We start from the raw sequence: 72,089 nt of genomic DNA, 5'->3' as shown, positions 1-72,089 counted from the left end.
AAAAGTTAGTCTGTAAGGCAGGGAGGGGTCACCCTCTCTGTAAGAGGCAGCCCTGACCGGTTGGTTTGAGTCTCAATGCTTGGCACAAAATAAAGCTTTGCTTTATCTTCACTTTGTATCAGTCTCACTCCTTTGATTACAGACCTATCTGTGACTCACGAAGGAGTGAACTCACATGCTTTTGTTACAAATGGATAGGAAAGGACAGTTTTATGACCCCAAAATATTCATCATGGCCCACTGCAGTCAGTCTGTCTTTTTTTTTTCTTTTTTACATTTTATTTTTAAGTAATCTCTACACCCAGCATGGGACTTAAACTCACAGCCCAGAGATCAAGAGTCACATGCTCTACCGACTGAGCCAGCCAGGTGCCCCTGCAGTCAATTTGTCTGACGCTTGTCTCCAACAACTGTGGATGTGTTTTCTGTCACTATATAACTTGCCTTTTCTGGAATTTTATATAAGTGGAATCATATAGTATAGTCTTTTGTTTCTTACTCTGTATTCAACATAATACTTTTGAGATTCATATATGTTGTGATATGTATTGTTCATTCATTTTTGTTGGTGAGTAGTTTATTCATTTATCAGTTGGTTGTTTCCAGGTTTGGGATATTATGAATAAAACTACAATGAACAAAAAAAAAGAAAGAAAACCTACAATGAACAGTTGTATACAAGTTTTCGTGTCTTCACAAAGACATGTATGTTTGTTTGTATTTTTTCACTTCTTTTGGGTAAATATCTGAGAATTAAATTGTTGGGTCATGTGGTAAATATATTCACTTAATAAAAACTACAAAAAAAAAAAAGGAAAGAAAGAAACTAACAAACTGAGAACTGAGAAAGGGGAACCCTCTTGCTGTTGGTGGGAATGCAATCTCATATCTCATGCAGCCACTCTGGAAAACAGTGTGGAGGTTCCTCAAAAAGTTAAAAATAGAACTACCATATGACCCAACAATTGCATTACTAGGAATTTACCCAAAGGATACAAAAACACTAATTCAAAGGGATATATGTACCCTGATGTTTATAACAGCATTATCTATAATAGCCTAATTAAGGAAACAGTCCAATGCCCACTGATTGATGAAGATAAAGAAGAGGTGGGGTGCATGTATGTATATACGCACATATATATATAACATTAGTCAACCGTAAAAAAGAATGTGATCTTGCCATTTGCAATAACATAGAGGGAGCTAGAAAGTATTGTGCTAAGTGAATAAGTCAGTCAGAGAAAAACAAAGTCCATATGATTTCACTCATATGTGGAATTCAAGAAACAAAATAAAAGAGCAAAAGAAGAGGGGAAAAAGAGGGGGGCAAACCAAGAAAAACAGACTCTTAACTCCAGAGAACAATTTGATGTTTACCTCAGGGGAGCTAGGTGGGGCAGGGAATGGGTGGAATTGATGATGGGGATTAAGGAGGGTCCTTATTGTGCACCAGGTGATGCATGGAAGTGTTGAATCACTATCTTGTAGACCTGAAACTCATGTTACACTGTATGTTAAGTGACTGGAATTTACAAACAACATTAAAAAAAAAAAAAGAAAAGAAACTATTTTCAAAGTATTTGAGCCATTTTTTAATTATTTTTACCAGCAAGGAAATAAAATTTCAAATGCTCCATTCTCACCAATGCCTGGTATTGTTAGTCTTTTTTTTTTTTTTTTTAAGATTTTATTTATTTATTTGACAGAGAAAGATCACAAGTAGGCAGAGAGAGAGAGAGGGAAGCAGGCTCCCTGCTGAGCGGAGAGCCCAATGCGGGACTCAATCCCAGGACCCTGAGATCATGACCTGAGCCAAAGGCAGCGGCCTAACCCACTGAGCCACCCAGGTGCCCCTATTATTAGTCTTTTTAATTGGAGTCACAAGTGGGTGCGAAGTGGTATTGCATGGTTTTAATTTGCATTTCCTCAATGACTAAATGATGTTCTTATTTGCCATTCATATAACTTCTTAGGTAAAATATGTTTTCACACTTCTGTCTTGTTTTTTATCATTCTTACCAGATTTGTCTATTCTTTTAAAATAACTGTTGCATTTAACTGGATTTATTTTTGCTGTTTTTGTGATTATGGGGTTCAGGACATGCTACCCCTAAGTATGACACCTTGGCATATTGAAAATTTTAAAATGAAAGGGTTTGAGTAAACAGAAGCAGGAAGGTCACTTTGACCTTTCCCCTGTCCTCTTTCCCTGAAACAGGTCAGAAAGCCATGATACAGGAAGTGCTCTCCCTCTGCTGAAGGAAAGGAGAGTCCTTATCTCCAAGGACAAAGGAACAGGGAGAAGAATGCAAACAAACTTGCCTTCTTATGTTTCTCCTAATTACAATCATATTTCTAAAAAACTGTACACTCTTCATCAAACCTAGCATAAAATACTCAGATCGAATTGTGCCTTTGGGTCTTCATTTCCTTATGGGGGCTTCAGTGTCACACAAAAATATATATTAAATAAATTTGTGTGCTTTTCTTCTGCTAATCTGTCTTTAATGTTCAGACCCAACTGGAGACCCTAAGAGGATCAAGGAAAACTTTTCTCCCTTACATTGATTTATTATAGATGTTTACTTATTGATTTTTCTGCTTTTATTTTTCAAATACAAGCTTTTTAAGTTCATACATTTCTATTACTTACCTGCATCTTGCATTTGCCATCTGTAATATTTTTTAAGATTTTTTTTAATAAAGATTTTATTTTTATTTACTTGTCAGAGAGCGAGAGAGCAAAGGCAGACAGAGTGGCAGGCAGAGGCAGAGGGAGAAGCAGGCTCCCTGCTGAGCAAGGAGCCTCATTGTGCGACTCAGTCCTAGGACGCTGGGATCATGACCTGAGCTGAAGGCTGCCACTTAACTGTCTGAGCCACCCAGGCATCCCAAGATTTTATTTTTTATTTGAAAGAGAGAGAGCACACAGAGAGAGAGCAAAGTATGAGTGAGCGGCAGAGGGAGAGGGAGAAGCAGGCTCCCTGTTTTAAGCCAGGAGCCTGATGTGGGGCTGGATCCCAGGACCCTGCGATCACGACCTGAGCCAAAGGCTGGTGCTTAACAGACTGAACCACTCAGACATCCCATCTGTAATGTTTTTATAATCATTTGGTTCACTCTTATGTTGTTGGTGGGAATGCAAACTACTGCAGTCACTCCGAAAACAGTATGGAGTTTCCTCGAAAAGTTTCAAACAGTGCTACGCTATGACCCAGCAATTGTACTACTAGGTATTTACAAAGGATACAGAAATACTGATTTAAAGGGGTACATGTACTTGGATGTTTATAGCAACATTATCAACAATGGCCAAACTATGGTGAGAGCCCAAATGTCCATTGACTGTTGAATGGAAAAGATGGTATACTATCTATATACAGTGGAATATTATCCAACCATGAAAAGGATGAAATCTTGCCATTTGCAATGACATGGGTGGAACTAGAGTATATTATGCTGAGCAAAATAAGTCAGTCAGAGAAAGACAAATACCATATGATTTCACTCATATGTGGAAGGTAAGAAACAATACAGATGAACATAGGGAGGGAAAGGGGAAAAAAAGAGCAGGAACCAAACCAGAAGGGACTCTTAAGGGTAGAGAACAGACTGAGTTGATGGAGGAAGGCGGGTGGGGGGATGGGTTAAATGGGTGATGAGTATTAAGGAGGGCACTTGTTATGATGAGCACCAGGTGTTATATGTAAGTGATGAATAACTAAATTCTACTCCTGAGACCAATATTATGCTGTATGTTAACTAAATAGAATTTAAATAAAAATTTGAAAAGGAAAAAAAATCATTGGTTCAATATATCATAATTTCCATTCTGAATTCTTAGTGTCTTTCTTAAATTCCTAGCACAAGGAGATTTTCTAGTTATCATTTTATTGTCTCCTTATAACCTAATAGCATTTATTAGAGAATGTCATCTATGTGATTTCAATCCTGGGAACTTTGTTGAGATTTGCCTTACAGCCAAATACATATTCAGTTCATAAGCTTCATGTGTGCTGAAAGATAATGTGTGTATACATGTTGTTTTTTTGTTTTGTTTTGTTTGTTTTTTGTTTGTTTGTTTGTTTTGCAGTTCTCAGTGCGGAGTTCCATGTTTTCATTATGTCAAATTTTGTAAGTTATATACATCAGATCTTCTAACTTATCAAACATTTTCTGTTAGTTACTAGGGAGTTTAGACACATTCTTTCACTATAATTATAGATTTATCTGTTTCTTCTGGTGATTCTATCATTCTATGCTTTATGCATGTTTTTTCAGGCTTTATTCATTTTTTTAATATTTTTTTAAATAAACTTATAATGTACTATTAGCACCAGGGGTACAATTCTGTGAATCACCAGGTTTACACACTTCACAGCACTCAACATAGCACATACCCTCCCCAATGTCCATAACCTCACTGCCCTCTCCCTACTCCACTCCCCCCAGCAACCTTCAGTTTGTTTTGTGAGATTAAGAGTCTCCTATGGTTTGTCTCCCTCCTGATTCCATCTTGTTCCATTTATTATTTTCCTACCCCTCACATTTCAAACTCCCCACATTGCATCTCCACTTCCTCATATGAGGGAGATCATATGATAGTTGTCTTTCTCTGATTGACTTATTTCACTAAGCATAATAACCTCTAGTTCCATCCACATTCTTGCAAATGGTAATATTTCATTTCTTTTGATGGCTGCATAGAATGAAGAATAAAATATGACTGTAATAATGAAGGTTCAAAAAAGATTTTTTTTAATGAAAGGTATTGTTAAGATAAACTAGTTTTAAAAATGTTAAATGAGGAAAGGGTAAAAGTTTAAAAAAATTAGCAGAAGAAAAAAAATAAAATTTTAAAAAACTAATTAACTTTGCAAGACTAAAAAAATCACAGGGAGAAAGCCATGAATTCCATGCTTTGCTTTCTCCTCCTCTGTAATTCTGCTGTTTTCCTTGATAAGTGAAATTGGTCTTGGCTGAATTTCTTGTTGATCTTCTAGGGGAGGGGCCTGTTATAGTGATTCTCAAGTGTCTTTGCCCAAGGTGGAATTGCACCACCCTTACCAGGGGCCAGGCTAAGTATCCACTCGAGTTCATTTTCCGAAGCTTTTGTTCCCTGAACACTTTCCGTAGAGTTCTGGAGGATGGGAATGATGAAAATGGCAGCCTCCCAATCTCTGTCCTGGAGGAGCTGAGACTTCAGGGCTCCACTCCTCAGTGTGCCCTCAGAGAAAAGCACTCAATCACTCCCATCTCCCTGGCCTTCCGCCACGCCTTGAGCTCACCCAGCCTGTGACCAAGCTTCTCTGTCTCTGGCACACAGCCCTGCCTGGAGTCTCTGAACCCCACAGCTCCCTGAGCTCTGGATCTGGATCTTGAGCTCCCTGGATCTTGTGGGGTCCCTGCTCACAGAGCAGTGGTCTGTACCACAGATCATGATTTAAAGTAACCCCGAGTTGAGAGCTTACTCCTCAGTTCTGTCTCTGTAGCTGGCTTCCCCGCTCTAATACCTGTGAACTCTGTGACACTCAGACAGCCCCAATCCTTCTGTGACCCCGCAGGATCTGAGGCCATGCTGTCCCCATGTGGGCTTCACCCCGGCTTGGCCTCTGGTGCAGTGTCCCTCACTGGAGCAGACTTTTAAAAGTTCTGATTTTGTGCTTTGTTGCTCTGCCGCTTGCTGGGAGCTGGCCCCTCCCCCCACAGTCTATCTTCCCATCACTTTGGATTCACTTCTCCACCAGTCCTACCTTTCAGAAAGTGGTCAATTTTCTGTTTCTAGAGTTGCTGCTCTTCTTCTCTTCAATCTCCTGTTGGATTTGTAGGTGTTCGGAATGGTTTGATAAGCTATCTAGCTGATCTCCTGCTACCTGATGTCATTTCAGCCTGCTACTTCTCTGCCATCTTGATTCCTCTCGGGCTTTGAATATAGGAACCTATTAAGGAAATTCCTACCTATGTCCAAAATAGTGAAACTGCAGAACAGTAATGGAAAAGAGGTTATCATTGGGAATAGGAGGGAAAGATGTAATCCTCAAAGAAGCAAAATTACTCACACTTGGCTTAGGGGTACTGTAATCTACAAAACAATGAAATGTTCTCTTTAGTGCACTAAGAATAAGCAACTGAAAACCTGGAATTCTAAACCCAGTGAAAGTATTTTTCAAGAATAAGGGGAAATATAATCATTTTCAGACAAATAAAACTGTGTGTCCAAGAAAGGGAAAGTTTAGCCAGAAGGAAAGTAATCCCAGATGAAAGGTCTAAGATATAAGAAGAAACAAAGGGAAAAAAATTAATAAATATTTGAATAAATCTAAACACATACCAACTACAAACTATAAAACAAGGATGATGTTTAATGATTTGTATATTGAAAAGAAACAAAATCCAAAATAACATTATATGTCAGGTTCATCTTCTGGAGGAGATAAGGATATTTATTAACTTTAGACATTGTAATTTAAATGATTACATGGCAACATAGAGGGTAACCACTAACAAAAAAATAAAGACAAAAACCACATCCCCAAACAAAATAGAATGTATAACTTCCAAAGTAGTAGAAAAATAGTAAAATTGATCCAAAAAGAGGCAAAAATCAGTAGGAAGTAAAGGCATAAACTAGGATGGTAGATCTTTATGAAACTAATTTCATAAAGTAAAAGTAGATGAACTTGATGCCTTAGTAGTTTAAAAAAGATTCAATTGCAAAAAATTATTTATAGACTGCATGCAAGACCTTTAGAAGGTAAAATGAAATTTGAAAATTTGAAAAGTAAATGATAATAGAAAAGAATAGAAGTGAATAGATGGAAAAGATATATAGGCAAAATGAAAACAATCATAGCTCCATCAAAATGAGAATAGTAGAGTTCAGCACAAATAACATTATTAGAAATAAACAAGGCCTTGTGCTAGCAGTGTTCAAGATAAGGATATAAGGAGTACTTGGATGGTTCAGTCAGTTAAGAATTCAGCTTGATTTCAGCTCAGGACATGATCCCAGGGTCATGGGATCAAGATCTGTGTTAGGCTCCATGCTCAGCATGGAATATGTCTGGGATTCTCTCTGCCCCTCCCCGCTTCTTGCTCTCTCTCAAATAAATAAAACTTTAAAAAAAAAAAAATAAGAATTAAGACTATCCATGACTGACTCATCCCTGTGATTATATAATTCGACCATCAAAACATGATGGTATCTTATATTTCCTATTACCACACCAAAAATTTGTTCATAAAGCATCTTCTTTTCTCTTCTCCTTCATCTTTCTTCTTCTTCCTTTCCTTTCTGTCCTCCCTATCTCCTCCTACTTCCTTCTTTTTCTTTCGCTCCTCCCATCCTCTTCCTTTTTCCTTCCTCTTCTTTTTCCCTTTCTCTCTTTCTCTCTCTGGAAGAGGTGGAGATAAAAACAAGATTCTTGAGTTAGGGTAAAATAAAGATTTTCAAGGCATTAAATTTATTTCAGGTGTACCTGGCTGGCTCAGTCAGTGAAGCATCCAACTCTTGATCTCAGAGTCATGAGTTTGAGCCCCAGGTTGTATGTAGAGATTACTTTAAAAATAAACAAATAAATTTGTTTATTTCAGTAAACACTTAACAGCATTAATCTTTCAGGGGAAAAAATGTATAATGTTTTATTTAGATTACCTGGAAAGTTGAATTTGGGGAGGGGCAGGCATTTGGATTTCCCCCTTCATGAATTATTGTCTCATATCCTTTGTACATATAATGGCATATTTGCTTAGTTTATACCTGGTTCCATCAAAGGAGAGGATTACCACTCAATATCTGTAATTGAAGAGAAACAGGATCTTATTACTTATTTCTTTACGTAAGTAAAAGAAAATAATACTACCAGGCACAGTATCCTTGAAGAAAACAAACTCCTCATTTAATGAGGTTCTTTGGAAGCATTTGTCTAGTGGTTGTATTAATTATAGAGGCAAGCATGGGTTTACATCAGCCTTAAAAGTGTGACCTCTACTAGTTAAAGAGAAGAGAGTGGATTATTCTGGTAAGAGGGGGCCTGGGGAAGACCACTCCAAAATATGCCACAATGTCATAATGATTATTTTTAATTACTTGAAAAGCAGCCAGGGCAAGAAGGGCATCTTGACTCTTTGTCTCCCTGAATGCAGGAAATAATTCTCCCATGTGAAGGGCATCCCAATCTTTACCTGGAGACTGAGAGAAGTATAGTTACCACCACAGATGGGATTTCAGGGTTGAAGAAACCTATATAGACGAACCTTGTTACTTTTAATAATTTACTGTCTTAGCCTGAATCACCTTTAGAATTCTTTATTAATTAAAGGTCACCATTTTCTTTGTCCTATCAATTACTCACAGATTTCTGCTTCTTTGTCTAAAGCATATAAAAACTGCCTGTCTTGGTCATTTCTTTGGGTGTCAGTTTTACCACTGGGCCTCCATGTGCACCTAATTGACCTTTTAAAAATGATTATTATTCTCTTAACCTGTCTTGTGTTAATTTAATTCTTAGACCAGTCAGATGAATCTTGAAGGATAGAAAAAATTGTTTCCTCCTCAATATCTTGGTGACTGGCTGGCTTTCAGGAATATTGGGCTGGCTCTGATGGCTTTCAAAAGAATTTTCACAAAAGAAAATTGATTAACAGAAGTGCTTGTTATCATGACTATAGAACTGAATATTTCTTCAAGAAGCCTAAAAACTTTCTAATACCCAGTTTTTTATGCTAAGGATATTAAGCTTTTGTTGTGTTATTCAAATTTTTGTTTTTAAGTTTATCTTTTAACTTGGAAATTCTTCAAATATAAAGATATACAGTTTATCAAATTCCCTTGTCTTTATGCTGCCTATCTGTCAGTTTAAAATCTTTTAGAACTCATGGCATATGATGGGAATTTTCCTTTTTTTTTTATTAGTTTTCATTTTTAAAACAATTCTTTATACTGATTTATAATAGCCTCATATCTGTTTATTTTGCTTCCTCTAAAATTACAAGCTCCATGAGGTCAGGGTTATATCATTTTTTTTTCTCCCACAGCACATATTACAATGTATATGAGGTATGTGAGTTGGCAGTGTGAAGCCTGGACTGGAACAGGATTAAAGACTGTAGGCTATCTATTGGGGTAAAGAGTTAGTAAGGGTTGATGTAAACCAAGGACAAGTTGGATATGAGAAAAGATTCAAGAAGAGGTAAATGAGGTTCCAAATTTGATAGAACTTAACTTGTTCATAAAACAAATTCTCTTGGGTTGCAAAAATTTCTATAATTTTTTTTTCTTTAGTAATTCCACTCCTTTCTTGTTTGTTTTTTATTAATTCAGTGGACTGGAAATAGTGGAGTTCTCTTGTGGGATCTTAGTAAAGTAAGATGGTTAAGCATAAAGACTTAAAGAGTCCCTAACAACTGAACTTAATAAATCCCAGAGGATTAGAAGACTGAGGACTCAGGTGGCAACTTTATTTAAATGGCTACTTCTAAACTTAGCGGACACAAGTAACCATTATTAGTGTGTTTACCCAAGGGTAGTTCTCAAAGGCACCCAAATCCCCAAGCCATACTGAAGCCATCCTAAGGGTAATGAAGATCAAGTTTTCTTTTTCCCAAAAGAGTCTCAAAAATTTTTGTACTTGTTGTATTAGGTTAAAAGACAGAATATTCTATATTTGGATTTTCCATTATGTAAGATAATGAATTTCTTCATGATGGTGAAAGAAAGGAGAGGAAAGTAAAAGAGAAGAAAAGAAAGGGAAGGAAGAAATTCAGGGAGGAAAGACAGAGGCAGAGAGAAAGGAAGGAGAAAGGAAATAAAAGAGAACAAAAAAAGGGAAAGCAAATAGACTAGAAATAAGAAGTCATACTCAGAGATCTAACAGATGTGAAAGACTGAAGCCTGGAGTCTAGTTTTCCTTGAAACAAGTGCTCTGCCAGTTATGGGTTAATTGTATAATGTTGTTGTGTGGGACTGCAAAGAGATCTAGGAGCAACCTAGTTCAAGTCCTTTTTAAAGGACTTTTTAAAGAAAAGATTGAATGCCTAAAGGTTAAATTACTTGCTAAAGTTTTAGTACCAGGATTGATACTATAATTCAGATCTTCTGATTCGTATCTAATGGTGTGTAGTTTATGAGATGCTTCATTACACACACCAACTCCTAGCTCTTAGTTCAATAGCTAATAGGCGAGAGAGTATAGTCAGCTAAACAAAGAGTTTGGCTACCTTTTAATGATTCTGGATAAGATCATCTCTCTGGATGAATTCCTAAGGATGTAATTAATATTTCCCAGAAGGACTAAAGTCAATTTTTCAATTCCTTATGCACCTTACGTGATCTAGGTTTGTTAGGCCCTATGGGGAAGATAAATCATTTATGGTGGCTCTGGCAAATATATGCTTTGCTTCCTACATCTTGCAAAAGAATGAATGGGTATGGAAAATAAAGTTTCTAAGAATAAATGTCTCTGTCTTGGTTAAGTGTGACTTTTCCTGGTAGGACATATATACTATTCATTTGCAGTGGTCAATGACAAAAACCAGACAAGTAAGAAGATTGATTTTATTCAGATCAGAGTATCTCAGAGGGGTGGTATTGCCTTAGACTTTTATAGGCAGGGGTAATTTATAGTGGAGGTTGTTTTGTAAACAGGGGAAGTCTCAGTCAGTTATTGGAACAAACATTTTTCTCTCTAGTTGGCTAGTTTCAAGGAGACAAATAGTTCTAATCTTAGCTGAAAATCAGGAGACAAAGAATGGGAAGTTGGTGAGGTAGAAAGCAGGTTTAGGCAAAGAGGAAGAGTATGTGTCTGGCCTTGTTACAACATTTACCCAATCAACAATTATTGAATCACTCGTTCTTTTTTTTTTTTTTTTTAAGGAATTTCTTTCTCTCTCTCTCTCTTTTTTTAAGATTTTATGTATTTATTTTAGAGAAAGAGAGCTAGAGAGACAGGGGGTGGAGGAGTTGGTGGGGGTAGGGAGTAGAAGAAGAAGGAGGAAGAGAGAATTTCCAGAAGACTCGAAGCACAGAGCCCAACCAGTCTCATGACCCTAAGATCATGACCTGAGCCAAAACGAAGAGTTGGGTACTTAACCAGCTGAGCGACCCAGGGGTCCCTGAAACACTCTTTCCCTCCCTTCCTCCCTCCCTCCCTTCCTTTCTTTCTTTCCTTCCTTCATTAATATTTTATTTATTTATTTATTTATTTATTTATTTGATAGAGAGAGAGATACCATGAGAGGGAACACAACAAGGGGAGTGGGAGAGGGAGAAGAAAACTTCCCACTGAGCAGGAAGTCTGTTGTGGGGCTCCATCCCAGGAACCTGGGATCATGACCTAAGTAGAGGGCAAACACTTAATGACTGAGCCACCTAGGCATCCCTCACTCCTTATTTCTTGATTTAACTAGTAGGTTCCTAAAGTAACCAGATCCACTGCCTTGGTCTAATCTTAGTGGAAAGCTCTCTGTTACAAAATTAATTTATGGAAAATATAACAGTTTCTTGTGAATGCTTTTAAACGTTTAGTTACCAGTGTTTTTGTGATTAAAGTTGTCCATGAGGAGTTCTCAGAATGGATAGACTTAGTAAGTAGCCATGAGTAAGATAAATATAGGGCATAAATTGGATGATAGTGTGATGGCTGTATAATTTTGTAAATACACTTAATGCCATTGGATTATATATTTTAAAATGGTTAAAATGGGGGTGAGGGAATGGCACCTGGATGGCTAATTTGGATAGGCATCCAACTTTTGGTGTTGGCTCAGGTCATGATCTCATGGATTGTAAGATGAAGCCCTGAGTAAGACTCTGTTCCATGGGGAGTCTGCTTGAAGTCTCCCTTTGCCCCTCCCCACACTCACGCACTCTCTCTCTCTGAAATAAATAAATAAATCATTTTTTAAAAACACAAAATGTTTAAAATAGTAATTTTATGTTATATATATTTTACCATAATTTTTTAAGCACATGGAAAAAAAGAAGAAATTAGAAATTGTAATGCACAGATCCTGATAACAGTAAGAGAAACGACTATCTAGAAAACTATAAAACTGTATAAAAAGACATAGAAGAACACCTGGATAAATGGAGAAACATACTATGTTTCTGGATTGGAGAACTCAATGTAAAAAAAAAAAAGAAAAGAAAAGACAAGGAAGCTCTTCTCTAGTTTATCTATGCATTCCATGCAATATAAAGGAAGTCTTTATAGAATTTATATAATATAAGTAGACAGACACATGTACACATGTACAAAAACTGATTCTATAATTTTCAATGATCTAGAATGGATTATTCAGTAAGTAGTAGTATGACAACTAACTAGCCAACTGGAAAGTGGTAGTCGAACTCCTACAACTTAACATACACCAAAATTAATTACAGTGGATCAAAAATGTGAACTTAAAACCATAGTGAAAACACAGAAAAGATAGACCTCTCCTCTCTAAATATGCTGAAGTCTTAAATAGGCATCACATAAAACAGAAATTCCAAATGATGAATCAGTGAGGTGCTATTTCGCATAATAATCAGTAAAAGCAGAATAAGTTCTGTCTAGATCCACAATAAGTTACATCTATATACCCATCAGAATGAGTGAGTTTAAGAAGGTTAATAAAACCACATATTGGTGAGAAAGTAAGCAATGGGAACCTTTGTGCCCTGTCATTGGGAGCATCAACTGGGACAACTTCTTTGAGAAAGAGTTTGATATAAACATTCCCAACAACTCCAAAATTCCACTTCTATCAGCCTGAAAGAATATGACTTATTAATAAAAAAAGACATCGGGGTGCCAGGGTGGCTCAGTGGGTTAAGCTTCTGCCTTTGGCTCAGGTCATGATCTCAGGGTCCAGGGATCGAGCTGCACTGGGCTCTCTGCTCAGCGGGAACCCTGCTTCCTCCTCTCTCTCCGCCTGCATCACTGCCTACTTGTGATTTCTCTCTCTCTGTGTCAAATAAGTTTTAAAAAATCTTTAAAAATTTTTTTAAAAAAATAAAATTTAATTTAAAAAAAGGATGTCTAGAGAGCAGGTTCACATAAATATTTTGAACTGAAGAATAAACATAGGGGACATGCTCTCCTAGATATCAAAATATAAAGTTATTAAAACATTGTCATATTGAAGCAGTTATAAACAAATTGACCACTAAAAGGGAAGAAAGTTTAGAAACCATTAAGGACATATGTTTTTAAAGATTTTATTTATTTATTTGACAGAGAGAAATTACAAGTACACTGAAAGGCAGGCAGAGAGAGAGAGAGAAGGAAGCAGGCTCCCTGCTGAGCAGAGAGCCCGATGCGGGACTCGATCCCAGGACCCTGAGATCATGACCTGAGCCAAAGGCAGCGGCTTAACCCACTGAGCCACCCAGGCGCCCCGAGGACATATGTTTTTATTGTGTAGTTACCTTAAGGACATATATTTATACTATGTGGTTATATTAGGGATAGATATTTATATTGCATAGTTATCTAAGTTTCATCTCAATCAATGGGGGAAAAAATGAACTATTGGGTAAGTATTGTTTTATCTGTTCTGATAAAAAAAAAAAAGATTCACACATCACACCAAAAATAATAAATATTTTGATTTGACTGACTCGGTGTGAAGAGCATGTGACTCTTGAACTAGCAGTGGTGAGTTTAAGTCCCACGCTGGGTGCACAGATTACTTAAGTCAATGAAACTTAAAATAATAATAATAATAATAAATATTTGGGGAGTAAGAGACTTAAAAATCTAAAGATAAACAAAGATACAAATTTACCAGAAAAAAATTTGTAGAATACCTTTATAATTTGAAGAATGGGGGGGATGTGTGTTCGTGTGCATGTGTGTACCTTAAATATACATTAAATATAATTGTATATACATTGTATATACACTGTATATATAGTTAAAGAAATTTTATCTAGAACTTGGAAAGAGGTAATATGATAATTAGTTGTTTTTTTAATACACGCTGAGTCTGCTTGCCTTCACTTTGCCTAAAACTGGATTCACCTCCTGGTGGGTATTGAGCCAAAAAGATACCACCAAGACAAAGAAAAGGAAAAGGAAGGGTTTTACTTACAACAAGTGAAGAAGACAACCAGGGCTAGTTCCCAACAGAACAACTCCAGGGAAGTTTTAAGCTAAGGATGCATATATATTCATGAAAGGGCTTGTGCAGTGTGGAATTTAGAATGGAATTGGGGCAAAAGTTATCTTAAGGTGCAAGACTTTAGGTCTTGGTTGATAGAAGTTATGGGGGCCAGCAAGGGTCAGAATCGTCTATTCTCTGGCTCCAGCAGGTCTGGTATTTGAGTGCTCAAAGGAGTTTAAATCCTGCAAAGATAACTCAAGAATGTGCATAAAGTCAATCTTTACTTTTGAAATGGCACTGGGAGTTTTTCTACTGATTTATTGTCTCTGATATGATTAGGCTATCTCCTGGCCTGATAGTGGCTATTTGGTCTTACATTCTTTTGTTCTCTTAAAATCATTAACTACTGTGGTCTATTCTTCTGCCATTTCAACATATGCCAAGAAGTTCTGCAAGAAATGGGTTGTGGACAAGCAGTGCTGATCAAGCAGAGATCACAAGATGGCCAGGCTCTAAAATGACTTCTCTTATGTCAAGAAAGTTATGTCTCACCTTTCTTTTTCTGGAGCTCCCCCAACTGCTTACACTAATGTGATACTCTTGGGAAATGACACAATCTATTTGACAATAATCAACATCTGATGAAGTTACAGAAAGCCAACTGATCTATGAAATTAAGAGTTAACATGTAAACCTGTAAGTTGTTAGGATACGTACTACCTTGTGAAGATATTAACCATAAGTGATAAGCCTTTATTGCTGTGAAAATGTTAACCACTTTTATAGACAATTTTGCAATCTTATTTGGCATTTCTTTCTCCTCTAACAAAATAAGTAAGACGCTGTTCTTCAAAAACTTCTCAAGCCAGCTCTGTTCTTACCTGCTAATTCCTTCACAATTCAGTAAAAGCTTGGCATGTGCTGGGGCACCTGGGTGGCTCAGTCAATTAAGCATCTGCCTAGATCCCAGAGTTCTGGGATCCAGCCCTGTGTCGGGCTTCCTGCTCAGCAGGGAGTCTGCTTCTCCCTCTGCCCCTCTGCCCCTCTACCCCCACACTTGTGCTCTTTCTCTCTTAAATATATTTAAGAAACAAAGAAAAAAAACCTTTACATGTATGAAAGAGTTTTGCCTTTCAATATAATTGTATATTTATAGACAAGTCTCTGGAAGGAATGTACAAAAAGAAAATTAGACAGTGGTTTTACTTCTGGGGATGCAAGTAGGACATTGAACTGTTACATTTCTTTATTACTTTTGTATTTTATTACTTTTGTATTATTTTAAACGTCCCTTAATTGAGAACACAAAAATGTTATTGTGTCAATGAAAAGGAAGTATAAACAAAGAAAACAGAATGTTTTCATGAACTCTGTTCACTAGAGAAATGATTTAGCAAACTACGGTATTTTTTTCTTTGGAAAAATACACAATAATTAAAATCATTTTGTGAAGATTATATTTTATTTTATTTTAAATATTTTCTTTTTAAATTTATTTTTTATTTATTTTTCAAATATTTATTTATTTGAGAGAGAAAGAGTGCAAGAGACAGCACAAGTTGGGAGGAAAGGCAGAGGGAAAGGGAGAAGCAGAATCCCCACTGAGTAGGGAGCCCAAAGTGGGACTCAATTCCAGGACTCCAGAATCATGAACTGAACTGAAGGTAGATGCTTAACCAACTGAGTCACCCAGGTAACCCTAAATATTTTATTTATTTATCTATTTATCTATCTATTTATTTATTTTTCAAGATTTTATTTATATATTTGACAGAGAGAAAGACAGCAAGAGCAGGAACATAAGCAGAGGGAGTGGGAGAGGGAGAAATAGGCTTCCCTCTGAGCAGGTAACCAAATGTGGGGCTCGATCCCAGGACCCTGGGATCATGATCTGAACTGAAGGCAGATGCTTAATGACTGAGCCACCCAGGCACCCCAAAGATTTTATTTTTAAGTAATCTTTATACCCAATGTGTGACTCAAAGTCATACACTCTATCTACTGAGCCAACCAGGCACCCCAAAGATTACATTTTAACACGTAAAACTATTTTTTTTTAAATCATGGGAAGAAAAAACAATATATTCGTGATAGCCATCTTAGAGTAATAGGCTATTAATTTTTATTTTTCAGTATTTTCCTCATTGTCTAATGAGCACCTCACCTTAATAATGAAGAAAACACTGATACAAACAGAGCATAGCACGTTCCAGCATGCCCTGACTCTTTGAGAATGTATGATGCAATAATTTGGCTTTTTGTGACCTATACAAAAGCTTATAGTTTGTGTTCCCTCCCACGACTAAGAATTTTACCTCACATAATGGATATTTAATAGGGGACTTTTTATTAAAGGAGTGCAAGTTAACACTTTAAACTGAGATTGAATTAAAGGCTTGCAAGTTTTTACTAAGAAGACAACATTTCTGTGCTGTGTTGTTAATCAAAAGAACTTCTTGGGGTGCCTGGGTGGCTCAGTGGATTAAAGCCTCTGCCTTCGGCTCAGGTAATGGTCCCAGGGTCCTGGGATCGATCCCCACATCGGGCTCTCTGCTCAGCAGGGAACCTGCTTCCTTCTCTCTCTCTCTCTCTCTCTCTCTCTCTGCCTACCTGTGATCTCTGTCAAATAAATAAAAAAAATCTTAAAAAAAAAAAAAGAAATTCAGATGGTCTATCTATTTGGAAATTTTTTTTAGTAGACACTGAGAGGAAAAAACCTCTACCTTATTAGGTTTAATACCTGGAAGTAAGCAAATTAAATAACAGCAGGAGAAAAGGCGCTTACTTTTTTTAATGTGTATAGGAGTTCACAGAAAAGAAGGGAAACTCAGAGAAACAGAGTTTATATATTCTTTTAACAAGAGAAAGGGAGTTTGAGCTTGCAAGGACAATAAATGGTGGGGAAGTGAAACTAATGGAAGATAAAGGCTATTTCAATAAGTTTTGTTTATGCAAACTCATCCTGGTGATGGTTCCTTGGCTTGGACAATGAGAATCACTCTTGCCTCTCTGGTGGGGGTGCTTGTGGGTAGAGGTGTGATTCTTAATTCCTTCAGCACAAAATAATTCTTACGCTTGGGGTACCTCCGTGACTCAGTTGGTTAGGCATCTGGCTTTGTCTCAGGTCCTGGTCCTGGGGTCCTGGGATTAAGCCCCATGTGGGTTCCCGGCTCATCTGGAAGCCTGCTTTTCCCTCTCCCTCTTTCACTTCTCCCACTCATGCTCTCTCTCTCTCAAATAAATAAATAAAAAATTTAAAAAAAAAAAAAAAAAAACACCTTACGCCAAAGTGGCATATTTCAGGGAAGCATATTTAGATCCCTTTCAAACAAAAAGGAATAAAGTCACAATGTCTATAGGGTAAAAATTCAGCATTCTATGTAAAGATTTCATTGCTGTGCCAAATTTATGCTTTTGGGGGAGGCAGGAAGCCTCCAGGGTTATGAGCAAAAACTCCTTTTCTTTTTTTAAGTTTATTATTTATTTATTTAAGTAATCTCTCTATCCAACGTGGGGCTCAAACTCATGACCCAAAGATCAAGAGTCCCATGATCTTCTGACTGAACCAGCCAGGTACCCCTAAACAAAAACTCTTGACTGCCTGGCTTTTCATATTTTAGCACTGTGCCCTTCAGCAAAAGTATTAATCTCTTTGAGCTCAAATTCTTCACCTGTAGAAGATTCTTCACCTGTAGAAGATTATTGTCGTAAAGATAGGGCATAGTTAACAAAATGTCTGGCACAGTAAACAATAAATGCTACAAATATCCTTTTATGTTTCTTTTTAAAGATGTTTTTTTCATAAGGACACCAAAATCTTTGTATCAGGCAGTGTTAGATTTGAGAAGCAGAAACACTATCAATAATAGGATAAGGAGTTTCTTGCAGGCATTAGAACTTAGACGATTATGGTAGCTGGTTGAGAAGACGGTTGTTAAGAGCGTGATGTCATGCCGGCTGGCAATCAGGGGCTGGGTGTGAAGTAGGGAAGAGAAAGAACTGGATTCAATAAGAAGAAATTAAAAACCACAAGGACAAACCATGATGTTGGGTGACCTGTGGTAGAAGCTGGTGTCCTTCCTCATTGGACTACACCCACACCTGGCCCAGGATTAAGAAAAGCTGAAGGAAGGGATATGGTGTGTGCTTGAGGAACTATGAACTGGGTATTACCATTCACTACTAGTTGCGCTAGGACATCAGCAACAACATGCGATTGCTACCACAATGCCTGACACCCTATACTGACTTCCAGCATGAAAAAAAAATGGCAAGTACTTCACTTAAGCCTTCTAAAACACTCCTACTTCTCCTGTGGTCAACTGTAACAGAGAATCACACAGGCAAAGAAATTCTGGGAAAGTTAGTTTGAAGTTCGGTAAATTGATGTAGTACAAAGTCATTGCATTCTTTGTATTGTTTGTAATCCTGCTTACTTCAGTCGAAACTGAAAACTTAGAGGAAAAAACACACTATACCATTCAGATATTTTAAGCCTAGCTCTTTTATTTTGAAACTTGGGGATTTCTAATAATAAAAATTCACTTTCAAGGGACACTGGGGTGGCTCAGTTGGTTAAGTGTCTGCCTTCAGCCTGAAATCAAGTCCTGCATTGGGCTCCTTGCTCCATGGGGAGCCTGCTTCTCCCTATACTTGTTCTGTCTGCTGCTCCACCTGCTTGTGCTCTCTCGCTCTCTTTCTCTCTCTCTGACAAAAACATTAAGTCTTTTTTAAAAAAAATTTTAAAAATTCACTTTCTATATTCTATTTGATGAATTTGTAGTTAAGAAAACAAGTATCATTCACTTCAGAACATGTAATTTCAAGTGAATCATGTATCACAGCATATAGAAATTTGTTGGGCAAGGGGCTATCAAACTCTTGTGAAGAACTGGCCCCTGGGAAAGGGTTGGGTCCAAGGATATCTGAGAAGGTTGTAACAGCATGTCCAGCATGATAGCCTTCTTTGGTCCTCAAATAGTACCCATCTACAGAGGGATTTAATATTTATTTATGTATTTATTTAAAATATTTTTATTTATTTATTAGAGAGAGAGAGAAAGAGAGAGAGCGTGCACTAGTCCAGGGTGGGGGGTGGCAGAGAGAGACAGACTCCCTGCTGAGCATGGAGCCCAATGCGGGACTCAATCCCAGAATCCTGAGTTCATGACCTGCGCTTAATTCAGATACTTAACCAAATGAGTCACCCAGGCGCTTTAGATATGGATCATGTAAAGGAGTTTCACTAAGGTAGGTATGATTCCCAAATAAACAGTTAAGAGGTTTGCCTTCTTTTGAATAAGGAAGAACTGGGATGGGTTCTAGAGTGTCCCTGGAATGGATAAATAGGTACAGGGGAGAGGAGGTGATTTTGATGTGGGAGAGCAAGGTTCTCCTCTCACAGAGTTGAAGAATGAATCTCAGACAAAGGAGAGTGAATAAAGCCACGGAAGTTTTTTAAGGAAGGATACAGAAAAGCAGTTCTCAGGAGTGAGAGGGGTCCCCACAGGGTTACCACTGAGGACTTTTAGGGATGGTCTTTTATAGAAAGCTAACCAGAGAACTCAAATCCTTTTAACATCTATATCAATAGCACCACTGAGTAAGTACTAGTGATAACACCTTCAGTGGATTACTTCCTTTTTAGGGTCCAGTAATTCTTGTAAGAGCTACTTGTGACCAACCAAGACCCCACCTCTGACACCTAGGACAAGATGGTCTGGTTTGTTCTCTTATCTCTGGTTTCCCTTCATCTCCCACATTTTGAATTTTGTGAGCCTGATCCCATGGCCCACCTAGCCCCACCTGTCCCTAACTTAAGCCAATCTAGATGCAGAAAATGCTAGCTATTTTCGGTTAAGAATAAAGTCTGAGCAGTCTCAGGGACCACGAGGTTAAGTACAGTTAATAAGGCTAAGTCACCAGACTGTGCAGCTGCTGTCATTACACCCAAACAAGGTGGGTGGCCTTTTGCAATGGGGTCAAAGAAGGGGACATAATCAATGGGTCTCTGATGTCCATTATGCTATTGTTAAGACCCATAGAGTTTGTCCTGATTTTTTAATATACAAGTAGAAAGAAAGGATTGTGATAATTAGGGAACCCAAGGGTGGGGAGTCTATTCAGGGCAAAGACCCAGGTGCGTAGGAACTAAGGGCCAGCTATCCCAAAATGGGCCTCTTTGGCATGAAGATTACTTCAAGTTAAAAAGCAAACAAAACCAGTAGATTCAGGAAAAGCTCTTTACCTCCCTCTCAACTGTCTAAAAAGAATTTAGATAGGCAACCTGCTCTGGGAAGAGAGCTAAATCAGTACCACATTTGGAGAGGAACCAGGTATGGTAGACAGGGAGGAATCTAGCAAGTCCTCTTTGAGCTGAGTCCTCTATATCTCAGTATTTCTGAGTGATCCAGCAACATTGGTTTACCAAAGATTTCCTTTTCCCATCTTCCTGTGAATTGCATGCATCCCTTCCCTCTGAAACCACAGACCACTAACCCCTTCTCCTTCGTTCAGAACAACATGTATACCTCATTTTTGCTTGAGCATCAGTGGAATTTCTAGGTCCATGTGGATTCTGTGTACATGCAAAAAAGCAAATTTGATTTTTTCCTGTTAATCTGTCTCATAGCAATTTGATTCTTTGTCTGGCTAAAAAGACATAGGAGGGGACAGGAAATTTCTATTCCCTGACATGTGTCAACTAAAGGTTGTATAAAGGGATAGCCAGTACCAAAAGTTAGGAATGCGATGTCTACAATATCCCAGGAGTCCAAGAACTCTTTGACATTATGCTTTGGTGATTAGCAAGGTAAAGTAATGAAGAGCTTCCACTCTTTGATGGGAAAGAAACTTTCCATTTTGTGCAATAATGTCATGACTAAGATGGCATTTCCTGCCCTTACAGAAACAATGTTTACTGGAGAATGCCAAGTATGAGAAGTCTCCAAATGAGCAGTCTCACTTATGAAAGGGTGGCATCTTAGTAGGGAGGGGTTCAGGTTGGCTAATTTGGGGAACAGAATGTCAAAGATGGGTCCTTAAGAAAGGGTATAATAATTCTTGTGGATTGGTAATTATTGTTTGGTCAAAAATGAAGCAGGAGATGAGGTTCTTCTCTTAAGGAGTCAAAGAACGAATCTCGTGAACAAAGGAGAGTGAGCAAAGTGACAAGATTTTCATAAAGCAAATGTGTAGAGGAAGCTCTCAGGAGTGAGAGGGGTCCCAACCAGGGGTGCCAATGGGGACTTTTGCTAGCAGTGTTTTGTTTAAAAACTGACCAGGAAACTTGTAGACTTCCAATTCCCATGACGTCTTTTGTTGAGCAAGGATTTGTGATAACATCTTTGATGGTTAACTTTTCCTCTAAGGCCTGGTCATTTTTTTGGTGTGTGGTCATTTTCTATATTCCGTGGTCACAGTGTAATTATCATCAAACATTTCAACCTTACCCATTGGGGCAGGGTGGTCTGATTTTTCTTTCTGATTTTTATTTTTCTGTCTTGGTGCCTACATACCTGAATACCCTCAGAACCTAGTTAGAGCCCTTCTTTCCCTCCCGAAAGTCCCCTCCTTTCCCTATTCATCCTTCCTCTTGGAAGAGGATCCCTGATTGCCATTGGGGAGTAAGAATGATGACAGCTCTGACTTCTTCATGCTGGAAAGGGAGGGTATGAGGTTGCAACAGTCAGAGTCTACCCTGGGGTTGGTCAGGAGGTCCATGGTACAACTCTGGGGAAATGCTGAAAGGCATGAGGTGACACAGGCATTGACAAAAACAGAGAGAAAAACACAAACCAATGATTATTTTCACCAGCAAAATAGCAACCCTGAAATAATGATCCCATTCTCCAAGCCAGCTAAATAATCCAGAAGAGACCCTGATTTTGTCCAGTTCAGCTTGAATGTTATATATTGTGAGACTTTATAAGAATTGTCAGTTAAAACAACACATGTGTGGAAACTCTTTACAATCTAAGTGATGCAGAAGTAATAAATAATCAATGGTTGCCTGATTCTCCAGAAGTTTCCCCTAACTTCGCTCAGTTCTTGATTCAGGGCATCTAACTCTTGGGACATATCATTCAAGGTTCTAAGGAGTAGGCACACAGTTTGTTTTATCTCATGGTGTAAGATTTTTCCAAGTGCTCGGAGTCCCACCAGAGAGAGGCAAGCCTGCTGTTTCCCTATCTGATATGAGAGCCACATTATCACCCTAATGGAGCGTGGGGTGGGAGGTGAGATGCAGCAAGTCTTGTTGATAATGTGTCACTGGGTGTGACATGATCAATAATCCTAGTTTGCCTATAGAACACCCCCATAAGAATTGTTCAGAGATGATATAGTCCATACAGGCACAAAACAGATCCCATCCTCTAGGAAGTTATGAGTTACTAGTTGGAGATGGGAAATGTAAGGTAAAGTCGTATTGAGTAGAGGCTCATTACTGGCCATGCATCTACAATTGGTTCTGATTACATGTTTTAGATGTATTGAGGGCCTGAACCACAGGGAAGCATTCCAAACTGAGTGGTAAGACTCTTATTGAGTTGTAAAACTTTTGCCTGCTTGGCCCCCACACCCATTAAGCTATTGAAAAGCAGGTTTTGTGGGTAGTTACCATCAGCAACAAAAAACTGAGATTGATTCATAATATTCAGAGCCATATGTATCCAAAAGTTGGCTAGGGCCAACAGTCTTGCAGGGTCCGGGTTTATCATAACCATAATGGGAAGATAACTTTTATAGTAAGTATCAGGAGATCCTATTTGTATTTTTACATAGGTGTATTCTCCAGCATCTAATAATGTATTGGAGGCCAATTGCATTTGCATAGCTTGTAATGTGCCTACTACTCAATGCAACTTTACTTTACATTTCCCAACCCCAACTGGTAACCTACCTACCTATAGGACGGGATCGGTTTTGTCAAGTAGATTTGAGGATGATAATAGGTAGGGGCTATGGTCATGTGCAAGAAGGTGTGATGAGGGACAATTGTGGGGACAAGAACAGTAACAGGTGTGGAAAATTCTTAGACCGTCTGTGTCTCTAACAACATTCAATGTCACCTGGGATACCACCACTGAGAATGAATTGACCTAACAAAACTGGGCTGAAATTCAGTCTTTAAAAACTAATTCTCAACAATGGTAGGATTTATTCTCCTTGAACATGAATCTGAACAGAATAGTAATTCTTACATTCATCATCTTACATTCAGTCTTCCAAACTCAAGCTCTTAGAATCTGCATTGCTAGGCTATTTTGTTTTTGTCTGCTGAACCCTGTGACAACATCTTATCCTCCTTGGTTTTTGTTTTCCAAACTCCCCTTGAATTTTGTTTTCCAGTTGGTAATTCTACTCAGGGTGATCTTTTTGACTGTTCAAATAACACGACACGGAGGTCAACTTTACATAAGTCGAGAAGTAAATGGTCATTGCTAATGATGGGGAAAGGATAATTTTCTGGTTGTTAATGGAAATTCTTGTAGCCTTAAAAGGAAATAATCTGGCAAATACCTGTTATGTTAAAATTACAATTCAGCCCAACAGTCCTCCTCCTGGGAATCCTTCCAATACTCATGGATTGTTCATAAGTGGCAAAAAATTGGAAACAAAGTGGATTTCATTGGATAAGACACAATTTAACTAATTATTAAAAATGACTTATAACGGGGTGCCTGGGTGGTTCAGTGGGTTAAAGCCTCTGCCTTCGGCTCAGGTCATGATCCTAGGGTCCTGGGATCGAGCCCCACATCGGGCTCTCTGCTCAGTGGGGAGCCTGCTTCCCTTCCTCTCTCTCTCCCTGCCTCTTTGCCTACTTGTGATCTCTATCTCTCAAATAAATAAATAAAATCTTTTTAAAAAAATGATTTATAACAATTTCTATGACCTGGAAGCCAAATCAGAGAAGTGTGTAACATATACTATTTAATGAAATGGTGACTAATATCTCTCTGTATGGATGTTTATTTATTAATACATGGTTGAGTGAGCATGGAGAAAAGTACTGAAGTACACATGGATGAAGGGGAATTGGTGGCTCATCGCTGTACCCAAACCATGTGTATCATTATTGGGTAAGTCTTGAAATCAGGTTGTGAAAGTCCTTCAGGTGTTTTTCAGGATGGTTTCTGCTGGTCTCATTCCTTTCTATTTACAGGCTCAAGTCTCCAATTATCCTCTTCTTGTCAAATCCAAAGGAAATTTTCCTATTTTCTCTTCCTTGATATTTAACAAATGGCACAATATTTACTCATCTAGCCCATTCTTTTCTTCACCTGTGTATCAACATTCTCTTGGTTTTCCTTCTTTCTTTCTGGCTATTCCTTTGTCTCTTTAAGGTTTATCCTTTTCTCTTACCATTAAACTTTACAGTTTTTTGAGGCTTGGTCCTCATCTCGTTTCTCATTTTTCATCTCACATAAGGCAATACCCCTTCATATCCAGAATTTTAATAAACTCTTAAAAGACTGGAATTTACTTCTCTCTCAGTTAGATATTCTGGCTGTTCCAGGCAGGTGAAGAGTTCTTCTTTACAGATCTTTCAGTATCTATTTTCTTTCCATTTTGTTCCTTAAACCTTGCCTTGGGTAAGGGTTATAACCTGGAGTCCATTATATTATTTCTCTATTACTGCCATAATAAATTACCACAAACTGAGCTGCTTAAACAACACCTACTTATTATCTCACAGAGCTTTCAAGCCCATTCAGGTAACTGGCAGAATTTACTTGCTTCGCAAGTTTTCCTTGTGGTCCCCTCCATTCAAGTCAGCAACAGTGAGTTGAGCCTCTCTCATCCTTTCACTCTCAGACTTCCACCTCTGCCACATCTCTCTGGCCTCCTCCTCCTCCATCTTCCTTTTCTGCTTTAAAGGGCTCATATGATTACATTGGGCTGGATCCACCCAGATAATCCAGACTCATTTGCTTATGCTAAGATCAGCTGATTAGTAATCTTAGTTATCTCTGCAAAATCCCCTTTGTATGTAACTAATATAACCATGGAGTAACATCAGGAGGTAAAGATTCCAGGCACCAAAATTCTGCCTACTACACTCATGGATAGAAATTAGTAATACCATGAATTTGGAAGGTGAAGGAGTTTGGGACATGGGACAGCTCCCACTCCTCACCCCTACCCCCACTTTGGCATTTGGCATATGGGCTACTTTGAGCTGCAGGCAATCGAGACCTTGTGAGCTTAGGAGAAACTTTTGCCCCTCACTCTACTATATAGAAGAATCTAAATTGGAGGGTCTTTCCAGAATAAAGGCTTATTAGCAAAGATAAATTTTATCTGAGTGACCCATCTGAATGGCACGGCAAACACCTAATTACCAAAAATCTTCTCTTTTCTCACCACCCTGTGAATTACATTCTTTTCCTCTGAAGTTCCAGATCCCTATCCCATTCTCCTTAGTTCAGAATGACACATGTACCTCATTTTGCCTATCTTTGGAATTTCCATGTCTATGTGAATTCCTCATACATATGCTATTAAATTTTATTTTCTCCAGTTAATCTGTCTCATGTCAATTTGATTCTCAATCCAGTTAGAAGGACCCTTGAAACGGACCTTGCTCCCTTAAAGGAATACTTGTCCCTGATAATGGCAAAACAATTAACTCTATTTTTACTCAAATGCTTTACTGAAATGTATCATATTCCTTGTCATTCGGTCAAGAAGAGGCTGTGAAGCAATCAAAGTGTTTATTTGGGGTCTTAGGGATTGCAATCTGGAAAACACAGAGTCCACCTAATCCAAAGGATGCTTGAATTGGGAATTTGCAAATTATGAGTGGGAATTCCAGGACTATAAAGGCAAAAAACACCAGTTAACATAATTTGTTTTGGAAGAATTATAATTGGTGGGGCACCTGGGTGACTCAGTGGATTAAAGCCTCTGCCTTCGGCTCAGGTCATGATCCCAGGGTCCTGGGATTGAGCCTCAAATCAGGCTCTCAGCTTGGCGGGGAGCCTGCTTCCCCACCCCTCCTCTGCCTGCCTCTTTGCCTACTTGTGATCTCTGTCTCTCAAATAAATAAATAAAATCTTAAAAAAATAAAGAATTATAATTGGTGCTGGCAGACTTTCAACTATCTAATACATGATTGGCTATTTAGCTAACAGGTATTAGGTTATCTCTATTTCAGTCCAAAGTAGAAGGATGTATCCCAGGAGATGGTCCAGTTGCAACTGACAAAAGTCAAAAATTCATGGTGTTCTGAGAATTGAAAGAAGAGATGTGCATAGGCCTTACTTCCTAATATCTTTCTAACTCTATTTAGAGTGACTATTTTAGCAATAGATAGGTCATTCTGAATCTTCTTTCACATCTTCAATTACGAATGTTGGCAAAAAAAAATCCACAGTAACATAGTAGTATTAACAATATATTTGTCATCATATATATCGCAGGTATTTTCAGATTATCAGAGTTAGTGCAGATGATCTTGAAATATCATTTCAGTCCATCGGTTCAAAAAAAAAAAATCAGTTTTTATTGGATCTGCTACTAGATCTTATTTCCTAATAAGGAAACACATATTACTAGGTCATAATTAGTTTTTAAAATATTTTCAGAACTTTCATACTGAATTAATTTCCTTTGTAATCTTATGTATTTTATTTTAAGCATTCCCAAACACTTTTCTAAGTAGGAGTCTATGGGTTCTACTAAGCTACCAAAGAGAGTTTATGGCCCCAGAAAGGAAAAGAATTCCTGTCCTCAGGAATTATCTTCCTTTGTATGGTTGAAATTTGGTTATTGTCTTTTCTACATTGCAATCTAAACAAATGAGAATGATAGAGGAACTTTGGGTTAAAGCATTCCCTTAGGCCGAAGCTGGGTACAATTCTGCTCATATGTCATTTTGAGAACTGAAATATGGCAATACTTAGTTGCAAGAGGCTTGGGACCCAGTTATGTGGCCCTGTACCCAGCTTAGTATTACTAACAGAAAGGGGAAACAGAATATAGAGGACATTCAAGAAAAGAAAAAGAAAATCAATGACCTAATTTGCAACTTAAATGAATAATAGTCACCTTTTGTACACTGCTATAATTTCTTACTATAAACATGCTAATGATGTCATGCAAAGATTGAGATAGTATCTATAGTCAAATTAATTTTGAATTTTTGCTTTTGAATGTCGAATGTCAGGAAACATAGGCAGAGCCTGTGTAATTTATCATGGGAGAGATAGGATAGAGCAATCTAATCTTTTGGGGATTGTCACCTTTGTGAGGTGGGGATCCTGATGATCTGGGCCAAAATGATGGGGGGACTACTGACTGATGATCAGTAGGCATCTTTATTTCTTACAGTCTCTTCTTTTATACCTTCCACAAGATCCAATTATAAACAGGATATAGATTTATGTGCAGGGGGTAGGCTACATGTGAAATGTGATTTACATGCAGGCAATCAAGCGAGACAAGTGAACAACAATTATCTCTTAGCTTTAAATGACAGTATCTCTTAGCTTTAAATGACAAGAGCGAGTTAAGGATTCTGCATAATTATCAGATCTATCTAGAGGACAGGAAAACACCCCACGGATCCTCCCACGTTTAATCCAGGCGTTGGCCCAGGAAGATTCTTGCCCTCCATCTCCTGGTATTTTCTCACAAGATTTCACAGGACACCAGTCACATTGGCCAGGATCCAGGTTGTGTTCCAACAGGGATATCTTTCCTCAGGCTGAACATCTGGATACAACATACTTTGACACACTGTGTTGTAAGTACCTGAAAGAGAAGGCAATGTAGGGGTGCATGGGTGGCTCAGTTGGTTAAGTATCTACCTTGGCTCAGGTCATAATCTCAGAGTCTGCTTCTCCTTCTACCCCTCCTCCCTGCTTGTGATCTCTCTCTCTCTCTCATACTCTCTCTCAAATAAATAAATAAAATCTCTCTTTTTTTACGCCTTTTAAAAAAGAAGGCAATGTAAAGTCCAGCCCTGGATTAAACATACTTTCAAGTCCTAGAGATTGTGCTTCCCTTTGCAAGTCTTCTCACTAGGGATCCTTCAGGGCTACTGTATTGATGACTGCCAGTTTTACTTTAGGATTTCTGGAAAGTCCAAACACTTCCTAGAAGTCAGACAAGCTTTACTTATCCAAAGGCAAAAGGAGAAAGTCAGCATAAACACAGGCAAGGATACATGGAAGAGAGATCAGCAGCTTCATCCCAAATAGGGTTGTAGCTTCCTGGGCATTAAATCTTGCTGGGCATTAAGCCTTCCTTAGGTGGTATAGGAGTGGGGTCTGCATCAGACTTTCTGGCAATAAAACTCCCTCTCCCTTGGGTTGGTATTTCATAGCCGATGTGTGTGGTGGAGGCTCTGGAAAATCCCTTTTCTGAGCCAAGTGCACCACTCCATGTACCAGGAGACAGTCTAAGATATATTACTTTACGTAATGATCTCAATAATCCTATAAAGGAAATATAGGTATGCCCTGCTTTTCACTCTTCAAAAGTTCTCCTTATGCCACTTGGCTTTTAGTGGCATAATGTACTTAGTACATAAGGTACTTACGCCACTAACATTAGTACCTGTTTTCACTAACCTGAGAAATCTGAAGAGGATTTTTGCTTTCATGGAAAAAAAGGTGGTAAGTGAAAACAGTATTCAACATTTATTTTACTGCATGGACCCTCAGCAGCCAGAGGGCCACCACCACACTCCATCCTTGGGGAGGACACTGGGTATCTCAGCACTGAGCTGCTGTAGCTTTTAATTATGTCTGGGAGCATCTGTGCTGTACCCCAATTTATTTTGTGCATCTGTTAGTGTCGTGAGCAAAACCCCTGCGTCCCGCCAGGAGGTCGCAACGTGTAAAGAAGAGATAGAGAGATGGATATAATATAACTCACTTGATCTTTATTGGGACGAGGTCCGCACCACTATCGTGGCCCGGTCACGGTCCGCTGATGTTGTCACGGAGAAGGAGACGTCGCCTCACAATCTAGATAGAGAGGTCACCGCAGAAGTTGAGACTGAGAACCAGCGAGTGTTTGGCAATGAAACTGTTGGGATGTCGGTAGCACGGTAGCACCCGCGATGACATTCTCCCGACAGGGAACTCGCTTCACTTCAGTCCAACCCGATGCCTCTTTATATACTGTGCTAAGTCTCCTTCATAAACACATTACATCACTTATTTTTCTTATGCTTACACACCAAAAACATACACACGTCGTAAACATGTTTTGGTCTACGATATTTCGCACGAGTTAAAATATTTACAACTTGTTACTCCGCGCTAATCTTATCACTACACGCATTTGGTCTAGGCTTACTTGCTATGTGGCATTTGCTATGTGGTTAGTTTGTTATCACCACACGCATATGGTCTAGGCTTACTTGCTATGTGGTTAGTTTGCAATTTGTTCCTGTTTTTCATTTAGTAGGGATTTGCACTTACTACATATTATTTATTTATTTATTCATTTATTTATTACACTTTATTTATTAAAGGTTCGTACTCACTACAGTTAGCATGATGTGTCCTAAGGAAAACCTAGAAGGAGTTATTTTTTGGGTCTGGGGATGTTCAAAAATGTTTCCATATCAATTAATGGTCATCGCTTCCTCACTTTACACCATTTTGGCTTAGGAAAGTTTTCATAGGAAATCTCTACTTTTGGATTGCAGGAGAAACCCGCATTCCTGTTACTTCTTCTTTTGGAGGCAGGAAAACTGAGCAGAGACAGGGTAAGTGATTTTCCCAGAGTTGTATGTCTAGTGAATGGCAGAGCTAAGATCCAAACCTTGGGGGCAAAGGAATACTCTGCCCTCCCAAAAGCAAGAACAAACCACCACTACCCTTTGTTATTCTTTACCCTCAGTCATATTCCCTTATTTACGTCTTCCTATACAAGCCCTCATATGAAAAAAGGGTCTATTTTCTTTGAGAAGTTTCCTCTGCATTAATGGACACGCTCCCTATTTCCAGTGGCCTGGTGGGAGGCGGGAATCTCAGCTTCCCTTGGTGCGGTTTCTATCACATGTGTTATAAAAAGCTTGCCAACCCCATTCTCTGTATCATTGGTCCGGAGACCAGCAGCAATAGCCTATCCTGAAAACTTATTAGAAATCTACACTTTCAGCCCTACTGAATTGGCAGCCGTTTCCCAGGTAGCGGTCTTTAATCTTTAATCCCTTTGTAACAAGCTCTCTGGACCGTTCTGATGCAAGTGAGAGGCAGAGAACCACTAAGAGGGATTCTCCATCAGACACGTGAACGTGCCTTTGCAAATCTCGCCGCCCAGACACTGGAAGGCCAGGCTGGCCACTGCCTTGCTCACACGGGTGGCGCTAGGACCCGGGCGGCACGGACCTCACCGCTACCGCCCACGGCCGGGGGCGGGGCCAAGCTGTGCGGGGAGCCGGGACCTCGCTGCTCGACCCGCCCCTGGAGGCGGACCGAGCTGACTTAAACTCAGGGGCCCGGGAGGCCAGAGCGTCCTCCCTGCTTGCCCGCCCTAGGTCGTTCGCCGGTCGGTAAGTGTGGGGCCGGGTAGCCCGCGGCTGCTCGCTCGCCGTCCCCGGCGCCCCGTGGGGCGCTGGGCGCCGGAAGTGTAGGCGCCCGCGGGCTGGGGCCCGGCGTGCGGCGGCGGGAGCTTTTGTTCTGAGGAGGGGACGGGGTAGCGGGATCGCGGACTCTCAGGCGGCTCCGGGCCTTGGCCCGGCGGTTCCCGCGGCCAGCCGTCCGCCCCGCTCGTGGCCCGGAGGGCCGCGCGGGACTGGCGGCGGCCAGCCGCGGACGCCGAGCTCGAGCCGGAGGGCGGCGCCTCGTTGGGTGTTTTCTTTAAATTGCCTTACCCCTTGTGGTGGAGGTCGCGGGTGGCGAGAGCGAGCACTCATTTTGTTGAACTACAAGGCGGATGTTTAGGCAGTGGGTGTGAAAAAAGCTTATGTTTTTCATTATTTCCTGTCGTCGGTGTGGGGGTAAAAAAAATTGTGTTTTGCATTTACTGTTTCTCGAGCGTTCCTTTCCTCTCCACCTCCATTATGCTGACCCTCCCGAAACGGGATTGCTCGGCTCGTGTGTCCTAGTGGCCCGCGAACGCCTCTGTACCGCATATGCTCTCCGTTCTCAGCGGTAGCTAGTTCCTGGAGGCATTTTTAAATGCACAAATGCATATCGCTTTTAGGTATTCTCGAGGGATGCGAATGCCCTGAGCGAGTGTCCTTGGTCCCGAGTTCATCAGCAGCACCCTTTAGGGGAATCGTTTCAGTGAAAACATTTAATTTGTAACACTTTAATTTTTTTTTAAGATTTTATGTATTTGACAGAGATCACAAGTAGGCAGACAGAGAGGGGGAAGCAGGCTCCCAGCTGAGCAGAGAGCCGGATGTGGGGCTCGATCCCAGGACCCTGAGATCAGTGACTGGAGCCAAAGGCGGAGGCTTAACCCACTGAGCCACCCAGGCGCCCCTATTTGTAACATTTTGAAAAGGCCTATTTTTAAAACAAAGAGAACAGCCGGTGATGTGATTCAATTTGGGGTGCATTTGAATAGGTGGGTCACAGGGCTTGTTTGGGGATTTTTCTGTTTAATATTGGCTGTAAACCGTATGTTTTATATTCAGTGTTAACGTGCACGAATGTTAAGGTTTTACTTTTTTTTTAAATTTTTCCTCCTGTATAGCGGAGATTCGGATTCTCTTACTGTTCTCTTACTATTCAGGAAAATTGCAAAAACAAAGTAGTTTTGTTTTAGAATGGTAGGACAGTAGTGAACCTGGAGGACTGCACATCAATTCTGAATTAAACAGTGAATGGTATTTTAGGCCACACCTAGTTTCTATTTCTGTTACTTTGCACACTTAAGAATTTTTGTAAACCTAGTATGTTTTTGGTGCAACCTTAAAGGAACTGAGTTTTGCACAGCAGTGTTGTATCAAGTAAACAGATTAACATATACTTTTATTGTAACTTGGAAGTAAATTTCATATACATAAAAATATAAATTTTATATTAAATTATTATTGATTACTAAATGTTTCTTGCTCTTCCTAGGACCAAAGAAGTAAACACTGTGTGAAGGGGGAACACATTTTCAGAGGGAAATGGGAACATACACAATAATACAAGAGTAAGATTGTCTTTACAAGTAAGTATGTTCCCTCCAAGTAACCTTTTTTAATTTATCTGTTAGGGAATAAAATTGGTTAAACATTAAATGGTAGGACACAATGGATTTGATGACAAAACTTGGGGAGAAATGGTATGGTTGACAAAGCACAGAATTCAGTTGTTAATCTTTTCAAGATAAGGAAGAGTAGATTATGGTGAGGTGATTGGTTCAGGTTACTCAGGTAGAGGTCTACTTAAGATTGCTCTGTTTCTTGATTTTTAAAATTTGGTTTTATTATTTCTGGCAAGGAGTTAAGGCACCACAGAGCGCAACTCTGAGAGAACCATTCTGTGAGATAGAAAGCTGGAGAGATCATCTCTTAGGCTTCTATACTGTAAACACCCAAGTTGTGTCAGGAAATAATCTGTAGTGATTAATAAGACTATGGCCTTGCAGTCGATTGCTGAGCTTCAAATCTTGGCTCTACCATTTATTATCTATACAACCTTTGGAAAATTATTTAACCTTTTGCCTTAGTTTTCTCATCTGTAAAATGGGGATGACAGCACCTGCCTCATAGCATTGTTGGGATAGGTTACATGATTTTACTCATACAATACACTTGAAATAGCTGTCAGCTATTAGTGGTAAGTGGTTAATAAATTTTAGCTATTGTTTTGATAGAAGAAAGATATTTTATAGTCCAAGACAACATTATGTCTAATAGGGAATTCAGTCTGCTAATGTAAACTCTTAAGTTTACCAACTTTACCAAGTCCGTTTACCAGCTTTGTGTTGATTAAATCCCTTCATTATAGACCCTGCTGTAGGTCCAGTTTTTGTAGGAAAGTACCAGACACAGCTCTAGTTTACCTGCAGGCTTAATTTGAAATCAGGAATGCCTCATTAAATTCTTTATCTAGGCAGATTTGCCCGAAAGCCTTGTTTTTACATGTTAACTGTGTGATATACAGGAATCTCTTCCCGGTTAGATTATCGATGGCTGGCACAAATAGGAGTGCAAATGTTTAGGGAATTGATGTTGCTTTTTATTTATTTATTTATTTAAAAGATTTTATTTATTTATTTGACAGAGAGAGATCACAAGTAGGCAGAGAGAGAGAGAGAGAGAGAGGAGGAAGCAGGCTCCCCGCTGAGCAGAGAGCCCGATGGGGGACTCGATCCCAGGACCCTGAGATCATGACCTGAGCCGAAGGCAGCGCCTTAACCCACTGAGCCACTCAGGTGCTTTTTATAAAGGTGTTTATAGGAGTGCATGGGTGGCTCAGTCAGTTAAGCATCCAACTTCTGCTAGGGTCGTAGTCTTGGGGTCCTGGGATTGAGCCCCATGTCCGGCTCTGTCTCATGCTGGGCTGGGGGAGGAGTCCTCTGTTTTTCCTCCTTCCTCTGCCTGTGCCCTCTCTCAAGTAAATAATAAAATCTTTAAAAAGGTATTTATAAAGGTGAATTTCCAGTTTTTCTGTGTGTGTATGGAGGCCTTCTCCACCCTTTTGCACCCCCCCCTCATGTAAGGCATACTCTGAAACAGACATGGAAAGCTTTCAGTTTGAGATAAAGAAACGACAGTTTACCAGCTCTGTCTCCAGAAATGCAAGTTAAAATTTACTTTATAATAAGCCTTGTAAAGAAAGAAGTAATCTTGCGGACTTTGAGGAATTCTAAATGCTTTGTTGGGAGGCAGCATTGTAGTGTATGTATTCTTGGGATCTTAAGTGTGCTTGTAAATTGAAGGGCAATGTTGAGGTAAATGTCTCAAGTGAGACATTTGCTCATAGTAGTAATGACTGCAAAGATTTAATAACAATCACTAAGATTCTCTTGAGATGTATTACAAGACTTCTTTGTAAGTAAAATCTTTAATCTGCTTAAAGTTGCAAAATGTTATATGAAATATTGTGCACCTTAGGTTTTAAGAAACAAATCATAAGCAAATTATTTTTTTTAATTCCAAAAGGTAATTTATTGGATTACATCATTAGAAGTTCAAGTAGCTCCATCTTCGGCTGGATCTAGCATGTGAATCTAAGGAAAGAAAATTTTTAGGCTTTAGAGACACTCCTATCTTTGAGCTCTGCTATCTTCAGCATTGACTTCATTCTCCCTTCATTGAGTGGCTGCAGCATATCCAGGTAAATATCCAAATAGCTTCGTCTTGGACATGCCTTGTGTATGATTGTTTTACCAGAAGTCTATAATTAATTTCATTGGCTTTCATTGGGTCATGTGCCTGTCTGTGCTGTTAACAGGGAAATGCTGTGTTTAGTCTTTACAGTCAGGGATAGAATTCATACATACTCATTAATTCAGTTTGTCCGTTTACAGAGTACAGTGATTTTTGGTGTATTCACATGGTTTGCAACCATTACTGTAGTCAATTTTAGAACAGTTTCTTTACACACACACCACTTCAAACAGTTTCCATGCTCATTAATGGTGTCGACTCAGATGATGATGAGGCTGTAAAGTAACTGAAAGAGTTTCTTAGGCATATTTTGGACTGCAATCTGGGATACACAGATTTGACTGAAATCCACAAGTGTCCTCCCAGCAAGTGAGGAGTGCAGGGTTATAGAGGCAGAAACCAGAAGGGTACATAACTTATTTTGGAAGAATAATGCTTGGTGGTACCAGAGTTTAAACTAACTAGAATACACGATTGACTGGCTAATAGGCATTAACATTCTCTCTGTTTCAGTCCATAGTAAGAGGATGTGTTGCAGGAGGTGGTCTAGTTCCAGTTGACAAAAGTCAAAAGTTCATGGTGTTCCAAAAATTGAAATAAGATAAGCACTGGCCCTATTTCCTTAATATCCTTCTGACTCTATTTGGAGTGGCTGTTAGTAATACTTACTGTTTTGGAATGTTGTTTCACAAATCCCTCCCTCCTCACCCCCAACCCACCCCAACCCAAGTATTCCCAGGCAACTGTTAATCTAGTTTCTATGTCTAGGTTTGTGTGTTCTGCACATTTCTTATAGATGAATTAATAATACATGATCTTTTGTGACTTTCTCTCACCTCACATGTTGTTTTCAAGGTTTATCCATGTTGAATCATGTATGTACTTCACTGCTTTTTATTGCCAAGTAATAGTCCATTGTATGGATATGCCATATTTTGTTTATCCTTTCATCAGGTAACAGACACTTGGCTACTCTAAATGCTGCTGTGAGCATTCATGTGCAAGCGTTTGTGTAGACATACATTTTTTTTTTAAGATTTTATTTATTAATTTGACAGAGAGAAATCACAAGTAGATGGAGAGGCAGCCAGAGAGAGAGAGAGAGGGAAGCAGGCTCTCTGCTGAGCAGAGAGCCCGATGCGGGACTCGATCCCAGGACTCTTGAGATCATGACCTGAGCCGAAGGCAGCGGCTTAACCCACTGAGCCACCCAGGTGCCCCATAGACATACATTTTTAATTCTCTTGGATATACACATAGGAGCAGAATTGCTCCATCATATGATAACTATTTGATCTTTTGAGAAACAGAGTGGGGAGCCTGGGTGGTTCCGTCTTTAAGCATCTGCCTTTGGCTCAGGTCGTCCCACATCGGCTCTCTGCTCAGCAGGAAGCCTGCTTCTCCCTCTCCCACTCCCCCTGCTTGTGTCTCTGTCAAATAAATAAAATCTTAAAAAAAAAAAAAGAAAGAAAGAAAGAAAGAAACTGCCAGAGTGTTCTTCATAGTAGTGGAAGTATTTATGTTCTCAACAGCAATGCATAAGAGTTCCAGTGTGTCCACATCCATGGCAAGCACTTTTTGTGGTATGGCACTGTTTTTGATTAATGGTTTATGATGTTGAACATCTTTTTATGATCTACTTAGATCTTTGGAAAAATTGTTCAGAATCTTTGTTGACTTAGAATTTGAGTTGTCTTTGTATTGTTGAGTTGTAAGAGTTCTTTACTGAATTCTGTTCCACTGATGATTGTCTATCCTGTTTGGTAGGTAGCACATGGTTTTGTTATTGTAGTTTTGAAGTGGGAAGTGCAAGGGGCACCTGGGTGGCTCAGTAGTTTAAGCCTCTGCAAGCTTCAGCTCAGGTCATGATCCTAGGGTTCTGCAATCCGAGCCCCACATCAGGCTCTCTGCTCAGCCGGGAGCCTGCTTCCCGCTCTCTCTCTTTCTGCCTGCCTCTCTGCCTACTTACTATCTCTGTCAAATAAATAAATAAATAAAATCTTCAAAAAAAAAAAAAAGAATATGAAATTGGGTAGTGTAAATCCTCCAAATTTACTCTTTTCAAAATAAATTTTAGGATCAAGTTCTCAACTTCTGAAAAGACATCTGGGATTTTGGTAAGGTTTGCACTGAATCTGTAGATGCGTTTGGGGGAGTATTACCACCTTAACATTATTAAATCCTTTAATTCATTGAATGTGGGATGTTTTCCTTTTTTTTTTTAGGTCTTTAATTTCTTTTTTCTTTTTTTTAATAAAACATTTTTTTGGTAATTTCTACACCGAACATGGGGCTCAAACTCGTGATTGAGGTGCATGCTCTTCCTGCTGTGCCAGCCAAGTGCCCCAAGTATTTTGTTTGTTTTATATAGGGTTTTATTTATTTATTTATTTTTTCCTCAGAATTATGATACCTTGGGGTGCCTGGGTGGCTCAGTTGTCGGGCATCTGCCTTTGGCCTGGGTCGTGATCCCCAGGGTCCTGGGATTGAGCCCCACATAAGGCTCCCTGCTTGGTGGGAAGCCTGCTTCTCCCTCTCCCCCTCCCCCTGTGTGTTCCCTCTCTTACTGTGTCTCCCTCTGTCAAATAAGTAAAATCTTTAAAAAAAAAAAAAAAAAAGAATTATGACACTTTTTTTTTCCTTTTCTTTTTAAATAAACTCCACACCCAACATCAGGCTCAAACTTAACCTCTCCAAGATGAAGAGTTTCATGCTCTACTGACCCAGCTAGCCCGGTGCCCAGGGTCTTTAATTTCTTGCAGCAATGTTTTGCAGAGTATAAATGTTTCATTTTTGTTAGATTTATTCCAAAGTGTATTTTGTTCTTTTTAATGATGTAATGGATTGTTTACAAGAGTAAGTGTTGTTTCGTTTAGAAATACATTTGGGGGCTGCCTGGGTGGCTCAATGGGTTAAAGCCTCCCCTTTGGCTCAGGTCATGATCCCAGCGTCCTGGGATCGAGCCCCGCATCGGGCTCTTGGCTCTGCAGAGAGCCTGCTTCCTCCTCTCTCTGCCTGCCTCCCTGCCTGCTTGTGATCTCTCTCTCTCTCTCTCTGTCAAATAAATAAATAAACAAATCTTTTTAAAAAAAAAAAAGAAAAGAAAAGAAATACATTTGGATTTTGTGCATCGAGCTTGTACCAGGCATCCTAGTTAAATTAGTTTATTACTTACGTTAGTTTTTTAGTGGATTCCTTATAGTTTTCTACATACAATATGATGTCATCTGCAATTAGAGATAGTTTTTTAAAATTTATTTATTTTTTAAAGATTTTATTTATTTATTTGACAGGGATCACAAGTAGACAGAGAGGCAGGCAGAGATAGAGGAGGAAGCAGGCTCCCTGCCAAGCAGAGAGCTCAAAGCGGGACTCGATCCCAGGACTCCCGAGACCATGACCAGAGCCAAAGGCAGAGACTTAACCCACTGAGCCACCCAGGTGCCCTGCAATTTTACTTCTTCATTTCCAATCAGATATCCCTCTTTCTTTTTGTATAACTGCCTTGGTTTTTTGCTTATCCCTCTAGTACAATACTGAACAGAAGTAGCAAGAATAGACATCTCTGTTTTGTTCCTGATCTCTTAGGGGGTAAGCATTCAGTCTTTGTTCATTATGAAGTCAGCTACGGGTTTTTTGTAGATACCTTTCATCAAATCAAAGAAATTCCCTTCTGTTTCTAGTTTGAGTGTTTTTATCATGGACATGTGTTATATTTGAACGTGCATTTAATTTCTGCCCTATTAGATCCTTCTGCATCTGCTGAGATGATCGTGTGGTTTTTGTTCTTCATTTTATTGGTTATATAACGTTGATTTTTTTTTTTTTATGTTGAACCAATTTTGCATTTCAGGGACAAGTCCCTCTTGGTTATGGCATATAATTATTTTTATATACTACTGTATTTGGTTGCTAGTACTTTGTGGGGATGTTTTTGCATCTGTATTCATAAGAAACTGGTCTGCAATTTCATTGTGATCTCTTTCCTGGTTTTGCCGTTAGGGAATATTAGCCTCATAGCATTAACTTGGAAAGTATCCCCTCCTCTTTTGCATTTTAGAAAAGTTTATAGAGGGCCACCTGGGTGGCTCAGTGGTTTAGCCTCTGCCTGCCTCTCTGCCTACTTGTGATCTCTATCTGTCAAATAAATAAATAAAATCTTTTTAAAAAAAGGTTTATAGAATTGGTTTCTAATATTTAAATTTTTTATATGATTCACCAGAAAGCTGTCTGGAACTAAGCATTTCTTTTTAGGTAATTTTCTGGTTACTAATTCATTCTCTTGATAGGTCTGTTTAGATTTCTTGTATTTTCTGGAGTCAGTTTTGGTCAGTGTGTCTTTTGGGGTCTTTTGGGATTGTGCACTCAATTCCGCTCTCCAGGGGAAGGTTCCTCCCACATCAACAACAAGCAGTTCTCTAAAGATACAATGTGGGTATTCCGCAAGTCAACACATTTTTGATACTATATACCTGGAAGTAGCATCAGTTTCTATAGGTTGAGTGTTCTGTCCCACAAGATTGTCCTCACCCCCATGAAAGATACCAGTGCCTAGGTTGTCCCTTGTACTTCTGACCAACAGGCTGCATATTGTAGGTTTTTCTCTGACCCTCCTGGGATTTCCCATACTGGTCACAAGTCCAGATTATTTGTTACCTGTACTTCCAGTTAGCTGGGTGTGTAGATCACAGGTTTCCACAAACTCTTCCCTGGAGTCTATTAATTTGCTAGAGAGGCTCACAGAACTCAATCATTTTACTTACTAGGTTACTGGTTTATTGCAAAGGATTTTAAAGGATACAAATCAGTGGTCATAGAAGAAATGCATAGGGTGAGGTATGTGGGAAGGAGAATGGAACTTCTGTCTCCTCTAAGCATGCCACTCTCCTCAAATCTTCATGTGTTCACAAATGTAGAAGCCCTCAGAATCCTGTCTTTTGGGTTTTTATAGAGGCTTCATTACATAATCATGATTGATTAAAAACATTGGCCATTGATTGCAGCCTCACATCTTCTTCCTGTCTGGAGGTGGGAGGGGTGGGACCCAAAGTTCCAACCCCTTAAGCAGGGGGCTGGTTCTCTTGGCCAACAGCCCACCTCTTTTGGTGCATTCTGAAAATTTGCCATATTAACATAACAAAAGGCACCTTCCTTCATCACATCACTTTGGAAAACCTAAGGATTTTAGGAACTCCGGCAGAAATGGGGACAAAAATCAAATACATATTTCTTAACTGTAAATCACAATATATGATTTTTATCCAAATTATCAAATACATTGGCATACAGTTGCTTGTAGTATTCTCTTTATGTTCTGTGAAGTATTGATAGTAATGTCTCTATTTCCTGATTTTAGAAATTTGAGACTTTTTGGTCAGTTCAGATAAAAGTTTATCCATTTTGGTGATCTTCTCAAAGACCCAAGTTTTGGTTCTGTTCGTTTTCTCTATTTTTGTGTTCTCATGGCTGAAGTTTATGACAGCAAAATACAATATATGACCAACAGAAGAGAGAGAAGGCACAGGCAAAGTTCATGGAGGCGAGATGCATGTTTCCAGGTTCTCCTTTCACGAGGACTGCATGCGTATGCCATCTCTGCAGCTGCAGATAGCAGGGACAGATGGTCTCCAGAAGCATTTATGTACATTAGAAATTCTTTAGAACCCCAAAGAGTATTTGTTTATGTAGGTTATATCAGATCTGCTTTTGCTTCAGTTTTTTGCCATGTACTGTTTTAGATGAAGTAGTTGAGGGTGTTTATTGGATGTATGAACTAGATCAGTGCTTCATTACAGTGCTGAAGGATCACTGCCACAGCTTCTATTGGTTTTTACATTTTCCTTCCAGGTGACCATGTTACTGGACAAAGTGTTGTAGCTAGGGCGGCTTAGAGCATAGTATAGATCAGTTCACAATTGAGTGATTGTCATGCCATCTCACCTGCAAAACTTGCATAGGTCCCCTGTGCTAGTTGGAGAAAGAAGGAAGACAGTAGACCCAGGGGATCAGGGTTGGGGAAGTAGGCAGAAACTTGTAATCTAATTTACCCCAGGCTATTGCTACCTACCACCCTCAGTCAACATACTGCTGGCCAGTGGAAGATTGTAATCTGAGGACTCTTACCAACTCAGCCCCTGCTGATTTGGGGAGTGAATGTCCTTGGGAGTGGTGTCCTTTGGGTTAAGGCTTCTATACCTTATCCTTCTAGTCCTGATTTCCATTGATTTCCTGATCAGTGAAAGCGAAGTTCTCCTGTATGTATTTTCTGGACTAGAGTTACAGGCTCTGGCTTTAAGTAGATATGTTATCCCCTGCCTGACCCTGCTAACAAAGTAGATTGTGTCCCACAAGGCTCTTCTGGTACTTCAGGTCCCCTTGCATCATTAATCTCAAACTTCAGTTCTCTAAAGTCTAGATCTTAACTCCATGCCAATAAAATGACTCTGTTATAACAAAGTTCTTGTGACCCTCTAAACCTGGGACAACCAAAGTGGATGGTAGAATGTGGCTTATAATGACAGAGATAACTGTGAAAGTTTTCAGATTTTTCTTCGGGGCAATTCAGCCTGCTTTTATGGCTCCTATTTAGTTTTGTTCAAAGAGTTTGTCCACCTCAAGAGCCACAGAATTGGCTCATGCCTATTACAATAGCAATATTTAAACTCTTAATAAATACACTTTGTACTCCAGCAGCATGTTGCATCTTAGGTAGCTTATACTTGCCTGGCAAACTACTTATGTACTTGAGACCCTTGTCAGGGATTTCTAGATACTTGAAACCACTACCCTCTAATGAATCCTTTTTCCTTCCTTACCTGGAACAGTTGGCTAGGCAGAACTCCAAGGAAGGGTAACTGACTTTCTCATGTGTGCTCTGGGATCTTTAATTCCCACTCTAGGGTATAGTACAACTATAAAAGGTAGTCTGAAATTTGTCTCTGACCTCTGCTTTAGAGACACAGTAAAGTAGCATAAACTTTCTAACCGGAATGACAAATGCATTGCTCTGAACTTCCCACTGGCCAGTTAACGATGCGATGTATGTGATTCCCAACACCCTGTGCTGTCCCATTAATCAGTCAGCAAGAGTAGAGCAGTTTATTTCTTCTTCCCTTGTTCTTCCAGGGAGAAAGCCATGTGGCTGTCATTGGTGAACCTTGATGATGATACCTGGGACGTACTTTGCTGACTTGGCTCTGTGTGGAGGCCTGACCTCCACAAAACACCTGATCATCCTGCCAGGGATCAGGGTCAAGTCAGTCTTTTCCATTGTTAGCCAAGAGAAAAGTACAGTTAATTAAGGTATTTGACCAACTGTCCTGTGCTTCTGAGTAAAATTTGTAGCTGGACATGTGAAAGGTAGAGAAGGTAGAGATGTAGGGGGAGAGGGCAGCTTCACCATGGTACTGTGATTACCTTTGTCTTCTCATGGGCCGAATAGGCAAAGCCAAATCGAATAGGCAAAGCCAAATCGCTGTGTGAATATCTTGGCAGGCTGGAACAAAGGTTGATAAGAACCCTTGGAAAAAATGACCATGAGGATGTTTTTTTGTTTGTTTGTTTCTTTCTTTCTTTCTACTGCCCTGGTGTCCATTGAGCACAGTTTACCACCTCCCTTACCCTTGAGATATAGCTTCAGGCTATAAAATGATTATGCTTGAGTTGGCTTCTCAGCACCCTGTGTTCTTAGCCATGTTGGTATCACCCTCCAGGAATAGGGACACTGATACTGGTTTTTCTGGTGTGTAAGTAATAAATTGCATATGAAATTGTAGTCTTGTCTCCGTTCTGTCTCTGGCAGCATGGAGACCTCACAGCTGTGATAGTGGGACTTGTGCTAGCTGTGACACTACTGTGTGGCATCATATCTTTAAAGCATTCAATGCAGTTCTTAACATATGGTAAATTCTCATGTTAACCGTTACTTACAGAGTTGTATTATAAATAACACAAAACTTAGAATTGTTAATTCAAGGATTGATAGCCTACTTTCTCCTATGACTAAGGTTACAAACAGCCAAAGGTAGAATAGGTTGAGTAAATATGATACTTTGGCATTCCTGAAAAGTGTTGGTATTTGTGGTGTTGTTGATAATATAGAAGTATCGGTAGCTTTTTCTAATGCAGATTGGTTTTTTCAATGAAAAATACTGGCCTTCCTCAATTTAACCACATCAGTGGACACTCCAAATAAACTTTGGTGTGGAACACATTAGAAGTGGAACTTAAAAAGCAATAAGGGAGAGTTCCAGTTTAAAATACCAGGATAGTTGTTTATTTTTGCTTTTTTGTTTGTTTAGATAGGAGAAACGTATTCATTTCTTAAGAAGTTTCTATATTTTTGAAGTACTAAAAGGCTTGCAAATGAAATCATGTGATAATTATGGTTGACATAGATCTGAAGGGAGGGGTGGGAACTTTTTCCCCATTCAGAAGTTTAAATAGGGACTTCTTTTTAACTTGGTGTTCAGCACTTGCAGATAATGTTTATTAGTTTGACATTTATTGAAGCCCACCAGACATTGTCTAGATTTGCATCTTTTGTGTTGCTCTAAGACAGTCTTTTTTTATGCCTATTATCTTGGTTATTAATAGCATTGTCTTTCACTTCAGTAATGTTCCAGTTTGATAAATTAACAGTCACCCCGTATATAAAACAGTTCTTGATGTGGCTTAGTTTGTTCTAGTCTTTCTTACTATTTTATCTGACCCTATAGTAGGCCTGGCCATGGCAAACCATAATATGACAGTTCCTTTTCATAAGAGTTTTGTTCATGGGTATGTGTGCTTATGTGTTTCTGTATAAGATAGATATTATGATTATTCCTCCAAGCTGTGATTTTTAGATTATTTTTTGCTTTGTAAATTTCTGTAATAAGGCTAAATTACCAATAAAGGAGGCTGCTAGGTTGACAATTTTTCATTTAAACTACAATCTTTGCATTAAAAGGATATAGAATACTTTAAAATGAAAAGACAATTCACAAATCTTTTCTTCCGTTGGTGAGGGCTTTATGAAATTTTTATATGAAAATCACATACATTGTTAACATACAGTCTCTTACAGCTCTTGATTTTTTTTTCCCTGCTTCACAGATTAATTTTGCATTTCATAGCTTACTATTAACAGCTTCTTATACTTTGAATTTTTAGTGACTTGCTTTCTTCCAGTTTCTCACAGAATGTACCAGTGATAGTATCATAAAATTTAAAGCCCCAGACTATGCATTTCATAGCTTACTATTCACAACTTCTTATACTTTGGATTTTTAGTGATTTGCTTTCTTCCAGTTTTCTCACAGTATGTAATAGTGATAGTATCAGAAAATTTAAAGCCATAGACTGGGACACCTGGGTGGCTCAGTCAGTGACATGACTGACTCTTGATTTTTGGTTCCGGTCATGATCTCGGGGTCCTGGAATGGAGCTTGTGTTGCTCAGTAGGGAGTCTGCCTAAGGACTCTCTTCCTCTGCTCCTCCCTCCCATGTGTGCTCACACTCTTTCTCTCTAATAAATAAATCTTTAAAAGGGGGGGGGGGACTTTGTCTATTTCTAGGATGTAAAAAAGGGTTTTTTAGCCAAAACTTTTAAGATTGTTTTTATGATGACACACAAACCTCACAGATGTTTTCTTCAGAGTAGGAGTGTGTGTATTGACTCAGACTTCCCTCAGTTTGGGTCACTGCACTTTTATCATTGTCAACATACAAGGACTTCTGGCCTCCCAGTGAAGGCCAAACATCCTATCAGCATCAACATATTGGTATTACCTATTCTTCAGACTACAAAACCTACCAGATGTGGGGGGAGGGGATTAGTAGAGCCAGACTTTGTACTCATTGTATCAAGTGTCCTTATTCAGGGTTTGCTAATTTACTTACAGCTAGTAATAGCAAAGATGTTCCTAGAATTTCCCACAGTTGAATATAAAATTCCAGTGTTTTGGTGGCTTGATGACATCTCCCATTACTGAGCGGCCTGCTTTCACCACTTGACAAAAGTACTTGAACTGTTGTTGCCAAAGTGGGGAGATCCTTAAACTTAGAAGGCAACCAATGGACAATTATTTACTAACCCGCAACTTAAGATACTCAATTTGTTTTAATCCCTACTAGAAACAAATACAGGCGTGTATAATGTGTTCTGTATTTCTCTTTGTTGATTTTTCTGCCAGTTCTATTCATTATTGAAAATACAGAAAAATTTTCAACTCTTGGTGAATTGCCTTTTTCTCCCTTGTTCTGTGTTTTTCCTTTTTTTTTTTTTTAATTTTAATGCTCTTTTAGGTGTGTTTGTTTTATCTTTTTGTTAGATTGACCCTTTATGGTTGCAGAATACTTCTTATCTCTAGTAAGATTGGTTTATTTTGTCTGATAATTAGCATAGACCTTCCATAGTTCTCTTAACTGCTGTGTTTGCATGATATGATGCCTTCTTTATTCTTTTACTTTCATTCTGTTTGTATCTTTGGATGTAAAGTGTGTCTATTAGAGACAGCATTTTAGTTAAATAGGTTTTGGGTTTTTTTTTAATCTAGTCTGACATTCTCTGTCTTTTGGATTATTTAATCCATTCACATTTAATGTTACTGATATAGTGGGATTTATATCAGCTATTTATACTTTGATTTCTAGGTCTTGTGTCTTTTTCCTCCCTTAGTATTTTCTTTTGCGTTAAGTGAATATTTTCTAGTGTACATTTTAATATTCAAAATGTTTTTTTCCCACTGTATATTTTGTGGAAGCACAAATTACCTTTTTTTGTAGACCACCTGAAAATCTTCCTTCTTATATTTTTCTGTATTTTGTATACGTTATATATTTTTTTATTTTATTTTTTTCAGTGTTCTAAGATTCATTGTTTATGCACCACACCCAGTGCTCCATGCAATATGTGCCCTCCTTAATACCCACCACCAGGCTAACCCATCCTTCACCTTCCAAAACTCTTCATTTTGTTTCTGAGTCCATAGTCCCTCATGCTTTGTCTCCTCCTCCGATTTACCCCAATTCACTTTTTCTTTCCTTCTCCTAATGTCATATGTGTTACTCCTTATGCTCCACAAGTAAGTGAAACCATATGATAATTGACTTTCTCTGCTTGACTTATTTCACTCAGTTTAATCTCCTCCAGTCCCAACTGTGTTGATAAAAAAGTTGGGTATTCATCCTTTCTGATGGAGGCGTAATATTCCATCTTATATATGAACCATATCTTCTTGATACACTCGTCTCTTGAAGGGCATCTTGACTCTTTCTATAGTTTGACGATTGTGGCCATTGCTGCTATGAACATTGGGGTACTATGGCCCTTCTTTTCACTATATCTGTATCTTTGGGATAAATATCTAAGTAGTGCAATTGCAGGGTCATAGGGTAGCTCTAAATCATTTTTATCTATACCTTTAAAGGTATTAAGCATTTAAAATCTAGCTTATTATGCTTGTGATTTTTTTTTTAAGATTTTTATTTATTTATGAGAGAGAGCATGAGAGGAGAAAGGTCAGCAGGAGAAGCAGACTCCCCGTTGAGCAGTGAGCCTGATGTGGGACTTGATCCCAGTACTCCAGGATTATGACCATAGCCAAAGGCAGTTGCTTAACCAACTGAACCACCCAGTTGCCCTATGCTTGTGGTTTTAAATCCAACTAAAAGACTGTTACTAGTATGGAGGTAGAGAGGTGAAGAATATGGGGCCCAGTGAGGTTGATCTCTTGTTTTTGAATTCTGCCAATCCTAGAGTATGTGTATACCTGTGTGGAAGACCTAATCCTGGAGAGACAGGTTGATAAGTAGGAGTAAAGGGAGGGGAGTAGGATTTTATTTATTTTTATTTTTTATTTTTTAATTTTTTTTTATTAGAGAGCCTGAGCAGGGAGCCTTATGTGGGACTCAGTCCCGGGACCCTGATATCATGACCTGAGCCAGAGGCAGACACCTAACCCACTGAGCCACCCACATGCCCTAGGAATAGGATTTTAAATGTGGAGATTCTGTATGAAGGTCAGCTCTGTTGCAGGAGATGCATGTTACATTTATATTGGTGGGCTTCATAGATTTGATGATGGGAGAACAGCAGATGATGCTATTTTTTCTCTGAAATATAAGCAGCTGATGGGACGCCTGGGTGGCTCAGTTGGTTAAGCAGCTGACTTCGGCTCAGGTCATGATCCCAGTGTCCTGGGATCAAGTCCCACATCGGGCTCTTTGCTCGGCAGGGAGCCTGCTTCTCTCTCTGCCTCTGCCTGCCATTCTGTCTGCCTGTGCTCGCTCGCTCTCCCTCTCTCACAAATAAAATCTTAAAAAAAAAAAATTAAATATAAGCAGCTGAATTAGGGCAGGGAAACGTGTTGTGTGGGTTGGAGTAGCTGGGGACCTGAGAGGAGAGGTCTTAGAGAATAGGGAAATTCAATAAAATGAAGTAGAATTGTTGAGCGGTGTTAAGTTTGATGTTTGTTTGTGTTCCTGAAATAAAACCAGTCTGCTGACTTGTGTGACTTTTATTTTTCCCCTAGAAAACTTCAGTTGCTCCTGTGCAGAGAAGGAGATTCTTAAAATCAGCCATACTTGGGGTTTGTCAGGTGAGTGCCATGGCTGTCACAGGTGAAGGGTGATGATGGAGTGGGGTGGAGATTTTGTCCAATAATTCATTTTTTCAAGAGAAATTAAGATGATAGATAGCTCATGTAAATCTTGTCTCTGGTAATCTCCATTACATTATATTCTCAGAAGGCTTAATACTGGGTATCCAAAAGTAGAGACTCTGTAGTCCGAACAACTTTTGACTCCCTCCATCTAAATAGGTAGTTCAAGGATGATTTTCCAGGCTTCAGTTTTCTTCTGTGCCAGCAGAGAAGAGAGAGGAAAAAAGTAACCCCAAGTTACTCAAAAAGGTCATTTGTCTTCCTACCCATAGGCTCTATATTGGTCCTCCAGGGTTGCCCTAATGTAACAGACTGGGTGGCTTAAACAACAAATTTGTTTCTCACAGTTTTAGTCTGGAAGTCCAAGATCAAGGAAGTCCTGATCAAGATCAGGTGGTTTCTCCTGAGTCCTCTCAGCTTGTAGTCAGCCGCCTCTGTGTGATCTCACATGGTCTTTCCTCTGTGTGTGTCTGCCTGATGTCTCTGTTAAAAGGACATTAGTCCTATTGGATTAGGGGCCTAGCCTTATCACCTCACTTAAATGTAATGACCTGCCTGAAGGGCCTGTCTCCAAATATAGTCACATTGAGGGTTAGGGTTTTAGCATAATGAATTTGCGGTGGAAGGACACAATTCACTTCATAACTGGCCTCCCACTGCAAGTAGGAATAAGAACTAAGGGGAATGTATTAGGCATCATTAACTCCAGTGTAAGTGCCACTTTGCATTAATGCATCTTCTTGATCAGTTGTATTACTATTTCTGTTTTAAGTAAACTGCCCCTGATTCCAACTCATGACCCTTAAATCAAGAGTCTAATGCTATGCTGACTGAAGCAGCCAGGTGCCCCCAGTCAGTTGTATTAAGGCAGCTTTCTTGGTAGAAGGCATGTGAGGAATATGCAGATCTGATTTTTCTTCTTTAAGTTTATTAGCCAGCATAATAATAATTACATCCTAACTTTCAGATGTAGAGTCAGTTATTCCTCAGTTGCGATACCTTCCTTAATGCCCATCACATAGTTAACCCTGTTCCCCCACCCTCCTCCTCTCCAAACCCTCAGTTTGCTTCCTAGAGTTAAGAGCTTCTCATGATTTATCTCCCTCTGATTTCTTCTCATTGAGTTTTTCTGGGATCTGTTTTTAATCCAGAAGCATATATGCCTTCTTCGGTTTCGTTTTTCTTCTTAAGGAGAACACTACGATGCATAAATTAATAGATCTCAAAGATCTGTAGATTGTTTTGGGTTTTCTACATAACCTCTACATCGTAGTTTCTATGTTTTCCTTCCTGATTCTTAAAATTTTCGAGGATCTCCAGTACAGTGATGAATAGAAAGGGAAATAGTGATGTGTTGGTTTTGTTGTCAGTCTGAATTTTGAAAGCTACCATGTATCAAATTTAAGGGAATTTCTGTTGTTGGTTTGATAGTTTTCTTCAAATGAATGAATGTTGAATTTTATCAAGTTCTTGCATGTGTTGAAATGAACTTGGAATTTTAAAAATTATTGTCATTATTACTTTAATTTTCAAATGACATTTGTATTTCCGAAATAATCCCAATTTGATCATGATAGGTTATTGTTTTCATATGTCACTCTTTTTGGTTTGCTAACATTTTATTTAGGATTTTCGCATTTGTGTTTCTGCGAGAGATTGGCTTCTTAATTTTCCTTTTCATCTTTTGGATGATAGCGTCAGTGAAGGAGCTCTGAAGTGCTCTCCTTTATCCTTTGTTATTTTGGATTATTTCTTTCATAAGTGATTGTTAGAATACTCCAGCAAAGCCATATGGGTCTGGCATTTTCTTTGTGAAAAGATACTTAATTTTGTGATATTTTTCATGGCTAGGTGTATTTTTTTGAAGAATTTCTCTATTCCATCTAAATTTGAAATATATTGGAATAGAATTTTTCAGAATAATAATGTTATTTTAAATCTATAGGGTCTAATGGTAGTCTCTATTCCCAATATTGTACTGTTTAAATAGAGATTGATTGATTGTAAAGATAGAGTAAGTGGGTGCATGCAAGCTGGGCTAGAGGCAGAGAAAGAGAATCCACAAGCAGACTCTTCAGCTGAGCAGGGAGCCAGATGTGGGGCTTACAACCCTGAGATCATGACCTGAACTGGAAACAAGAGTTGGCCACTTAACCAACTGAGGTGCCGACCCCACTCCAACCCCCCACCGCTGCCAGTATTGCACTTTAAAAATGTCATGATCAGTATTGTCAGAGGCTTAACTGATTTTTATTCTTTTTTTTTCTTTTTTTCTTTTTTTTTTTTGTAAAGATTTTATTTATTTATCCGACAGAGAGAGGGATCACAAGTAGGCAGAGAGGCAGGCAGAGAGAGAGAGGAGGAAGCAGGCTCCCTGCTGAGCAGAGAGCCCGATGCGGGACTCGATCCCAGGACCCCGAGATCATGACCTGAGCCGAAGGCAGCGGCTTAACCCACTGAGCCACCCAGGCGCCCCTGATTTTTATTCTTTTTAAAGAATTACCTGTGACTTGCTGAATCTCCGCATTTCCATATGCATTCATTATTTTGTTTATTTCAATCATCATTTCTTTCCCTGAATTAACTTATTACTCTGCTTGTGATAAATGTGGGAATTATTTCCCAGTCATTTCATTTTATTTTAATTAATTTTTTAAAGATCTGAAGTAATTTCTGCAGCCATCGTGGGGCTCAGACTCAAAACTGTGAGATCGAGTCACAAGACCTGCTAACTGAGCCAATCAAGCCCCCCTTCCAGTCTTCTTTTTAAAGTACATTTATTTATGCTATGAATTATCCTGAGGTGTTACATGAACACGAATGTAAGAGCAAGTTATGGCCTGAATTGTGTGTCCCTCTTTGCTTTTCATAGGTTGAAGCCTTAACCCCTGTTGTAACTATTTGAGGAGAAGGCCTTTAGGGAGGTAATTAAGGTTAAATGACATTACAAGGGTGGGGCTCTGACTCCGTAGGACTGGTATCCTAAGTAGAGGTGGAGACACCAGAGCACTTTTTCTATGTAAGTATAAAGTACATTCCTTATTTCTTAGTTATTTGGCAATTTCCTCGTTACTTCCCCCCCTATAATTTCTAGATTGATTCTACTGTAAATTAATCTGAATTATTATAATTCTTTGAAAATTGAGGTTTATCGCTCAGTTGGATGGTCATATTGGTAAAAGTTCGATGTGCGCTTGGAAGGAATGTCTGCATTGGGTAATCTATTAATGGCCTGCATTTGGGATGTACTATTAGTATGTTAAGTTTATTTAATTAGTATGTTAAGTTTGTTCATTTGTCTTCATTTATTATGGTTATAGATTTGACTTTTTAAATTTATCAATGTACTGTTGGTAAGTGTAAAATTCTTTTTAACCATTTTGAAAGGCAATTTGTTTGTGTTTGCTTCAGTGAGCGTGGGTTACTTAGAATAAAGAACCTATTAAAGGGGCGCCTGGGTGGCTCAGTGGATTAAAGCCGCTGCCTTCGGCTCAGGTCAGGATCTCAGTGTCCTGGGATCGAGCCCCGCATCGGGCCCTCTGCTCAGCAGGGAGCCTGCTTCCCCCTCTGTCTCTGCCTGCCTCTCTGCCTACTTGTGATCTCTCTCTCTGTCAAATAAAATAAATAAAATCTTTTTTAAAAAAAAAAAAAGAACCTATTAAAATAAATAATAGCAGAAAGTAATTGCCACATCAGTGTAACAAACAAAATACTTAACTGTATAATGTAGAATGAATTCCTGTAAAAACACCCCAGAAATCTTCTTGAGCTTTGACATAATTTTTTATTGTATCCTCCTTTGCTCTTTTCTTTGTTTCTCTTCTCCAAGTTAAATATGAATTTTGGTCTAAGGTGTCTGGAATTATGATAGACATAGCATTGGTGTTAAGGTTACATAGCCACAATCCTAATAAAAGATCTTTATTTCCTACAGATTCCTGACATTCAAAGCAACTGCTAACACACTGCTGCTACATCAAATCAGCAATGAATTGGAATGCAAAACCAGAGAATGTCACCTCACCACCACAGTATCCTAAAAAGCAGTCATGTTTTTTGGAGCAGGCATTAATAAATACACTTAACACAACATCTCAAAGTTCTTTAAACTACCCTGGAAGTAACCAAGAAGCATGTATTCTTGGTATTTCAAATCCAGTTTCACAGCCACTGTTAAATATCAGGAATTACACAACTCCTCAGCAAATCCCTTTTCCTGATATGCATAATGGGACACTTGTGGCCTCACAAACTTCAGTAGAACGAATCACATATGCAAATGTTAATGGATCCAAACAGCTAAATCACAATTTGCAAACGTCTTCAGGAGTTACCCAAAATGTATGGTTGAACTCACCAATGAGAAATCCTATGCTTTCTCATGCAGGTGCAACTATGTCCCATCAGACTGGTTTTGGAACTAATACACCTAGTATACATGCACTACAGAATCAGTTTGTAACATCAGACTCCTATTCTGTGCAACTACAAATGATCCCTTCTAATTCTGCAAGAGTTCCTGTAACTTATCAGGGAGCCCCAGGACTTAACCCATCTTTATCAGAACGACAGGTTGATTGGACACCACAGTATACATCCAGTGGACTGACTTATCCAGATTACAGACCACTTTCAAAGCAATACAGTTACTCATCACGAAGCTTTTTGCCAGATCCTACTCCTCAAAAACAAACCTCTGTGCCATCAGCATCATTGCATATTAAAAATGTTCACCCTCCAGATTCTCCACAGACTTTACAGTCAAAGCAGACTGCAGCCATACAGTCCTATCAATATGCAGTTACTCAAACTGACAAAAGACCTCCACCTCCTCCTTACGATTGTAGATATGCAGGCCAGCCTTTGCAGAGTACTCAGCATGTTATTAAACAGGCTTCTGTGGACATTCCTCAGAGTCAAGAACTGCACTTACCTGAGATGAGGAAAGACTACTCTAGAAGCTTTCAACAGCATTGGCAAAACCTTAATGAAAATGTCAGCACAGTTGGAAATTCCTGTAACTTGAAAGTAAATACCAATGTCACTCAGCCTTTTAATGAACCTGTTAGATCTTCTGTGGATGGTGTTCAAGCCCTTGCTCAAAATAATCAAGAGAGAAGAAGAAACTGTGATCTAACTTCAAATCAAGTACTGGACACAAGTGCCACAAAAGAAAAGTTAGTGAGGGATATTAAAACATTAGTAGAAATAAAAAAGAAGTTCTCGGAACTTGCAAGGAAAATTAAAATTAATAAAAATCTTCTGATGGCAGCAGGTTGTATTAAAACAACTGATACCTCTTATAATGAATTAGCTCCAAATTCTGAATTATCTCTGAAACAAACTGCCCAAATCCAGTCTGGACCACAAGTGACCCTAGGGACTAAAGAGGATAAACCACGAACCATAACAGAATCTACAAAAGAAACAAATAGAACACACAATAGAATGAATTCCAACATTCAGGACCCAAACTGGGGAAATTGTAACCAAGTGAATTCTGTTTTACTAAATTCTGTCTGTTCAGAAAAGTTGCCTATGCCAGACAAGTTACATGATTTAAAAGTTAGGACTTCTTTAAAGGCATCAACTGTTGAGATTACCCAGGCAACATTAAATAACACTCAGATTTCATCAGGAAATGTCAATGTTGAACTAAATGTGCCAACAAATTCTGAAACTACTAGTGTCCCTCAGTCTACATCCTTTGAGGAATATGTTTCAAAAAACCCAAATAAAAATACGCTAATTCTCAGTCTGCTTACATGTAGAGATCAACCTCAGGAGAAATTATTTAAAAATGCAAGTGAAACTATTCAGGGTTCTAAACCACATGGTTTTAAAATTAACCCAAATACTCAAATCACTGGTAACCAACCATCTTCGAAAACTATGGAAACTCCAAGTACTTGTAATATAAATGCCAGGGTTTTAAACAACTCCTTTTTCCTCGAGCATAAATCCTCAAGTGGAATGCCTTCTGACAGTGACAAACGCTTTTCTATGGAATTGCTAGCAACCTGTCTTTCTCTGTGGAAAAAGCCTTCAGAATCTACAGAGGGAAAACAGTATAATGACTCAAAAAACAGAACAGCAGTTGGGGTTTCAAAGCCTGTGGAAACCTGTGATAAGAGTCCATTTTCAGTTATAGGAAATTCTCATCAGAAGGTAAACACCTCACAAGAAACAACTTTGTCAACAGGAGTACAGAATTATGAGTCTTCCAGTGCAGCTGTTACAAAGGGAACAGAACTTCAGGTTGCTGTGGTGTCTCCCTTAATTCTTTCAGATGTCAAAACATTGTCTGCCAAAGGAGTAACACCTGAAGCTGTACCCGAAACACTGTATCCAGTTATTAAGGAAGGCAGTGTTTGTAGCTTACAAAATCAGCTGGCAGAAAATACAAGTGTTACTGCTGCTTTGAAAGCTAATCTTAATGAACCAGTTGCTGGTACCTCAACAGACACAAAGATGTTCTCACCAATTCAGAAGGAAGAGCAAAGTGAGTCAACTAATTCAGAAGACACACCTAAAAGCAATCAAGAGAAGCGTATCAAGTTAGAACCAGATACCCACTGTTCTGTGAGTGAACAGCAAGCCTCATACAAGTCAAGGAACACTGATACTGTTAGTGGTGATATGTTACATATTGACAATATTTGTTCTCTTGTTGAAGGTGATACATCTTACAATTCCCAAATAGCAAAGATATTTAACATGCCTCCTTTGAAAAGGGTTGAGCCACAGAAACCTCTACCTACTCAAGTGATTACCAAAGAACAACAAAAAGAACAAATAGATAGCCTCAATGAAAATAAAGACTTTCGTTTTCAAAATGATAATTTTTCACAGTGCACAGATGTTTCATGTAAAATAACTGATGAGGCAGAATCTCTGCAACCTCCAGAGTCATCTTCAGAGTATGTTAAAGTGGATAGTGGAATTCTAGAGGAGAATAACATGGACCATATCACTAAAAAAGAAAGCACAGCTAATGATATGTGTTCATTGTCAGCTATTCAGCAGGATAGTTGTCCTCAGGAAGTTGACATGTCTGGCAGTTACACTGCTCAAGATCCTCCGGAAAGTGAGATTCTCAGTGATAAAGCATCTGTCTTATACCTACATGATCAGCTGTCAGAACTCTTAAAAGAATTTCCCTATGGTATTGAAGCTGTGAACACACATGAAGGTTCTGTGACCCAGCAAATAACAAACCAAATCTTGAAAGATCAAACTTGTGATAAAACTGGTTGCGACTCTAAGGACTCAGCAGACCAAATACAAATTACAATATTAAACTCAGAGCAAATGAGAGAATTATTTCCTGAACATGATGATCAACTCTGTGAGGTAGACAAGTTGATGGAACATCAGAAAGAACAACCTATTAAAAAAGGGAGCAGCCAGTGTGAGCCACAAGCAGATACAGATGGAAAGACCGAGGATACCTTAGATTCAGAGAAAGATGATGTCGGTTGCTGTGCATTGGGGTGGCTGTCTATGGTTTATGAAGGAGTACCCCAGTGTCGGTGTAGTTCCAACAACAATTCAATTTCAAAAGAAGAAGGGGAAAATCAGTGTTCTCCTTCAAAGATTAACAGTTGTGAACAAGAAGAAAGAACTTCTGATAGAAATGTACCTGTTGGGTGTAATAGTTCTCTAAATAACAGTCCAAAAATTCCTTCGACTTCTCCAGATACAAAAAAACATTTTTCTGAAATAGAGCATGGCAAAAATAGAAATGATATGCCCAAAACAAAACATAAGTCAGTGAAGACACAAGAAGAAGCATCAGGTCAGTTTTTATCTAAAGGTGATAAAAAACTAGATTCCATGCAAAGTCACAAAAGAAAAAGAAAATTGCAGTTTCATGAGGTAACTTTTAATACCAGTAATAAAATGACAAAATTTTCTCAAGAGAGCCTGCAACAGAAGCTCATGGCACAAAACTTACGTCCACTAAAACCAAAGGCAGGGTTTTTGACAAGTAAAAATAAAGATCTACGTATGAAGAGTGGTTCTTTGGTACAGTCACTATCCCCAGAGAAAATAAAATTGAAAGGTGGCTTAAGACAAAAAGTTTTGGAAAAAAGGAAGTTAGATGATGGGAGCATACTTGATTCAAAGATAAAGAAGAAGAAGAAATATGAACGGGAGCAGAATAAAAGTATGGGAGATAGTACCTTTAAATTATGTAATTTTTTGTCAATTACAAATGAAAGAGCTAGGGTTAAAGAAAAGGCAGTATCACATGTTAAGTCCTCAGTTTCTAAGGATAGTTCATCTAAAATTAGTAGAGTTCTAACATCAAAGGAGTATTTGCAAAGGCAGAAGCACAAAGAAGCAATGGGTAGCAATGCATCAAAGAAAAGCTATGTGAGAAATGTACCATGTGATTCTCAATACATGAAGTCCAGTAAACTTCCCATGCAGGTTGGGAGTTGTGGGAAATCAAATGAGAGACCTAACAGCAGTGTACAGGCTTCTAAAGAATCCTTAAATATTCATTCAAGCCATGGTAAAAGCCTCAAGATTCACCATTCTGAGGAATCTAAAACATACGTTTCAAGAAGCGTTAAGGGTATAGTTGGTGGAAAGCAACCTGATAAAATGTGGATTGATAAAACCAAGTTAGACAAAACTTCAGGCAACATAAACAGTGAAGTGGAATTCAGTCAAATGTCTCCCCAGTCGAAGGATCAAAGGAAACTGTATCTGAACAGAGTTGCATTTAAATGTACTGAGCGTGAGAGCATTTGTCTCACAAAATTAGAGAGTTCACCCAGGAAGCTTCATAAAGAGAAGAGACTGGAAAATAAACCTCAGAGCCTCTTACCTGTTAAAGATGCCACAGAAAAACGAAGCATGCTGGAATTTAAATTATGTCCAGATGGACTGATGAAGAATACAAATTCTGTTCATGACTGGAAGGATCTGCAGCCTTGTCCTAGGAAGGAGCAAGCACCTGTGCAAGGTCTAGTATGATTTTCTTCATCGTGTCTGGAACATTGTCAGGCATTATAGGTGAAAAAGTAGGTTAGCACTACTTAAGCCACGTGGGTAGCTCGCAAAGACTTAAATGAATTTGCTGTTGCTTGGTATTTGTTTTTGTAAATCAATGGATCATTTGGGCAGTATTTATCTCCCCCTTACTGTAAATTGTCCTCAATTTGTACTTCAGAGGTATATAAAATTGGAAGTTTGCCAAATACAAAGATTTCCTTTTGCACCAAGAAGCCTATATTACGAAAAATGGTTTTGCGCTAAGTTAGAAAAATGTTACATACTATTTCAAGTATTTTGTTGATTGTCATTTGGGCTTGGAATTTCAAAGCCCTGTGAACTTGAAGATTTTGTCTGTCTAAATATGAGGAGATAATTGTTACATATTAGTGAAAACTTCTCATACATAGGGAAATGGCACAACTTACTATCGACTTTAAAGTAGTTGGTGACTGTGTTACCACAAAAAAGTGCAACTATGTAGTCTTCTCTTAAAATCTTGAAAGGGGAGGACTGTGGAAGTAGTAATTGTCCAGTATTAAGTTACCAAAGCCAGAACGTTAAGCATGACTGTCAGTTAGCTGCTGAGTAATAGAACTTTCAGTGTAGTGTCAGGAAGGAAAAAACAGGGGATTAATTTTTTATGATATTAAGGAAACATTTAGGGGTTGTGGATATTACATATAAAACATTGTGTTTAGAAATTCAGATTGGAGAACTAAATGATTTGAATGACAATCTTAATTTCTCCCGTGATGTTTAGATGGTATCTGTTGGGGCACATAAAATTACGATATAAATACAAGGTATCTTTTCTTGAAAGGAGATAGGGATGTATGATAAAAATCAGTATAAAATTCAGTTTGTAAAGTATTGGTGATTTCACTTGGCTATGTAAGTAGATCTTTGGGAACTGAGGCACGTGTAACAAGAACATTAAAAGTGGGTGGGGGCAATGGGAGTGACTTTTCTGTCTCATGAACCCTTAAGTACCTTGAGATTGGTTGATGTTCAGCCTAAGAGGGAGAAATACAATTCCATAATGAAGATAAACTTTTGAAGCAATTTCTTTTCCATTTACGTGATACTCAGGCACTTGAAATGGAAGAGAGTATTTTTTTCAGGCTTCTTTCAGACTTGGATTATATGTGAATATATTATACCTTTTAATCTCTGTTTTATGCTTACATGATTTTCCTTCAATATAGTATTAAAAGATGAATAGCAATTTCTAGAGATCTGAAAATGAATATTTAGTTTCAGGAATAAAAAGTACTAAAGAAGACTGGTTAAGAGGTGTAACTGAGGAGAAAAGGATGCCAGAAGCCAGCCAAGAAATAGGTAAAATCATCATCTATTTAAATTTTTATTTTGTTTATTGGGCACTTGGTTATGTAGAAGCTGGATTATAGTTATGAAACTTGTGACATTCATTTTTTATCCATATTTTTAGTGATTAAATATTTGTGTGAATAATAGGAAGATATTTTCCCTTCCCTTTTGTTTTTTGGTTTTCTTTTTTTTAGATTTTATTTGTTTGACAGAGACACAGCAAGAGAGGGAACACAAGAAGGAGGAGTGGGAGAGGGAGAAGCAGGCTTCCTGCTGAGCAGGGAACCCTATATGTGGCTTGATCCCAGGAGCCTGAGATCATAACCTGAGCGGAAGGCAGATGCTTAACAACTGAGCCACCCAGGCGCCCCTTCCATCGCTTCTGTCCTACTGTAGAGAAGGAAGAGGTTACTCGTTAATAAAAAGATGTTTCTTATCATGAGTTAAGAGGTTGGCATACTTTTTTTCCTGTAGGACTAGATAGTAAATACTAGGTTTTGCAGACCATAAGGTCTCCTAAATACTCGTCTCTGACACTAGTGAGAAAATGGCAGTAAAATAATAAGTGAAAGAGTATGGGCTGTGTTCCAACCATACTGGGCTAGAGGCTGGGCTTGGCCTATAGGCCATGTCATTGTTTGCCAGCCCCTGGGTTGGGTGATTTATAAGTTAATCCATTTAATTCTCAAATCCAGATAGACAGGGTGTCCCCATTTTATCAGTGGAAGGTTAGATCATTTGACTGAAATTCCATGACTAGTAACTGAGTGGGCACTTGAAATTGGTCCCTTTTCAAAAAGTGTGGAATCTGAATTATTTTGATGATAAGACTGAGCCTACTAGTTAAAATTTATTTTTGCAGGGAAGGGATTTGGGCTGAGGATCAACCAGAAAAACCAGAACTTTCAGCATCTGATTTAAGTAGTAGAATGAATGTACTTGGTTTTTAGGGTTTTACACTGAGAATTAGAAGCTAGGGTTCAGGAGTTTTAGCTTTGTTTTGGTTAATTGAATATGCAAAGACAGGGGTTTAGAATTCCTTGAAGATGGAGGGAAGCAGAATTTCCCCATAAGCAACAATTAGAAGCACATTTTTTTTCCTCTCAATTATTTTTTTATAGTTTTTTTTTATTTTTTTATAAACATTATTAGCCCCAGGGGTACAGGTCTGTGAATCGCCAGGTTTCTGAATCTCTCAGGTGAGTGCTGAGACTTCACAGCACTCCCCATAACACATACCCTCCCCAATGTCTATAACCCCACCACCGTCTCCCTACCTCTCTCCCCCTGGAGAAGCACATTTCTTAAAGGAGAGGAAGTTTGACGAAATTGAGGAGAGAGCCTAAATATAATTTTTAGAAATTGCATCTATACATTAAAGGTGCATATAGGTAAACACTGAGTAGAATTGAAGACTCAAAGAAGGAAAAAATGCACATTTAATCAGAAGAGGAAAACAGCTGAAAAGGGGGAAAATGAATTTTAAGAGTCCTGAGAGTAGAAAAGACTTCCAGAGTTGGAACACAGGAATTTAAAAACGAGAAAATGAAAGTGGGCATGGAGATTGGGCAAGAAAGATCCTTGGAAATAGAGATAATACCTCGTAGATTAAGTGAGAGGCATGATTGAAATCTGAATCTGAAAACACAGATGCCTGCACAGATTGACTAGAAAAGATATCCACAGATAGGATGAGCAATAAACTGAAGTAGAATAAACAATACCCAGAGTCATGATGAAAAAAAAAAATAGACTTTCGGACAAGCTCAAGGAGATCTGAAACGGTAGAGAAAAGCCAAGGTACAAGTCACAGCTCTGTCAAAAGTGTAAGATCAAATCACCAGGTTGTACCTGAAACTAATATAATACTGTATGTCAATTTAATTTCAGTTAAAAAGTAAAGGCAAATAAAATGCACCTGTAATTCAAAAAAGCTGGATTAGATTCAGGGAAAGTGTGAAAGAACAAATACCAAGATGAAGATGTGGACACTATGAACCAATGTGAAGAAAGATAAAAAACAATTGTCATGAACTCCCAAATAGATGCAAAGAAACTTTTTAGATAATTGTACACCTAAATTTGGTAGCAAAGATTGGAGTATAGATGGAGCAAGTTGTGAAACTCAAGTCAGGATAAGGTTCAGAGAAGAGGAGCTGAGAGAATCCAGTGGAAATGATTTAGGGACCCATCTTGGGTATCAGTATTACTGACATCATAAAAGAAAGCTATTGAGAACATACAAGAATTTTGAATCATGTAAAGAACCAAAAGAACTAGAGCATCAGAAAAAGGTAAAATTGTACTGTATTCTAGAAAAGATTGGTCTTTCTAGAGTAGGAATGGACTTTTTAGAGCAGGAATGAAAACCATGTGAATTCTGTATAGAGGGAATGGAGACTGAGAAATAGAGGAACATCTAGAAATTCAAGAATTGGGAAAAACTGAACCCATCAAAAAGATAATGAGCTAATGCAATGCTGAGATGGTCTAACAAAACAAAAATGACAGACTTGTAAAGTGTAGCAAGGCCAGAATAATGTCTTTCCCATTCACTGGTTGAAACTGGCTCGTGTTCATGCTTTTTATGATGTTAGTTGAGATAGTGGTTAAAAAGGTCACACTTACATTTTGTGCAAATGATAGTAGAACAGAATAGCCCTGGGCTTGTGAAGATGGGATGAGAGTAGAAAATAGTCCCCACAAGAGAGGCAAGATCCCCTTTGTGCATAATTTATCATTCTGTAGGTAAAAAGCCATAGTTTTTGTTTGTTTGGGCAGCAAAGTATATTGAACGATGTGGTACAGAGCTTCTGCAGAGAGAGGGGACCGGAGAAGGTTGCCCAAAAAGCCAGTTTATCAAACTCTTTGTTAGTGATATTTTATCCCAAAGAAGAATGCAGGTTTTCCTCTTCGTTTTTATTATATATTGGTCACTAATACTGAGTAATAAATAAAATTTCTGTTTCCTTAGATAATGTTTTGGCTAATTCGAGACTCTCCAAGAGAACCTTCAGTGCAGATGGATTTGAGACACTACAAAATCCAGTAAAAGATTCAAAAGCAATGTTTCAAACCTACAAAAAGATGTATATGGAGAAGAGAAGCAGAAGCCTTGGTAGCAGTCCTTTAAAATAATTTTGAGGGTAATTTTTTTGATGGTTCTGTAATTGGCACCAGAAAATTCCTGCCATTTTTTGTTCAGGGTATTTTGCTGGAAATGCTCAGAATTACCATGATAAAATCTCTCAAGAGAGTTTGGTTACCACTTAAGTTATGTATATCATTGAAATTACTTAATTAAAACAGCTTGAGGACCTTACCTGTGGGTACCAGGCATAAGAAATAGATGGTATTTTTCAGGGAAACTGCAAGGTATTGAATTTTGACATTATTGAACAAAGTTTACCATTGTTTATTTTGAAATGCTAATTATCCATCCTGAGGGAGGGCTGTTCTCAGTTAAGTACTTGTTTATTTTAGCTGGGAACTGTAAATAAGTTTTTATTTCTAAAGCTTATTAGCAATACTTATTTTTTTAAAATGCTCACTGTGAATGTCAGAGTATATTCTTAAGTATTTTATACCTAATTGTAAACTTTGTCAGAAGTCTTGTTTTGTACTTGTTAAGCTGGACATAATTTTTGGATAATGTTTAAACATTACTTTTCATACTTGAAATAAACATTTATTTTTAAAATATATATGTATGAAATTATAATGGTTCGTGTTTGATTTTCTACCCTCACAACAATGCACATCTTAGAAGGGTGTTTTAAAAAAGGAGAAATTTTAGTTAAGCTGTCAGGAGTAAATATTTTCAGGTTACATTCAGAAGAAGAGCAAATATTTTTCTAGGGTCAGGAAATGGCAAGAAAGCATGGAAAGCAAAATGTTTTTGGCGGCTTTCACTTTATGGCTACTAGAAAAGTGTAGATTATTTTAATAAAATCTCAGTGCTACATGTACAGTTCCTATTAATTTAAAAAATACATTTCTGGGACTAGGGAGAAATGGGGAGTTCAGTGAGAGTATAGTTACAGTTTTGCTATTGTGTGGCTATTCTTAACACTATTGACCTGTACATTTAAAAATCCTTAAGATAGTAACTTTTTTTTTTTTTTTTTTTTTTAAAGATTTTATTTATTTATTTGTAAGAGAGAGAGAGTGAGAGCGAGCACAGGCAGACAGAGTGGAAGGCAGAGTCAGAGGGAGAAGCAGGCTCCCTGTGGAGCAAGGAGCCCGATGTGGGACTCGATCCCAGGACGCTGGGATCATGACCTGAGCCGAAGGCAGCTGCTTAACCAACTGAGCCACCCAGGCGTCCCAAGATAGTAACTTTTATGTGCATTTTATTACAAGTCTAAGAATTGTATTCTGAAGACTTCAGAAGACTGGGCTTCTCATAACATAATAAGCATCTGTGCTTATCTTGCCTCTTTGATGGTTTCCTATCAATAAAAGATGCAGTTAAAAAAGCAATGGTTGGGAAAACTGCCAGCACCATAACACCAGTCAAGGCAATGCCTTCAAACTGAGGTAGTCATATTCATCATTGTATTCGTTACTGCTGGAAATTCTCAGGATTTTTTTTTTGAAGTTTTAATGTCTTTGATAAAATTTAAGTTATTAATAAGTCTCAACCCTTGAGTATACATCTTTTAAATATCCTAAGTGATGAAAATGCATTTCAGAAGAATTTGAAGCAGAGATGTACAAGCTATGATGGTACACTGGCCATTGAGGAAAAATGTAATTTAGGCTTGTAAATTGAACTGGTCTGGTGGGACATTATTTTTACTTGAGGAAATCATTGACATTTTTCTCAACTATGTTATCCTGACATTTCAAGGAAAATAAAAATATTTGCTGTCAATGATCAAACTTGAGCTTCCTAAAGAAAAAGGTGCTGAGACCAGGTTTGATAGCATCCTACTACTAGATCTCTGATCAGTTCCACGGAAATATTAATGAATGTAATTAAAAATGCTTATGGAGCCTAAACTCAATCCCTGAAATCGAGAGTCATATGCTCTACCAACAGCCAGCCAGGTGCCCCTGAATGTAATTTTTTTTTTTTTAAGATTTTATTTATTTATTTATTTGACAGAGAGAGAGAGATCACAAGTAGGCAGAGAGGCAGGCAGAGAGAGAAGGAAGCAGGCTCCCTGCTGAGCAGAGAGCCCGATTCCATCCCAGGACCCTGAGATCATGACCTGAGCCGAAGGCAGCGGGTTAACCCACTGAGCCACCCAGGCACCCCAAATATTATTTTCTAATAATGAATTTCAAAGAGTAATTTCAGTACAAGATTGAGAGAAGCCTGCATAGAATATGAAAATTTTTAAAAAATTTAAAAATAGGGAAAACTGACTGGTTCAGTCTATAAAGTACCCAACTCTGATCTTAGCTCAGGTCTTGTCAGTGTTATGATTTCAAACCCCACTTTGGGCTTCATGCTGAGCATGGAGTCTTCTTAAAAAAATAGTAATAATAAAATTAGTAAAAAAAAAAAAATCAATCTTGGGGTGCCTGGGTGGCTCAGTGGGTTAAAAAAGCCTCTGCCTTCAGCTCAAGTCATGATCCCAGAGTCTGGGCTTTCTGCTCAGCAGGGAGGCTGCTTCCTCCTCTCTTGTCTGCCTGCCTCTCTGCCTGCTTGTGATCTCTGCCAAATAAATAAAATCTGTAAAAAAAAAAAAAAAAAAAAAAAATCAGCCTTTCAGGTGTTTGAGGTTCAGGGCAGTATTATGTAAAATATTCCCTTATGCATGATACAACGAAAGACAACCTCAATGAAATAAAGACCAATGAATTTCCTTCAGGAAAAAGGGAATTGAAAATAGAAGTGAGATGCAAGAGTGAAAATCAAATTAGGGGAGCTTCATCTAAAGAATGACCAGGGAAAGAACACATCAATTAAACCAATTTTAAAGGAAAAAATGCAGTGGAAAATCCAACTAAATGGTAATGCTGACTAGCATGTTACATGTATCTTATTTCCTGGAGACGGAGATAAATTTGCAAATAGTAAGTACCTATATTGTATGAAGCTTTGTGACAACTATGGTACTATTATAGAAGCTGCAAACACAAGTAAAACAAGTTATTTCATTAGGAATCTCCAATCTAGAAAAGATGCAAGTGTGCAAATACCAGTCAGTACTCATATGAGGCATAAATGTTTGGGGAGATGAAATGAGAGAGAAAAAACAATTACTATAGAAGTTTTCTTACTGACTTTGGGATGCCTTTTATTACCTTACCGTAATCCAGGTTAATGCCTTCTCTTGCCCATCTATTATCTAGATGAAAGTGGCCAAAACCAACTACTGGTCTTATCAACTAATTTTCATTTGAGTTTCTATTCAAGAGAAGGGTCCAGAGAAAGAAACATATGTGTTATTATAATAGAACCATAAGTAATATTGATTTGCTGTTACTATTTCCATATTTAAAGGAACACAGTCAAGGTTCATTTTCTTCCAATTTTAGATATATAAAAATAGAACTTGGAAAACTTTTGAAACTCTTACTATGTTAAGTTTAGACTGCAGAGCAGAGATTATGGAATATGAATCAGGATTGCAGTGATACTGTATACTTAAATGAAGACTGTCACATCAAAACGACCATCAGGCCATCAGAACTCAAGCCTCTTAAATACTGAAGAAAGCTTGAGACTGATGATCAGATTATTATGCTCCGAGATCAGGAGAGTGCCTTGAGAAAGGTGTGAATACACCTTTAAGAAAGCATTGCAAGGGGGGCACCTGGGTGGCTCAGTGGGTTAAGCCTCTGCCTTCAGCCAAGGTCATGATCCCAGGGTCCTGGGATCAAACCCCGCGTCGGGCTCTCTGTTCAGCAGGGAGCCTGCTTCCCCTCCTCTCTCTCTACCTGCCTCTCTGCCTACTTGTGATCTCTGTCTGTCAAATAAATAAATAAAATCTTTAAAAAAAAAAAAAAAAGAAAAGAAAGCATTGCAAGGGAAGGTTAAGAATGATGCAAGTTGATAGCATTTTGATAGTTTTAGAATCCTAGTAAACATGCCGTAAATATAGGTAACCAGAAAGTAAACAACAAGACTTGCTGTCCAATATGGTAGCTGTTAGCCTTATGTATATGTATTGAGCACTAGAATATAAAATGTACTAAACAGTTTGGATCTATATTTTAGAGGAAGAGCCAATGGAACTTGTTGCTGGATTGTATAAGGGAGAACAAGAGGGGGTAATCTTGTTTTTGGATTGTGCCACTGAGTGTGTAGAGAGGCCTGCCTTGCCTATGTGAGTAGGGAGTTGGAAATCTTTAGGCTGAGCAGGAATTGATTACTTTAAGCACATGGCCAGTTTCCATGGAGCTTTTACCTGAAGGCCAGCCTTCAAGGCAACAGTCTTAAAAAATTAATACACACCATTTAGCAGCTGAGTCAACTCAACATAGCTTCTGGAGAGGAATGGAGTCATTCTCAGGGCACCATTTTCCCAAACATCATTACTTTCATATTTCTGATATGGAGATTTTTTATTACTGATTCAATTTATTTGCTGGTTATGGGTCTATTCAGACTTTCTAGTTCTTCCTGTTTCAGTTTTGATAGTTTATATGTTTCTAGGAAAGATCCATTTCTTCCAGTTTGCCTAATTTGTTGGCATACAATTGCTCATAATATTCTCTTATAATTGTTTGTTTTTCTGTGGAGTTGGTTGTGATCTTTCCTCTTTCATTCATGATTTTACTTATTTGGATCCTTTTTTCTTTTTGAGAAGTCTGGCTAGGGTTTTATAGATTTTGTTAATTCTTTCAAAGAACCAGCTCCTAGTTTTGTTGATGTGTTCTGTTTTATTTAATTTCTATATCATTTCTGTATCATCTAATCTCCTGCTGGATTTAGGCTTTATTTGCTCTTCTTTTTCCAGCTCGGATGTAAGATTAGGATGTCTGAGACTTTTCTTCCTTCTCAAGGAAAGCCTGTATTGCTATATACTTCCCTTTTAGGACCTTCTGTGCTGCATCCCAGAGTTTTGGACTATTGTGTTTTCATTTTCATTTGCTTCCATGTATATTTTATTTCTTCTTTAATTCCTGGTTAGCCTATTCATTCTTTAACCTCCATGTACTTGTGGTCTCCCCAAATTCATTCTTGTGGTTGAAGTTACATAGCACTGTGGTCTGAAACTATGTATAGTATGATTTCAATCTTTTTGAACTGTTGAGGCCTCCTTTGTGACCCAGTATATGATCTGTTCTGGAGAATGTCCCATGTGTACTTGAAAAGAAGGTGTATTCTGCTGCTTTAGGATAAAGTGTTCCAAATATACCTGGTAGGTCCATCTGGTGTAGTGTGTCATTCAAAGCCCTTGTTTCCTTGTTGATCTTCTGCTGAGATGATCTGTCCATTTCTGTGAGTGGGGTGTTAAAGTCCCCTACTGTTACTGTATTATTACTGTATTTTTATCAATAATAATTATTATTAAGTTTGTTATTAATTGGTTTATATATTTGGCTGCTCCCAAGTTAGGGGTATAAACGTATATATAGTTGTTAGATCTTCTTGGATAGACTCCTTTATTATAATATAGTGTCTGTCTTCATCTCTTATTACAGTTTTTGTTGATAATCTGGTTTGATACAAGGATGGCTACTCCAGCTTTCTTTTAATGTCCATTAGCATGATAAATTGTTCTCCACCCTCTACTTTTAATCTGGAGATGTTTGGGGGTCTAAAATGAGTCTCTTGTAAGCAGCATATAGATAGGTCTTGTTTTTTATCCAAACATACCCTGTGTCTTTTGATTGGAGCATTTAGTCTATTTACTTTCAGAGTAAATATTGAAAGATGAATTTAGTGTTATAGTATGATCTGTAAAGTCACTGTTCCTGTAGATTGTCTCTTTCTCTCTAGTCTTTGTTAATTTTGGTCTCTCTTTCCTGCTCAATACATCCCCTTTAATATTCCTTGCAGAGCTAGTTTAGAGTTCCTGAATTCCTTTAGTTTTTGTTTGTGTTGAAAGCTCTTTAACTCTCTTTCTATTCTGAATGACAGCCTTGCTGGATGAAGTATTCTTGGCTGCATGTTTTTCCCATTTAGCACATTGAATATTTCTTTCCACTCCTTTCTGGCCTGCAAAGTTTCAGTGGACAGGTCTGGTGCTAGCGTCATGTGTCTACCCTTGTAGATTAAGGACCTTTTGTCTGTATTTGCTTTTAGAATTCTCTATCTTTGTATTTTGCATGTTTCTCTATGATATGTCATGGTATTTTTGTTGATTTCGACGGGAGTGCTCTGTGCCTCTTGGACTTGAATGTTTGTTTCCTTCCCCAGATTAGGGAAATTTTAAGCTATAATTTGTTCAAATTTGCCTTTTTCCTGCTCTTCTTCTTCTGGGACTCCTGATACGGAGATTATTTGATTATTTTGCTTTATGGAATCACTGAGTTCCCTAAGTCTACCTTTGTGATCTAATAGTTTTCTTTCCCTCTTCTTTTCAGTTTCATTATTTTCCATAATTTTACCTATTCTCTCCTCTGCTTCTTCAGTCTTTGTGATTATATCCAGTTGGTTTTGCATCCCTGTTACAGCAGGTTTTTGTGTTGTTGTTTTTTTTTTTCCACCCTGACTAGTTTTTAGGTCCTTTATCTCTGCAAGGGTTTTTTTGGTGTCTTCTATACTTTCTTCAAGTCCAGCTCGTGGTTTTTTTTTTTTTTTTTAAGATTGTATTTATTTATTTATTTGACAGAGAGAGATCATAAGTAGGCAGAGAGACAGGCAGAGAGAAAGGAGGAAGCAGGCTCCCCATTGAGCAGAGAGCCCGATGCAGGGCTCAATCCCAGGACCCTGAGATCATGACCTGAGCTGAAGGCAGAGGCTTAACCCCCTGAGCCACCCAGGCGCCCCCCAGCTCGTGGTCTTATGATTACTAAATTATTGTTCTAAATTCTTGTTCAGATATATTGCTTATATTTGTTTCGAGCTTGTGCATGGCTGTGATTTCTTCCTGACCTTTCTATTCGGGAGAATTCCTCCATCTTGTCATTTTGGTTCAGTTCCTGTCTTTTGCTTGTTATGTTTCCTGCACCTGAGGGTAATGCTGTATTAAAATAGGGGTCATACACTGTTCAGAGCCTGGCACTTTAGGAAGTGTTTCTGGTGTATGTTGTGTGCACTCTGCTATTGTGTTTTGGCTTCTCTTTCCCACACTGGTCAGGCCTCAGCAGAGTTCCTCCTTGCTTGCAGTGGGGAGTATTTGGACCTTTAACTTTGTGTGCCTTGATTTATTTATTAAAATCATCCCGGTTGGGGGGCGCCTAGGTGGCTCAGTGGGTTAAGCCTCTGCCTTTGGTTCAGGTTGTGATCTCAGGGTCCTGGGATCGAGCACACACCAGGCTCTCTGCTCAGTGGGGAGCCTGCTTCCCCATCTCTCTCTGCCTGCCTCTCTGCCTGCTTGTGATCTCTCTCTGTCAAATAAATAAATAAATACTCTTTTTAAAAAAATAAAAATAATCCTGGGGGAGAAGAAAGAAAAGGAAAAAATAATACTGATCAAAAAAAAAAAAAAAAAAGAGAGAGAGAGAGAGAGAGAGAAGGAAAAGGAACCAAAAAACCAAATAGACAATCAAAAAACTATAAGCCTGATTCCAAAGAAAAAGAAAAGAAAAATAGAAGAAAAAAAGAATCTTGATCCAAAAAAAATAGACAAGGAAATGAAAAAAAAAACTAACAAAACAAAAACTATATGCCAGATTCCAAGGGGAAAAAAGAAAAAGAAAAATACAGCCTGGTCATATTTCCACCAGAACTGAAGGTAACACTTTGAAGCACTCTTTAGTCAGTCGACTTGGTGCATGCTGGGTGCTGCCAGTGCTGGTCTCCTGGGGGATAGGCCCGCTGTGCTGGGTCAAAGTCAGTCCTGCTCTAGTAAACATGCACCTGCCAGGCACAGGTGTTTGGTATAAGTGACTCCCACCTTCACTGGGGGAATGCTCTTTTGTTCTCTGAAGTCTAATCATGTTGGTGGTGAGGGTAAAATGGTGCCACCCCACTCCATAACAACCCCAGCTGTTTAGGAAGCCCTCACAGAAAATTGAGGGTCCTCAGTGCTCCTGGCGCTGCAGCTCTCCTGCATTTTATCTTTAGCACACAGCTGGGGTTCAAAATGTCTTAAAAGACCTGGCACCACACAGATCTACTCCTTCCTCTGGAATAGAGCCTTCCCATCATGCTGTGTCTGGTGTCCTTTGTCCCAGAAAAACTGTCCACACCTGCGCAGTGCATGGACTATGTTGTAGCACTGTAAAAAGCAGTGACCAGGTTATCCATTGTATGCATATACCTCTATCCCCTGCCAGTTGAAGACTTTTGCTGGTGCCTGCAGAGTTTTGCCCTTGAAGAGGCAATATGCCTTCTTCCAAATGTAGTCCAGGAAGGGCAACATTCTTTCCCAGTCCAGTCCAGGACATCCCAACATCACTTTGTGCATTCTCTGGCCTGTGCCCTCCTTCTCCCCCAGAGTGCATGCCACAGACTCCATTCAGGCAAAAGTTGTGCATTTCCAAAACCTCAGAGTTTGAGCACCACACACTTTTTGCAAAACACTTGTGACCCTCACTTCCTATTCCACCAGTCCATGGTCCAGGGAGGTTTTCTTCTTGTGTGAACCCAACACTGTACTCTCTCAATCCCTCTTTCTTCCTCTTCCCACAGAAAGGGCTCTCTCCCCTCTATGGCATGACAGTTTTTCTCCTGCCCAATTCACTTCCACGTACCTTACTCCTGTCATGCTGTCTCCCTCCAACTGTGGAAATTCTTCTTACAATCCCCCAGTGAATTTCCTGGTATTCCAAGTACTCTGAAGTCAATATAGCCATGTTTTAGGGGTGAGAAAGCCCAGATGATTAAGTTTTTTTATATATTTTATATTTATATATTTTAGATATTAATCCTTTATCAGACGTATCATTTGCAAGTATTATCTCCCATTCAATAGGTTGCCTTTTAGTTTTGTTGATGGTTTGTTTTGCTGTGCAAAAGTATTATATTTTGGTGTAGTTTCAGTCATTTATTTTTGCTTTTGTTTAAGTTGCCTGAAGAAACATATTGAGAAAAGTATTGCTAAGACTGATGTCAAAGAAATTATTGCCTGTGTTTTCTTCTAGAAGTTTTATGGTTTCAGATCTCTGTTCCGATCTTTAATCCATTTTGAGTTTATTTTTGTGTATGGTACAAGAAAGTGGTCCTGTTTTGTTCTTCTGTAAGCAGCTGTCCAGTCTCCCTAGCAGCATTTATTGAAGGAACCATCTTTTCCCGGAGAATAACGCCTTTTTTTTTTTCTTTAAGTAGGCTCCATGCCCACCATGGAACCCTATGTGAGGCTTGAAGTCATGATCCTGAGATTAAGACCTGAGCTGAGACCAAGAGTTGGATGCCTAACCAACTGAGCTCCCCAGTTACCCCCCCCCCCAAGAATAACTCATATATAGCCTTTGGGTTAGTATACTCCAACATCCTATAGACCATTCTTTTATGAAAAAATTCTTGGATATGATTAAATGTAAAGCAGAGAGAGAGCACTGGTTCATTCACCTGTGTGGATGTTGGCTAGTTAAAAAGAGCATCGGCTACTCCTACTTTGGAATAGAAGCACTTCGTGTAGCAGCATTGTCCCATAGTTCTGTATCTTTGTGATCTAACCATATAGCTGCTAGCTACCTATGCTATTAAGAAACTGACTTTTTAATTTTATTTAATTTTAATTAATTTAAAGTTAAATAGCTACATGTGACTATTTGACCACATGTCCCTTCTTGGATAGTACAGTATTAACAAGTGTATTTGTCTGTCACTAGGATCCCCATAGGTTTGTGCGAGTTATCAGTAGGACCCTGGTAGTGCCTGTCTAAGGCCTTATCTGAGATCCCTTGCGGGCTGACTCAGCACCTGGCTGTTCTCTGGCCTCCTGACCATAATTCTTTCAACCTCTATGACGTGAACATATAACAATGAATATACCTGCTCGTAGCTTAGACACCTGCCTTTGAGCATTTTCCTGTCTTTTATGGAGTGAAATTTGTCATCTTGGTATCCTGTAGAACACGGGTCCAATTCTTTGATGATATTATGCTGATTGGACCTGACAGAAAGAATAAGCATTCCAGGAGATTTAATAAAACATGCACTGCAAAGAAAGAGGCACAGTGTTTGGAGAACCTCTGCAGGGTTTGTGGGCAGCATACACCATATATGGATATGCTGCCCCAAGTAATTTATAAAGTAATTCACATAACTCCAGCTATATAGTGGCCTCAAGCAAGAGAAGGCTTTACAGCACACACAGGCTGTGGTGCAAGCTGCCTTGCCCCTCAGGCCAGAAGGCCCCAGGGGGCCCAATGGTACAGGGAATTTATATGCTGTATGAAGCCTCTCAAAAAACTGTTTTTTTAAGGAGAATCCTAGCATCATGTCCTGTTTTCCTGACAGGTATTCTCCATTTGAAAAAAAATCTGCAATCACTACTGGGCCTTATTCTTAGGACACAATTTAACTATGCAGCTGAACTGTCCATCACGATGGGTTACTCTCTGATTCACAAAACTAAATAATTGGGGGTGGGGAGTGCCCTGCGTAGCTCAGTTGGGTAAGCATCTGCCCTCAGCTCAGGTAGTGATCCCATAGTCCTGGGACAGAGCCCCACATCAGGTTCCTCACTCAGTGGGAAGTCTACTAGAGATTCTCTCTCTGCCCCCCACCCCTGTGCATGTGTGCACACACACTCTCTCTCAAATAAAACTATATACACATATATGTGTGTGTATGCATGTGTATAATTGGATTGGTGCAGCAGCATTTCATTGTTAAGTGAAAACATATTCATTTTAATCCAAGCAGATCTTAAGGCATAATTAAAACATATAGTCAAGTTGCCCCAGTGTTCTGTCATACCTGTGGCTTTCTACTTCTCTGCTTTCCTCTGTGCACACACATATGGCTGCATGAGGAGTGAACGAAAGGAAAGTAAGGTCCTGGTTTATGAACTGGTTTGTGAGGTATGCTGAGTCCACCCAGAACTATTTGATAGCCTACTTAGAGATGATACTAAAAGATAGTGATAAAGCCAATTTCACTATGGCCACCAGAAAGAGAGATTAATTCCTTTAGGTAGCTCTTGAGTTACTTATACTGAGACAGCCCACAGCCGTTATAAGAGCCAATTCTTGGATGTGATTAAATCTGGAGTTGAGACAAAGCACTAGTTCACTCACCTTTATAGCATCTACAAACTGACTAAATATGCATTAAATAATTATCAGAACACATGTACACAATGCCCTATCTGGTTTGATAAACCTATTAAGCAAGAACCAAAGTGACTAAGGAGCCTGTGCATCTAGTTATCAACTTTGGACTTAGGTTATGGATACTTTGATGTATGAGTCAATATTGATTCATGGACAGTGGTGCTCGCTTCATCAGCACATATACTAAAATTGATTCATGGAAAGTGGCTAGTGGATTGACCTGCTGGTCAGAAACTTACAACAAGATTGACACATTGTTGTTAAGGAAGTCTGGGAGAAAAATCATGTGGAAGACCTCTCAGAATGTGCATAATGTGACAAATCTGCAGCCCGTATCACCCGAGGGCCTCCACTGTAGAGTAGGCTCTCATTATCAGATGGGCAGTATATCCAGTCCTGTGGGTCAGTCAACCTCTTTCACC

At 38.7% G+C, this 72,089-nt stretch overlaps 1 protein-coding gene and 1 long non-coding RNA gene across 7 annotated transcripts; one reads left to right on the top strand and one right to left on the bottom strand.

The window, feature by feature from the left end:
• Nucleotides 1-26,478: 26,478 nt before the first annotated feature.
• On the bottom strand, nt 26,479-30,331 carry LOC101672967. The gene is made up of 2 exons (XR_200805.3): nt 28,981-30,331; nt 26,479-27,852 (listed from the first exon to the last, which is right to left on the bottom strand). It is a non-coding gene; the product is annotated as an uncharacterized LOC101672967 (long non-coding RNA).
• RESF1 (retroelement silencing factor 1) lies at nt 27,656-61,079 on the top strand. Of its 6 annotated transcripts, XM_045073383.1 has the most exons (9): nt 30,479-30,610; nt 32,133-32,226; nt 34,166-34,340; nt 41,519-41,695; nt 46,909-46,974; nt 49,910-50,056; nt 50,972-56,014; nt 57,301-57,384; nt 60,350-61,079. In XM_045073383.1, exons 7-9 carry the CDS (start codon nt 51,025-51,027, stop codon nt 60,511-60,513), a joined length of 5,238 nt encoding a protein of 1,745 aa, XP_044929318.1. In that variant the 5' UTR covers nt 30,479-30,610; nt 32,133-32,226; nt 34,166-34,340; nt 41,519-41,695; nt 46,909-46,974; nt 49,910-50,056; nt 50,972-51,024; the 3' UTR covers nt 60,514-61,079. The 6 variants fall into 6 exon arrangements, with proteins under 6 accessions (XP_044929317.1, XP_044929318.1, XP_004771852.1 ...); XM_045073382.1 differs by lacking the exons at nt 30,479-30,610; nt 41,519-41,695; nt 49,910-50,056 and adding exons at nt 27,656-27,844; nt 29,762-29,821; XM_004771795.3 differs by lacking the exon at nt 41,519-41,695.
• Nucleotides 61,080-72,089: the final 11,010 nt, after the last annotated feature.

This window comes from Mustela putorius, unplaced genomic scaffold (assembly GCF_011764305.1).
Source record: "Mustela putorius furo isolate JIRA1106 unplaced genomic scaffold, ASM1176430v1.1 tig00537227_pilon_pilon_pilon, whole genome shotgun sequence".
In the NCBI taxonomy this organism is placed as follows: Eukaryota; Metazoa; Chordata; class Mammalia; order Carnivora; family Mustelidae; genus Mustela; species Mustela putorius.
The sequence above is the reverse complement of the archived record's forward strand: the minus strand, read 5'-3'. Positions and strand labels throughout refer to the sequence as shown.

Coding starts and splice junctions, on each gene's coding strand:
- RESF1 (XM_045073382.1), top strand. CDS start 51,025: ATGAATTGGAATGCAAAACCAGAGAATGTCACCTCACCACCACAGTAT. Junction 56,015..57,300: donor GGAGCAAGCACCTGTGCAAG/GTCTAGTATGAT, acceptor ATGAATATTTAG/TTTCAGGAATAAAAAGTACT. Junction 57,385..60,349: donor AGAAGCCAGCCAAGAAATAG/GTAAAATCATCA, acceptor CTGTTTCCTTAG/ATAATGTTTTGGCTAATTCG.